Source organism: Acartia tonsa, chromosome 2, assembly GCF_053477335.1.
Source record: "Acartia tonsa isolate MP-2025a chromosome 2, ASM5347733v1, whole genome shotgun sequence".
NCBI lineage: Eukaryota > Metazoa > Arthropoda > Copepoda > Calanoida > Acartiidae > Acartia > Acartia tonsa.
The window spans coordinates 24,597,270-24,658,217 of record NC_137261.1 but is presented as its reverse complement, the minus strand read 5'-3'; the positions used below and the strand labels follow the sequence as shown (position 1 = coordinate 24,658,217).

Below are 60,948 nucleotides of genomic sequence, written 5' to 3'. Positions count from 1 at the left end.
GAGGCGTAGCCGCTGCTAGTAGAGTATCCCATGATATAAAGCAGTAAAGTTTTTTATCTGAATCTCAAAATTAGGCAATTAATTATGAATAAAAAAATCACGCAACCTTTCTTTTTAAAAAAATCAATCTTTAAAGTTAATTAATGTGAAAAGTATAAGTTTAAATGAAAAAAAGTCTTTAATAAGTGCTATTTATTTTTGATGATAAAGATTTTGCAAAAGATGTTTTATTGCTATGTTGATCAGAAATATGTTAGAATTTGTTGTTAGGTTTTTTCTACAAATCTTTTTATTGAAAGTCTAAATTTGAAAATTGTGATTTTTTTAAAGCTTATAGTATTTATATAAGTTGTTTGTATCTTTTTGTGAAAAAAAATATTGAAAATTATTTTTTGTTTGTTTTTTATTAAAGATTTTCATATTTTTTTCAATTTTTTTTCAGAACTTAAAATTGAAAAAAAACCAAAAGACCCCGCTGAAATATTTTGTCTCCACCTGGAATCATCAAGGATTGATGTCTATTTTCACCCTACATAGGTCCCAGGGCTCGGCACTTACTTTTGTCTTGATTCAATTGTAGCCCACAGTGTGGTTTAATTTTTATTTTGCAAGAGGCACAATAATAAAATATTTTATTTGATTGTCTTGCTTCCTTTTTCGTAGAACATTATGTAAGAAGAACAGCAAAGTGTAATATAGTAAAACTATATACAATCAAGAGCTAACAATGATTTTTGATAATTGGTTTAGACGTTGTCATCATAAAACACTAATTAACATTTCAATAGATAGCTAATAAAATTCAAATCAATAACAAAGTATTCATCTTTCAAAGTTCTTTGGAAGAATAATCGAAAATACGGACATATCGTTGTAATAGAGTATCTGCTCTTGCAATAAAATACTTAATATGCTGCATCGTCAAATAAGCTAGAGAGAAAAACTGTCCCATTCTAATATGGGTCAAGGAAATCATCAAATTTTATATTATTTTATAAGGAACAGAGATTTAGAATATAAATTGTATATATAGTCCATTTTGATGTTAATTTTAGAATATAGACACATGATATTTAAGTATTAAAACTTATTGTTTGCCAAAATGTCGAAATTAATGTTATGTAAATTATAATATCATGTTGCAAGTCTCTAGGTCCATTTCATAACTAACCATAGATTTAAATTTCAAAAAAATATTTTTCCATGACTGGTGATAATATTTTTTCAAGGAGCTATTTATCAAATGAGGATAGAGTTACTCTACCCTAAACTATATTATTATTATTTTTTTCTACGACTTTTATGAAGCTTCTATGCAAAGCAAAACTCAATTGGTGATGCGTTTAGCTAAATGTCTCAGAGAACATTAATATATACACTAATGGATATAGAATATACGTGGATATATTGAAGAAAATATCACTTTTCCTTGCTAATATGAACCTCATTTATTGATCTGTTCGTTCATCCAGTGGGAGGGGAGCGGATGGGGGTAAAGGTGGTATTGTTTTTTTTTAGCCAGCTGCAAGCATTACTTTATCAGAGTACATAAAAATCTTGTGTAACATACAAGTAATAATATATCGATTCACACATCCTACCTCTTTTAAATAAGAAACCATTATAATGCCCTACGGTGATACAGGAAACAAAATTAAAAGGAATTTCTTTTTGAATCTATGAATAAATATATGTGTGCTATGATATACTATTTGTATTTCTTAATCTTTATCTCATTTCTTAAGTCTCTAAGAAAATAAACTGGTATAAATTATTCAGTAAAATCCTGAGTTAGTGAAAAGAAATCTGAAAAGGGATTTAAAATTTTTTTTTACAGTACCAAATATCTTATTCTTCATGCAAGATTGGTTGATTTAATCAGAAATTGTCAAAATTATCAAAAAACTTATAACAGAACCAAAGAAATGACATACAATTTCAAATGCTTTTTGTCTACTCTAAGCATATTCCAAAAAAATATTCACATATGTAGTAATCTTTTATTCTATTAACCTTATTGTCAAAATCAATTTTCATATAACAACAGGAAAAAAATTTATTCAAATCTCCCAACGAAAATTCAGAGTATCTATCTCCTACAAGATTTATTTTTAGTTTAGTTTATGTTAAGAGATGCATTTGGAATAGCACATTATCACAAACATTCACACAAGGTTAAAATCAATATAATAAAGAGGCACCACAGTGGGATAGTCATGGATATTATCACAAACATTCACACAAGGTTAAAATCAATATAATAAAGAGCCAGCACAGTGGGATAGTCATGGATATTATCACAAACATTCACACAAGGTTAAAATCAATATAATAAAGAGGCACCACAATGGGATAGTCATGGATAATATCACAAACATTCACACAAGGTTAAAATCAACATAATAAAGAGGCACCACAGTGGGATAGTCTTGGATATTATCACAAACTTTAACACACGGTTAAAATCAATATAATAAAGAGGCACCACAGTGGGATAATCATGGATAATATCACAAACATTCACACAAGGTTAAAATCAATATAATAAAGAGGCACCACAATGGGATAGTCATGGATAATATCACAAACATTCACACAAGGCTAAAATCAATATAATAAAGAGGCACCACAGTGGGATAGTCTTGGATATTATCACAAACATTAACACACAAGGTTAAAATCAATATAATAAAGAGGCACCACAGTGGGATAATCATGGATATTATCACAAACATTCACACAAGGTTTAAATCAATATAATAAAGAGTCATGGATATTATCACAATCATTTACTTTACACAAGGTTATGAACACTTTTAGTCAATGCTTTACCGTCGATAAAAACTCTTGAAATTACAATTCGAACGAAATACTTTTCGGATGAAGGCTTGTCCCTATTCCTGCTTCATATAACCCGTTTCTTTTAAATAAAAACTGTTAGTTTTAAAACTGCCACTTACCATCTTACTTATATACATTTTAAATTAAGATTCTGTTTCACGAGAAAAACAAGATTTTTACATTTTACTTTTTACATTTTAACTTTTTCTTTTTTTGTAAGAATACAAAAGATTAAGTTACACATGTTTAAGTGCTTTTAACACATCTTACTTCACTGTGAAATAAATATTATTCCAGAATGGCTCTGAATCCGATTAATTTCTGTTGGATTGATAAAAACCGGTTCAGAGACACATTTTATTGGCCACTATGTCTAGTGGTCAACAAAACATAAATTACTCCTATAATTTTTAAAATTCTCAATTCTCCTATAATATAATTAGGCTTATAAATCAGAAAAATTAAACATTTTAACACGTTGAATGATTTATGTCGACTTTATTATATCAATTAAAAGTTGTCTTGACTGACTTATTAACGGCTTAAATCTGCTATAAGTAACCACTTCGCAAAGCATCCTTCTATCCTATAAAAAAATTAACATTCTAGAAATATCAAAAATAATATTCATTTATTTATAAATCACATACATAATATCTCATCTATTTTAATATTACACAGGTCTTTTAGTAAAATTATTTAAACTCTTGATTTCCCGTTTGAGAATAAAAAGCGCTAGGAAGCTAAAAAGTCCGGATATTAGGAAAAATGCGGCAGACACCATAAATGAGTAGAAATAGCTCTGAGTGGCCTCAAAAACTGCACCACCAATTGGTGGGCCAACAATAGCCGCGGCGCCTCGGAACATTGTCACCACGCCGAAGGAGGTAGTCAGATTTTCAATTCCTTAATAAGAAAAAGAAGTTAAAATATTGACACTTTTAATCTTATAAATTCAAAATTACCGCTATCCTAATTATTTCTAAAGAAAAATCAGCAGTATTTTTTTAAGTGGGGTGGGGAGGGGGGGGGTAGACTTCCCCCTCATCACTTACCTCCATGGCCCCTAGAGGCCTCTGGTTACGTAGCCGCTAGTTACAAATAAAGTTATTAAAAACAAGGATGACAACATACAATAGAAGTGATACTTAACAAATCTGACTAATATTTAATATAGAAAGTCTAGATGTCCAATCTATTAATTCGACCAGAAAGAACACATTGTAGGAACAATACCACCAAATCAGAAAGTTATAATTCATTATTCTGGCGTCTAGAAATATGTAGATTATCAGTCATACAGAAGGAGACACGTATATTAAAAAAAATTTTTGCTTTAAATTACAATGGTTTTAAACCATTAAATATACAGTTTAATAATAAATTCATTAAATAAAAGTTTAAAACATAAAGTTTGTACAGTTTTTAGTGGACAAATTTTCCGATAGTTTATGACAGGGCTCGGCAGCCACGCGTAAGCCGCGTGTTTGCCTCAGTGAAATCGCAATATTATGAATTTAAAATCCAGCTGGATGTTTTTAAACCTGTTCTAAAATAGACAATTCATCTTTTCGAAATTTTGTTTTTTGCACACAAGCTGGTTTAAATTCGAGGCTGATGCGCGGCTGCCAAGCCCTGGATTTTCCTGATTATCTGCACATGCCAATAAAGTTTCCTACATCACATATCTGTCTTTAATTTCAAAGCTTTTAGTTCTAACCATTGAATAATTTATGTTTTCTAAAATATTCTTTACAAACAAAGCAGTCACTTTCCCTCAAAGTGCCTTGTCGAGCACTGAACCCCCTTTCCTTTATATAAAATTCATATGAAAATTAGGTTGGGGGATTGTCTGTTTGTTCAGTGCTGGATCTTTAAATCATTTTAGTGATGAGCCAGATCGGGGTAAGCCAACTTTCCACCAATGAGAGCACAGCATTTTATGAAATGCCGCGCTGTGATTGGCTGAAATTCGACTCACCCCGATCTGGCTCACCACTAAAATGATTTAAAGATCCAGCTCTGGTTATATTGAGCAAAGTAAGGCCGCACAGCAATATGGCCCCCACTATAATATGGCATATGTGGTTAGGTATAAAGAAAAAAAATAAGGGCGAAGGTTTCTGTGCTTGCTTGACACTTTAAGGGAAAGCACCAGTAACTATGTTAGGACTTTTGTTTGTTAGAATCTGGGGCTGCTTTAAAAAATTTTATTTTATATTTAAATAAAATCAAAATCCTAAAAAATATTCATTATATTTTTTATACCTTAATATCTCAGATAAGGAAACGGTGTACTAGAATGTTTTTGTAGTACCAATGAATGAATCTATTCTTGGCCAATACTTATGGCACTTATAATCTACCTGATACAAAAAAAATAAAAATTGTTACCTACAAGATCCACGAGCATAATTGAAGTAAGAGCAATGTAAGCAGCTACTACAAGACCAAATATAACCGCCAACACCAGAAACAGCCAGTAATCCTAGGTATAATATCTTTAAGTTGTTAATTCTTTGACGATTAAAAAAGATTATTTGGCGGTTTAGCATAGAAACCACATCCCTTAATCTAATATTAATTTTAAGAAATGGAGAGGAAAAGTATTTTTTCGAGTGAATGTATTTAACTTTAGGATAGGTAATTTTTAAATTATAAACAAGGGGATTTGATTGAGATTGCTAGACTCTTTGAAGGAAAAACTAGTAAATTTACAATTAAAATTTTTTTGGGTGTCAAATTTATTAATCAGAGTTCCGCCCCCCCCCCCCCCATTCCCATTTCAGTAAAATAGCGTAAAACCTACAGATAAAAACGCTTTTTCGAATTGTTTAAAACTTTTAAGATATATTCCTGAATAAATGGAAAGATTGCCACACAGACAGCTGACAGAACCAAGGAGGTACTGCACAGGCACAGTGGGTCTGCCCATGGACGGTCAGCTATGAAACCTGTTATAAAGTAGAGTATTAATAAGAGAAAAGGAAATACGTCGGAAAATATGTAAAAAACTGAATTGATAACGTCTTTAACAATGTATAACCTACAAAGGAAGTATGAACCACCTAACAATTAAAAAAATAAACTATTATTGCATAATACAAGCAAACAATTAACTTTTACATTAAGCACTGAAATGGCCATAAACCTTAAGTTGACAAACACATTGTATAAAAACACATCCTGCTACTTTAACATATTTTAACATATTTTACCTGTTAGTATACGACCAACTGTGTTTGATATTCCAATTACTGAAAGTACCATAGCAGCTTGCTTCTCTGAAAAAAAATCTTATGATATGTTCCGTAAACATCATGTTTAAATGGTAATTTCAAGCTGGTGCTTTCCCTCAAACCGTTTTTTGGACGACCGAATCGCTTATTTTTTATAAAAGCTTGCCCCTAAAGACCTACATGGGTCCTTGTTTTAGTTTTAAAAGGAAAAATTTTAAAAAGAAAATATTTTTTTCCTAGGGGTGATTTCTCTATGAGAAACCAATCAGCAATATCTTTCGGTACACAAACAGACAGACACATATCCTGTTACTTTATTATGAGGATTATAGATGTTAGCTGCGTTGAGATACGGACATACAGACATTAAAGTAATATATAAATTTATTATACAAACCAAAACCTTATTATATATTAGCTTTGCATCTAATAATATTAAGTACACAGTAACGTATACGGAATGTAAAACATAAAATTTTTATGGGTGAAATGCAATAACTTTTTCCAGCAGTTAAATGTGCAATGTTAAAATTCATGTTTAATTCATTTTTTTCTAGTATGGCTTCGAAACCGATTAACATCCGCTGGATTAAAACCGGTTCTGAACTGAAAAAGCATGTATCGTAATTTATTATAGACAATTTTCGACGAATAACAAAAATTAAAAAAAAACGTAACATCAAAGCCAGTTTTTTAGTCCAAGCCTGCGGCCCTTTTGGGCTAATAAAACTAAAATCAATCTTAGGATTTTTAAAATTTACTATCAGCGGAAAGCTGTCTATAGTACGATGCTATAAATGCCTATTCTAACCCTGACCCATTTTTTTATTTTATAGAAAGAAGTAATGAAATGAATGAAAATAGAGTAGTGAGATGTGTAAATCCCAATCGAACTTTTGTGTGCTTGAAAATAAAGCGGCTAGAAGCTGTCAAAGAGTTGCAGTGAACCAACTCTTGCCTCTAGATGAACACACTTTTTAGTATGTGAGCTAGCCCAAGAAAAATATAGTATATTGCTGTGTTTTACGCAGAAAGGAAAGAATAGGTATGTCAGATTGTCATGTTCTCTAATAAAGTGAAACTTGCAGCGGGATAAAATAACAAATGCTCCTCCAACCACCAATCTACCATCTCCTTCCCTCCTACTGGATGAAAGAACTGACCAATAAACTAGTTCCATGTTAGCAAGCTAGATTGATGACAAATTTTCCCCTGTCATGATATCCACGTTAATTTTACATCCATTGGTGAAAGGGGCATTTGTAGTAAGTATTTGTAAAAACAATGTCGCATTCGTTGGCTTAAAAACACCAAAGACTTTACTTAAGTCTCGGTTGGTTTGTACACAATACAACCCAGCTGATTTAGTGTTCAAACTTTTCGACCAATAAGTTTAATATAGAGAAAGGGTACCTTTGTTCCTCATAATTTTGGGTATGTAATTGGCCATTCCTAAAAATCCCTGATTTTTACGCCAGTTTTTAAAACAGAATTAACCTACAAATTTTAGAACATTACATATGCATGCAATTTTATCTCCCCATAAAATCATAATATTAAAATGTAATTTTTATGCAGAATTAGCTTTTTTAAGACATTGACATTTTGACATTTTTTTACTAATTGTAAAGTTAATACACAATTTTTTAACAAAGGTTGAATTACAGTTGTTATTCTATTAAACCATAATTCCATTCCATCCCGAATTCCTTGTAAAAGATTTGTGATTAATAAAAAGCACTGTCATTCCCTCTTAATAAAAATGACAAAGTTGTAAATTGTCTTAAAACTCAGTTTATTAGTCTCTGACTGTTATTTGGCAAGCTAATACAATTTGCTTTGTCTTTTTTACTTCAGGGACATAAAGGGATAGGACAAACGTTAAATATTTGCTGTAAAAGGTATTTTCTAACATGTACCTCATCAATTACCTCATACGGGAGGTGACTCTGTCTATGACATTCAAACGCCATGTCCAACAACCCAGGATAACTAAGGGAAGCCAAATGTCTCTTTAACAGTGAAAACACCCCGGGTATTAGGTTAAGTAACACCCATCTGACAACCAACTCTTTGGTAGGATGGTCTTTGTCTGAAAAGTCCTAATTGTGCATGGAAATGAGTTGCGCCTGTTTGGGCCAAGACATTCCCTCTACTTTAACTATTAATGTCGTGCACCTGACATAGTAGCATTAGGAACCATTTTTAACCTCCTTAGTTATGACGCGTTGTTAAGTTGAGATTCGAACCTATCATCTCCCCGACGTCGAGTGGATACTCTACGTGTTGATAATACTAATATGTAATACTATTGCATTCTTCCACAATGTTGGGTGAGTAAATTGTCAATAAACAAACATTAATAATTATAGAGTAGGCTTGCTTAAATAACCTGTACATATGTTAAAAATTGAGGAGAAGCTTTGCTCAATAAAACGTATTTTCTAACCTGTTATGCCTTCTTGTGCCTCGACTAGGCTGGGTAGATAGATAAACGGAATATAAAACCCGAGGAAGCCAAAAATATTGCTCACTCCAACTGAAAATAAAGATTTAGTGGCCAATTTAAGGAGTAATTTTACCCTGTTCTTATACTACTACAGGGACAGGGATATATCATCTGAAATATAATTTAGGGAGTAATTTTACCCTGTTCTTATACTACTACAGGAACAGGGATATATCATCTGAAATATAATTTAGGGAGTATTTTTACCCTGTACTTATACTACTACAGAAACAGGGATATATCACCTGAAATATAATTTAGGGAGTATTTTTATTCTGTTCTTATAATAGAAAATAGTTTATGTAGTTCTACCACAATTCCTGGAACAGAACTTTAAAAAAAACTCTTATCAAACTAATCCTTCTAACAGTCAAAAAGGATTATCTTTTAGATTATTAGGATTATCTAATGTCTCTATATTTTCTCTCTTATAATATATCCATGCCATGGAACGGTTAAACTTTTCCTATTTCTAACACATTACCTAAAATTAAACACATAAGCTCTTCCAACATTTACAAAGACATGTAATCTCAATATCAGTGTGACACAAGACAAAGATGCAACTTCTCTGTCATTTTCTTGTTTAAGCAAAGAAACCCCTTCCTCTTTATTCCAAGTAAGGTTAGGGCATCTCGGTATGAGTCCCCGCAGAGGTTAGGCAATATTTATTTTCGATTTACTTTAAAATATACATATTGTATTTTTTTTTTACATATTTAAGTTTCAAAAATGGCTGTTATGTAATGTAATATTTATGATATCAGTAAGACTATGACTTCAGATCCAGGTAGAGTCACACATCTATGGTAGAAAGTTTTGTCAATATATAGCATATAGGACAATACGTAAAAATGGGTATACAACAAAAATGTTAGATTATATAAAAGTTTGATACCCTATTCTCCTAAGATAGGTAAGCCTGGTGTGTATGTGTAGCTATAATTTCTTAGTATTGGAGTAGGACGGAAAACAGCGTAAAGTACCATAAAAAAAATGACGTCATACAACAAAATGACCAATGATAGGCCAATATACAATGTAATTGACCAATGGTAAAATCTATACTGGCCATTAGGGCCATAGCTAAAGGTCCATGTTAGAATGTGTGGTAGATAGGCCTATCTTTTAGGATCATATGTAAATCTATTTTGAGATAAATACATGTGATTTAATAAAAATTACATATTTTTGGGACACCTGCCATCTACATACATACATGTAAACTAATTTAATATGTATTTGAGGGTCAAGTTTATGTGAGGAGTACAAATATGTATACTTTATGATATGGAGGTACACTTGTGTAATTTCAAATTTTGTATTCATAACCAAATTTATTCATATCAATCAAAGGAAAATATAAGATACTAGCTTTCGCCCCTAGCCTCTAGGGGCTTTACCCGGAGAGGTATAATTACATCTTCTATTATCTACCCAGCCGAAAAAAATGCGAATGGATCGCAAATTTTCGCAAATAAATGGCAAATTCGTAAAAGAATTGAAGCCTAAAACTATGGATAGTTGAATTTCAAGCAAGAATGATAATATCCAGAAGTAGTGAAGTACCGGCAATATACCCTTTCTAGATGCTAGGAGCTCAGCTGCTAGTATTTAATAATAGTTATTTCTCGCATCGTATTATAAACGGCTTTCCGCGGATATAGAATGTACAATTATAAGATTAAAACTAGTTTTTTAGCCCCGAGATGCCGAAGGCACGGGCTAAAAAAACTGGTTTTAATCTTATGATTGTACATTTCTATATTCGTAGAAAACTGGATATAATACGATGCTAGACATAGTTTTTTCGTATGGATGAGAACCGGTTCCTATCCACCGGATTCGAATGAATACGAGAAAGAATTTAAATTGAGGGTTGTATCAAATGCTATGCTAATGTCAAACTGCCATAAAATCAGAATTATTTTACGGAAAAGTAAACCTGGTCAAGTCATAGACAGAATCAAGTTATCCTAAACATAAATATAAATAACAGGACAAGATAATAAGAAATAGTAGTTTTTCATTCAATTAATCATTTAATTGCACGATATTAGTCCGGGAGTTGAATCTTGCTTTTCATAGAAATAAGTTGGGCTATTCAAAATCACTTTGGTACTATACCTTTTTTTAGTAATTAACTTATGTGCACAAATTTTAAAATCTTCAGTATGTTACAAACTTGGAAACAAGAGCTATTTACAAAAAAATAAATGCGTACCTAATAAAAATTTCGGATCTTTAAGTAATGAGAAGTCCATCATTGATTTCAATACATCCACTATTGAGTTAGAATCCTAAAAAAAGACAAAATAAGATATTATTTTGAAGCATGGATTAACTTATGAGAATAGGGTGTAGATAATATTAAAATGTGATTATAAGGTTCTCCATTTCTTTTTTTCAATGTTTACGCTCCCACTGTGCATGCAAGTGACTGGTTTGAATACATAAATTATAAAAAAAAATTTTAACCTTAAAAAGTTTACTTTTATATATGCCTTGATTTTCAAAACTTATCTATAAATGATATTTTGTTTTTATCAGACGTTTTATTTGAAAATATTATGTATATCTTATAAGGGAAAAACAAAAAAATGAAATTAATTAAAAATGTTTACCTTCAGTTCAACGTTGGTAAGTGAAGCTCTTGAGAGACAAGTATGTAGTGTTCCATCCTTAGTATAACAAGGATAATTATAATAAGATATGTTAATAAGTAGCGCAACTATAATATATATCTTAATAGACAAGTATGTAGTGTTCCATCCTTAATATAACAAGGATAATTATAATAAGATATGTTAATAAGTAGCGCAGCTATAATATATATCTTAATAGACAAGTATGTAGTGTTCCATCCTTAATATAACAAGGATAATTATAATAAGATATGTTAATAAGTAGCGCAACTATAATATATATCTTAATAGACAAGTATGTAGTGTTCCATCCTTAATATAACAAGGATAATTATAATAAGATATGTTAATAAGTAGCGCAACTATAATATATATCTTAATAGACAAGTATGTAGTGTTCCATCCTTAATATAACAAGGATAATTATAATAAGATATGTTAATAAGTAGCGCAACTATAATATATATCTTAATAGACAAGTATGTAGTGTTCCATCCTTAATATAACAAGGATAATTATAATAAGATATGTTAATAAGTAGCGCAACTATAATATATATCTTAATAGACAAGTATGTAGTGTTCCATCCTTAATATAACAAGGATAATTATAATAAGATATGTTAATAAGTAGCGCAACTATAATATATATCTTAATAGACAAGTATGTAGTGTTCCATCCTTAATATAACAAGGATAATTATAATAAGATATGTTAATAAGTAGCGCAACTATAATATATATCTTAATAGACAAGTATAAAGGCATCCATAAATATAAAAAAACAATGATGATTATCAAATTAGTCTATACTTGGCGGAGAACTTTTAAGTTTTGAAAAAATATAAACAATATAAAACAACATTATTCATTCCTATAGAAAATTAATTTATTTTTTCTGCTATTGCTTGTATTTTTAAATTTCCTTTAATTTTGTATATGCACAAAACCCCCATTTAAAAAAATAAATTGAAAATAAGGATGGGTAGATTTTGTGTATATATGATTTATACTTAAGGTCAGGTAAGGTTTGGTTATAATGGGTACAGGTCCTACAAGATTCAGTTCCCCCGCAGTGGTTTCCCATATTATTTATAATTTGTTTAAATCATAATTGAGGGGGGGGGGGGTTATGTGTCCCCTTGGAATTTTGTGGGAAAGCACCAAATTTTATTTATTAATAAAAGGTATAATAATACAGTAAGTGTATTTCTTGAAATTAAACGTCAATCACGTTAAATTAATACTTAAGTTTTAATATTGTTTTTATATTTGTTTTCTTAAGAAACTATACTAGTACGTTAAGAAAATATTTTTAGAAGAAAAAATATCTTTTAGAGACATTGAATTTGATTTAAACAAAACTTTTCCATGAGTTTTTAAATGAATAAATAACAAGAGATTTTTGTTTTCTGCTACTTGGCTGTGTTAATATTCCCGACACTATTGGATAATGTTGGAATACCCAATTGAGAGGCTGCACAAGGTCCTTGGGATGGGGACATACAGTCATGTAACCCCTTACCCCTCTAGTGTTTTACTCTAATTACAACTAATTACACTAACTAGCTTTGAAGGTTTTAATTTTAATTTCTCCCCTTTCATATAAAATTTTGCAATACTACATTAAAATTTAATACCCTGTCTATAAATGTTTATCATACCCTCAGACAAAGGTCGTGCAATAAAAATCTTACCTTTATGGATACATAGCTGGCTCTGTTAGGTCTGACCACAATTTCCCCCTCCATATCAAAGTTTGTCATACTCCCAGAGAAGAAAATATCCTTTCTGAGATTCACAAATATTGCATTTTATATATGGTTAGGTCCTATCCCTAAACCCTGCGGATCCTAAATAATATTGTCTTTAAAATTTTTGCAAAGAGAAGCAAACAATCCAATATCTTATTTTTTCTTTAACGATAACAATTTTACTAAACCGTCCTAACTAATATTGCTTATTCACTTCTACCTACAAGATAACTAATTTAAAACACTATGGAAAAACCTTCTTACTTAAAAACAAAATAAGGCATTTCAATTGCTCATTTGCAGAAATAAACAATATTTTTTAAACAGATTTTATAACTGGCAGATCAATACAAAAAACCTAAAAATAGCAAAAGGTGTATTAAAATGTTAAAAAATATTCTTGTATGTACTATTGAAGAAATTCTGTAGAATTGTAAAGAATATTGAAAATTAAAATTTTTACTTAAGATTCACTTGAATATATAACTATCTTGTTTTAAGTAGATCACATAATTTCCTTAATTATAAATTTCTTTAAAGTTCTTACCATACCAGAAGTGATTATGTTTTTTTGCAATCAAGTGTGTGAACATATATATTTTTTAGGTTTTAATGCCATACAATTTCAAACAAGGTTTGGTTTTGAGTTCATCTCAAATTTGAAACTGCAAGGGTTTAAATTTCAAAATGATTGACATACATACATAATTTAACAGGTCTTGTAAAGTAGCTCCACTAAATCAAATGCAATAGTTTCCTTGAGAAGGGTCTGGCGAGTTTGGTCTGGCTCATCGAGGGTTTGAAGGAGGCCGTGGACACTGACATTGACAGAGCTGACAAGGAGGGTTCCAATCTAGGCCTGGTAAATAGATAAATATATCATTATATGTATACTTTGAAGGAGGCATAGATAATATGATATGATAATATGACATAGATAGAGTGGTTCCAATCTAGTCCTTGTAAATATATAGATATATTATCATATGGATGTTTAAAGGAGTCTGTTAATACAGACATCGACAGAGCAGATAATGATGGTTTAAATCTGGTCCTGATAAATAGAGAGATAAATTATCATATGGATGCTTTAAAGGAGTCTGTTGATACAGACGTTAACAAAATAAATAATGATGGTTCCAATTTGATCCTGTGAATAAGATGATGATATTCAGGTTCTTAATTCAGCAACCACCACTGAACCGATTGTGTTCTACATCTTAGGAAAACTTCACAAAGGTGACCTAAGGTTTTAGGCTTTTTTTTAAATTAAAAGATTAAGGAACACAGTAATAGTGTCTGACTGATTATGACGTAACAAAAGAAAATTAGCCAATGAGAGGCCGTTATTGACCAATGGTAAAATTTATAGTGGCCTCTCATTTGCTATTTTTTTTTGTTACGTCATAATCAGTCAGACACTATTACTGTGTTCAGATCAAGTCGTTAAGATGGGTTTAGGTTTTTCATGGCCGCACTTTCCCTTTGAAAACAGGGCCCTTTTATTACAGGGGCGCATCCGCTTTTTGTTATATAAGTAGTTTATTTCCTTTTTTAATAAAAAATACTAATAATATGCACATAAATAAGCATATTAAACATAAGCCTATTTATTTTAACATATTTGATCTTTAATCTAGCATTAACTTTATAATATATGTGTAATCAATGATGCTTACATGGTATTCATTTAGATTCTCTAAACTATTATGATAGCAATATTTATATTAGAGCAAAAATCAGCAATTTTTTTTACTCCTAATTGAATCGAAATCTTTCCCTTATACTTACAATTTTATTGTTAGACGAACGCCTAGAATATACACCTTGAATGGTTAGTAGGAGTTGTAAATTTATTTTTGATTAACAACCTCCAGACGACTACCCTCTGATAGTATAACGTTATTCTAGAACTATTGCATATGAATGCATTGCTGCCCTATCTTTTAGCCGATGCATTCTCCATTTTAACACTACTACTTAACTCTAATTATCACGTATTTCACACATATTAATAGCCTAAAATCGGTAAAGTGCCTATTAAAAGCACTTTGAATATTTAGAGTCTGATAAAAATCCTACTGGGCTGCTAACTTTGCTAATATAAAAGTATATTTTGATGTACTTTTGTATGAACACTTAATATGTTTTCTATGCAAATTTATGCATTCTACAGAAATAATCACTAAACACTCGCACTAAATACAGTTCAAGCTTTATATACTATCATAAAATCCTTATTCATTAGTGTGTTTTTCTAATATAAGATCTTTAAAACCGCTGCAAAGTAAATTTTCAAGGAAGCTTTGCAAGAGGAGAATATGCGGTTTGTATAAAAGTGACTAGTCGAGCTCAGTAACCCACTTACCTCATCTCGAATTAATTTTCAATTGAGGGGGAGTGGTGTAATTTTTTGGGAGTAATTTTTTATTAGGCTAGGTTATATTAGGTATAGGGTAACAACCACACAAGTTAGGGCACCCACAGGGGTTAGTTACAGGGAAAAACCTGCCTTTCCCCTTTTATTTCATTTTATTTTAAATAAATAGCGAGGATATATGTGCTTACTAGGGAAAACACTATCTCTACACCTATAATTTCTTTATTAAACAACACCAACCTTAAAGATTTAAGTTGAACAGCCGAGACGTTTCTGCCAATAACATTTGTTGGAGGCCGCAGGGAATCATTTCTTTTATACTTGTTCCTAGCTGCGCTACTCTGATCTTTCTTGTCCTCCTCGTCCTCGCATATACGTGGCATACCAGTACCTACATTCAAACAAACAATGATTTTTTTTAAATTTCAGGAATCTTAAGGGATAAGACAAAGATCTATTGATACACATCCCTATTGATAATAGACAAAATTACACCTTAATTCTATGGATTAAAATCTTCGGTTGAAAAAGTTTGGACAATTATATTTTCAAACCAATTAATTATGTCCATTGTCCGCTAACTCACTGTAAAAAAAGCTTATACATTTTGGGTCAGACAGTCCGTCTATATGTCTATCCATACCATACAGCCATGATCGTTTTACTAGGCATATTAGAATAGTCCTATGGATTTCAAACTTTGCATAAAGATTCCTGAAACAAGTACAAGCGTAGCAACTAGATTATCATTACCAAAAAGTGGGTATGTTCATTTTAAACATGATATTTTTCGGATTTTAAGAAACATAATTGATTAGAATTTTAAAGAAGCTAATTACAGATCCCCAGTACACCAAGAATAAAAAGTCTTAAAGGTACAAGAGCAAATAACTACAAAAATTTTATTTTTCAATTTTTTTATCAATATTTGGTTAATCATTTGTCAATACACCATTTTAGAAATATTTGTTAGTACGGGAAAACTCAAGTGTACAATATTTACACTGTACAAAACCGGACCCTGAATTATTCCTCATTGGCGTTGCTACTATAGATAATCATACCATTGCTTGATTTTTCATCCACATCACATGAAGTTCCATCTGGTAGCTCTATTGTCATCTTTTCTATCTCCTTTTTCCCGGGTGGCAAGATCTCTAAATTATTAATGGATATTATGACAGGAGGAAAATTTTCGTCAATTCAGGTTCCTGACTTGGCCATAAATTATTGGTCAGTTCGTTCAACAATTAGGTGGGGGGAGGGCAGGGGTGGGATGGGGGTGATCATCAGTTTAGACAGCTACAAATTTCACTTTTCTAAATATATGATATTCTGGTGTAAGTTACAAGCATTAATAAATCCATTGTTAAATTTTTAAAAACTAAGTATAACCTAAAGGAAAGGGTTTCCTAAGTCTTAGGTTATATATTTCTTTATATCTCTAAGGCTAGGGAAACCCTTACCAATAGGATAGCATAGAAAAGTATTTTGTCCTTTCTTTTTCCTTATTCTTTACCAAAGAGAATCTTTTTTCTTACAGTAGAATTTTTAGATTTTTAGAATAATTTTAATACACTGCAAACAAGCATTTTCAAATTATGCACCTATTTTACTTTTTCAGGTTTTCTAACGTCACGCTGTCTGTAACTATAAATAAATGTATTAGATAGATGCATAACCTGGATCATGTGTTGGGGAGCTATTTCTTCGTGTAGCAGATAGCTTTTTGTCGTATTTAACGACTTGGCTGTGTTTATAGTTGCGACGCTATTGGCTTAAAATTCAAAGACCCAATTGAAAATAAGCACAACGTCCACGGGGTGGGGACATACAGTTATTTAACCACTTACCCCACTATTTTTTTAACCTTAATGTCACGGTGGTGAAATCAATTTACTTATAGTGTGTCTTGATATCTTACTCTTAGTGTGCCTTACCTAAAGGTTTCATAGCAAATCCACAAAGAATGCATATCAGAAAAAAGGAGGCAAAAATCAGGTTTGAAGTTTTCCAGCTATAGGTTTCCATAAGATAGGAGGACAGAGGTGCAAATAGGAAGGTACCAACGCCGGATCCACATACAGTTATACCTGAAATTTTGGTAGAAATATTTTTAAAAAAACATGCTTGAAATAAGATATCATTATGACGATGAAAATGGAACAGTATAGAGCATTTTGCGTTGAATTAATATTCTATCATTAAAATTTATACATTTTAAAGAGAAAATTTAATTTTAAAGAACGGTTATCTTTTTGCATTGTAAAGATCAGTCAAATTTTCAAGTTAGTTTCTTTGATTAGTTGCAAGACTTAAAACGGTCAATACACCAAATCAACAGTATAGATGTATATACTGATAACTACCTCCCCCACTTTTCCAATGACCTTTTTCGTCTGCTACTTGGCTTTGTTAACATTCCCGACATCATTGGTTAATTTTCCCAATTGGGAGTCTACACAAGATCATTGCGATAAGGAAACACAGTTATTCAACCCTTTCTCCCTCTACTCCCTTTACTCAATTGTCAATACCATATTTTTTCTAAAAAGTTAATTATCTACTTAACAATTGATGCACTGTATACCTGTGGCTAGGGCGCGCTTGGACTCGAAATAGTGTCCCACGGCTACAACAGCTGGTAAGTAGATAAGTCCCAGACCAAATCCTCCCACAATACCATAAAGTACAATCATCATTGGAACATTTACTAAAAAATATTTTACAATAGTATTTGATTTATTGATTTCCAATTTAAAGCGAAGCTATGGAAAGTATCATGTTTGACGTCAAAATAATACGTCTAAATCCATCTCTGTTTTGGGGGTTTTCCTTTCCCAATTCTCCTATCATCCCTCCTTTTAGACGTATTTATAAGCTAAAATATCGAAATTGACTAATAACATCATTTTAAAAATCATTTTCATTAAATTAAGTAAAGCATCATATTCAATAGATAAAAACTTACAACTCATAATTTAAAAAAAAAGGATTAGATCACCAATTAAATTAAAAAGCTCATAAAATCAGACAAATGAACATAAATGCATATGGAGTGACTTGGGCCCCTGAGTTTTTTTTTGTGATGATGGAAGGGGGATCTGGGTAGGTAAAATAAACACCTCTTTTCCCACTTCCCTTAAACGTCACTGTGAATTGACATCTATTATAGTAAAATATGATAGTGATACATTTTAAGAAAATTTAATAAATTAGATATTTTTGTCATTTCCAGTTATGATTCTAGGTATGATATCAGGAATCTAAAGGGATAATAAGAGAGTAGAATTTATGTTGATTAAGATAGAAACTGTTTCCTTTAAAGTAAAATGAAAATAAAAAGTTAAGTCTATGATCTAGAGGGATAAGACAATGGCCGGTAAATTAATGTTCATCCCCAATGCTTATAAACAAAATTGCCCCATCTATAAATTACAATTAAATGTTTGGACACTCAACTAATAAACCAACTATCAAAATTCAATAAAAGTCACCAACGTTTTTAAGCCAACTAATAAGAAAACGTTATTATAAACCTTTGTGGATTATTGCAATAAACAGCAATGTCCCCTTCCTCCCTGATATGCTATGATTTCATTAGTTTTTATACTTTTCTAAAAAGGTTTAAGGTCGATAGGAAGATTCTAACATGTTTAAATCAACGAACGGATCCACCATTAATAAGAAAGTTTATAAAAAATATTAAACTATAAATGCAATAATTAATTCGGCGTTAGATGTTTCTTAAAAATTTGCAATATTTACAAACATATTATAGAATTATATTTTTTAGTTTCATAACTGTTTTTACCATAACAAATATCAATATAATTAATGCATTTAAAATATTTTTGTATTTATGTAAAGTTATAGTAATTATTGTATTTTATCAAAATATGTTTTTTTTTATAACAATGAAAATTTGCAATTATTAGTTTTTAGGAAATGAAATAATTGTCAAAAGCGAGTAATTGTTTATAGCAGCGTAGTTCCACTGTATACAGGTCTGCAGTTTCGTGTGATTTTGCCAGGGTAAATATTACATAATATTTTTAATTTAATCCTGTGCTCGCTTGGTAATTTGAGGGAAAGCACCCATATTTTTTCCACAACACTTTTGTAAACTTAGATTTTCAATCTCTACTTTAAGATTTTGAATTTCTAATTTCATAGCTAAGCAATTTTTTCCTAGATTAGCTACTTATTATATAAATAGCTTAGTACCTGCCCAGAACCATTTTGGAGCTTTTGTCAAAATAACGAACTTATCATCTAAGGGCTTTTGATTCCAAGGTGTTTAAAAGGGCAGATAACAGCCTAAAACCACCTTAAGACTTAAATCTAAAAATAAATAGCCCATAACCTTTCTGTGACCTAAATGAAGCCCCCATGAAATGGGGATCTAAAACTGTTTCGTATTTATCTAAATCCCTAGCTTATAAGAAAAACACCTTACTACTTTATATAATATGCTACCTGATAGAGTAGATAAAGAAATGGCAACCCAAGCCAGTATGGCTCCAGAAATACAAACAGGACGATTTCCAAACCTTAACACAATAATAATTTTTTTATGAATATGTATTTATTAAAAAAATCAAAGAAAATATCAATTGTAAAAAGCCAATCAATTTTAAACTGAATAAAGTTACTCTTAAAGTAAGAAATATCTTAAATTATTAGACAGGGTTTGAAAGCCGCGCGTGAGCCACCTGTAAGCCTCGGGGATATCAACTTTTTACAAGTTCAAAAATCAGCTGGAAGTCTAAACCTCACCCAATATGGCAATCAATTTTTACAAAAAAAAATTCAAAGCATCCTGACAGGTTTACAATTGAGGCCTAGCCGCTGCTAACGTATTGCTACCGAGCCCTGTTATAATCAATTAATTCAACGAAATCCTATAATTACCTGTTGACAAAACCTCCAACCAGTGGACCAGATAACATGTACATTCCACACAGCAGGCTCCCAATCCATGATACGGATCCTCTACGAATTACAAAATATGTATTACAGAATAGCTACGCTCATTTTCTTATTTTTAATTTGAGGGATTAAAAACAGAGAGAGATGGGATAGCCAGCTGTTTATTACACTAGTCCCCAAAGTTTTTATAAAAACGTTTTCTTATTCGTTGCCCCTTAATAACTTTGGGGACTTTTATTTGGTTGGTCTATTAAGTTGACTGTTCAAACGTTTTAACCACTAGTCGTACGCTACGGAAGGGTCAATTTTGTGTATCATCATTGGGTATGTACATCATTTTATTGGCCGTTAAGATTTTAGATCCCTAGATTCAAATACATCCAATTCTTAAGCTTCATTGTTGTTTTGTTTAATTTTAGTTAGAATTGCATATTAAACCTAGTTTTAAAGGGATAAATATGATTTATAGGCTGCAACCAGTTCATTTAAATCTTTTGTGATTTAATTGAATCTGAATTAAATTTTCTATTGTAAAAGACATCAATCTATAATAAGTAGTTTTTCCTAATATGCAATTAGTGGCGTCCAGAATGGGGAGGTAAAATTGAAATTTGGAAAGACCTCTACTATTTCAATGATCGAAGTTTCAAATAACTTTAACAAAGCAGTTGAGATTGACAATAAATTAGAAACATCCTTCTCCCAAATTCATCAAAATGTCTTTTATGAAATATATATTTTGCACTTTTCAATTTGCTCACAATGGACAGGCGCAGAGAAAGGTTTCCAGAAAAAAAAACAGTGTAACAATTTTTTTCAGGGATGGTTTTATGCCATTACGCCGGAAATCACCCTCTCATCAAAAAAAATATAATATTTTCCTTAAAAAAAGGGTTAAAATGGAAAAAAAGAATTTTTACTGAATATTTATGGTTACAGGAGCCGCAGGGTGAGGGGGGTATATTCTTTTCACTCCTTTTATCCGTAAATTTTCTAACACATTTCTGGGCATGCCAAAATAAAGCATATTTGTCCCAAACCAGCGGCTACGCCCCCTAGAGGCCTCTAGTGGCATTTAAATGTTTTTATTTTATTTTAAATATCTAAATTTCCAAAGTATTCCGTACGACGTCATAGTCCATTATTTGAAATTCGAAATATTTCGGCAAAAATTTAAAATTTTTTCTCTTTTTCATAGTCTTTATAAAGAACCTATTTTTTCTCTATAATAAATATCCATGTCTTGTATGAAAGGCAATAATTTCTATATCGCAGAATCCAACATTTGCTTTGATTTATGGGCAGGCAGTGTTAAAAAATAATTCAATAGAAATTCTTAATTCTAGCACATTTCTCCCCTCCTACCATTCATATTTTATACAGAAGCTACTCTACAACTAGGGTAAGTTCGTCAGTCTGCACGATTATAGATTATTTGTGGTATTCGGCAACCGTGAGCCATGCCTATGGCACCCCTGACCGGGGTTCGGGGAAGGGCCAACGGCCCTCCCCCGAGTCCTGGGGAAGGGGTCTGTCGACCCCCTCCCTATGCCTAAAATTAATGATTGAATCTGCCAAGTTTTATTATGGTTAACTGTATTGTTAATTCCCCCCACCCTTTCCAGGGATGGGGGATCATTATTGCCCAAACTGACTATTGTATATGTATTATAATGCTTTTATGTTATGATTATTTATTCCTATCTGTGTAGTTATTTGTTTGTTGTATATAGCTTTAGTACTCTTTAGACCTTCAATAAAGTGACAACTGAAATAGATGTTGATTATTATTTAGTGAATGCTAGAGAAGCGTAGCTTCTCTATAGTAAGGTGTCCACGTCTGTCACACTGCCGTAATCTAATTGAACTCCGGTGTCTGCCATTTATCCTCGGCGGATACCACAACTTTTGGTGACAGCTGTGTGAGATTACGGCAAACCACAAGTGTAGAGCAGACGCGCAGCTGAGGCTAAGGTACTCCCAGCAGTGAAACTGGCAAAACTGACACAAGCAACCTGAATTACCCACCCTGGATAGCAAGGTCTAACTCTGCATCCGGCAGTTGTGGAAGTGAAACAGCGAAACTTGACGAAGAACCGCGAGAAGCGCCGACATCTAACGGAGAATTGAGCGCTCAAAGGGCTGAAACAGGCCTGCGGACCGGCTGAAACAAGCCAAATAAGTGCAAACGGCTGAAAATAGGCCAACCTTACTGCAAGAGATAGCAGGATCCGAACCAGTGGCGCTAGCAGGACGGGACATTCCCTGCCGCCATCAGCCGGATTTGGATCAGCGGCGCTAGCAGGACGGGACATTCCCTGCCGCCGATAGGCTGAAACACGCCACATAGCTGTGAGCTGCGAGCCAACATACGAGTGTAGTGCACCAGAGCAGAGAAAACTACGTCAACTCCAAGTATCCTGAGAGGCTACAACGCAGCCACCCATCTAGAAAAACAGATATTATATCACATTGTAGGGATTACCACCCTGGTGTGATGGTTAAATAATAGATTTATGAGCAAAGATTGACAAACAATTTGTTGTGTATTGTGATAAAACTAAAAATAGAACAGGCTTGGATTTATTGTGTATTGTGATAACAACTAAAAATAGAACAGGGTTGGTAAACAAATCTGTTATGCAATTGTGATAAGGACAAAAATAGAAGCTAGATGTAATATAACAAATGCCCTGATACACAATCTAATCACCTCAAGCCTACAGCACAACAAAAATACACCCCTTATTTCAGAGGAAAGGGAGGGGCCCACTCTCCACTGAAGGAAATACAACCAAGGTGATATAACAGATAAGCCTAGGATTAAGGAGAAAGGGCACCATTACCTCATCACACAGTTACCTCAAACCCACAGCACTCCCCCTTCCTCACAGGGGGGAACGGACGGATTTACCCCCGTCCCCTCACGCGCTTCCCCCCTCCTACCCACATTGGACTAAGTCCGCCCACGGTGTGGAGCTAGTGACCGGGAACACAGAGCGCCATTCACGGGTAGCGCAACGGAGTGCGGAAATATCATAAAATTCAACGGACAAAGCGGACCAATGAGAGAGCGAGTTGAGGGATAAGTGCGCGTTTTACCTGTGTGCACGGATTTGACGGTGCGTAAGCGCGTTGCAAGGACAGGAGATTTCACGCACACACACACACACCGGAGCGGAGCTACTCCATAGCATCTAACAGAGGTATTTTTAGAAAATCAAGAATTACAAGCTTCCTCCTCCTATCTATAGTGTGATAAAGGAAAACCAAATCAGTTCCTGACAGCAGTTCAGACCCTCAACACCTATCTACCCCTACCAGCCTACTCTACAACCTCAGAATCCAACTAGTGATAAGTACAGCTAAGTTATATCTTTGTAACTAAACTACCAACCTAGTGATACAAACAGTGTTGGCTGTTAGGCTAGAAAGCCTCAAGTGACAAACTAATTATCCTATTGCCTTATACCTTTGTGTCCCGCCGTTGAACCGTTGACCCGATGGAACAGCCGCAAGCGCCAGGAGGCGACCAAGCCCCAGGATGGCTCCAGGATGACCCTCAGCCGGCTCCAGCCGAGTACCGCAAGCTGATGTTGAGTAACCTGCCGGAGTATAGAGGACCGCCCAAGCAATCCTGGAGTTCCCACATCCGCAGACTCGAGATGTCATGGGCGGCTTACCGCGTGCCGCCCCATGACTCCCTCAACCGCCGCAATGCCCTTTTACTGTCACTGGTAGGGCAAGCGGCGGAAATGGCTTCTCATCTGTTTGGCGAGGCAGGCCAAGCCTTGACCTACGAACAGGTCAAGGCCGAGTGTGAAATGTTATTTCGTCCCGCTTTTGAATCCCAGACGCTTAAACAAGCGTTTAGGGATTACAAGCAACACTTGACAGAACCTATACAAGCATACATATCAACCAAGTGTGCCTTGTATAGGGACGCCTACAGCCATGAGGATCTCGAGTTGTTAGTGGACGAATTAAATCGTGGCATTCGTAACGCTAATGTGAAACGTGAGATGATGAGTCATGAGATCACGAGTGTACCTGAGTACACTCGTCGAGCCATGTTTACCGTCACCATGATTACCAAGCAGCTGAAGGAGGGTGTGTGCCTAGTGGACTCTACCGACGGGCTCACTGGATCGGCCAGCATCCAGTTGCCCCAATATGACGAGTTGGAGCCAATGGAGATTGGCGCCTTGGCTCCGGGTCTCCACCAGATGGGGAAGGTCGCTCCAGATGACAAGGTTCCAGGTCGCTGTTTCCGCTGCCAGGGGAGAGGCCACCGAGCTCGAGACTGCCCGACGCCTATGGAAGTCAGCCTAGAGGAGAGACGCACCCAGCCACGCCGTGACCGTTCTGCCAAGTGCGAGCGTTGCCACTATGCCGGCCACACGGCGGCTGAGTGCAGAGCTGACTGGGACCAGGTAGCCAGCCGCAGGCGCACCGCAGACAAGGGTGCTCCTCCAGGAAAGCCCAGCAGAGTGGCCCATATGGAAGGGAGCGCGCCCCCAGCACCACCGCAGCAAGCAGCCGCCCACAAAGCCGCGGACCGAGCCGACGGGATGCCGCAGTTTGGGACCGTTCCAGCTAGGATCAACGTACTGGGAGGCGCGGCTGAGCCCAACCGGGTTGGCCTGGGTTTCAGTCTCAACCACCTGGGGCCGGAGTTGGTGCAACCCAACAACATCGCCGAGCCAGAAGTCCTGAGGCCCCAGCCTTTTAGCCTCAACATGATGGAGCCTGCTCGACTGAGCCTACCCAGCAAGAGTGGAGGGGTGCTACCCAGCGTCACTGAGACGGTGTACGGGGAGGCCCTGGCGGCCGCTGAACGAGAGAGGCAGGAGGCGCTAGCCAGCGCATCAGCATCGATGTATGGGGCGCCACCCGGCGCCGCCACCTGTGATGACGGGGGGGTGCTATCCAGCGCCTCCCACCTGGTGCCTGGGGCGACAACCGTCGCCGCCACTGAGATACCTGGATCCTGGAACGAGCCAGCCTCCAACCTGGTGCCTGGGGCGACAACCGTCGCCGCCACCGAGAGACCTGGATCCTGGAATGAGCCAGCAGTCCCAGAGGAAAGGGTGACACCCGTCACCCCCAGCCAGCCAGCGCCACCAGCCTGCAGGGAGAGCCCAACTACACGCCATCCAGCGCCCCCTGCCATCCGAAGGAACCCAGCTGCCCAGCACTCCCAGTCGAGCCAGGATAAGTTAAATTTGATAAATGTGTTGTATCCAAGCCATTGTAAAACCCCAGCCTTGCCTGTGCCCCCTGCACCAGAGGCTGGGGAGATTGAAATTTGGGGATATAAGGACTTGCCTGTGCCACATGCACCTGAGTTCCTAGGGCAGGGGAGGGACGTGAGTCAGGGCGAGTCTGTGCCACACGCACTTCAGCCCCATGCCACTGGGCATGCCTTGGACAAGGGAAGGGACCACTTGGGGCTAGGGGAGCCGACACCCAGGCAAGCGCCAGTCGCCTGCCAGTCTGTCATTGGGGAGGGTATCGGGGTGCCCCGGCCACACAAAGATAACGCTCAATGGAAACTTGTATCTAGCCAGGAGCAGCCCAGCCGTGTCCAGCCCCGAGAAGCAGCCGTGACCCGAGCCGAAGATCCCCAGCCGCGTGCGCGAGGTAGATGGCTGCCTGGGAGCTTCTCACACTGGTGGATGGTCCTGTGGGGACTACTGCTGGCAGCCGTGTGGCCTACAACCAGCTACGTCCTGGTGGGATGGGACTGTGCCAACCCCACCCACGTCACAGCCTACAATAAAGAAAAGATGTGCAACACGGAACCTCTACACCAGGAGGTGCCCCTGGGCCATGAAGTACACGTCCTGCAGCAAGTCAAGGTTAGGGAAACAACAGGATACAGTTGCCAGCTCACTGTGTCCCAGTGGACATTCAGGTGTGGGGTATGGGGTCACCTCAAGGTGACCTCGGTCCCCACCCTCATGAGGCCAACCAAGATAGATCCAGAAACGTGCCGAGACCTGGCCAGGAACCGAGTCTACACGCTGCCAGGCAAGACCCAGCCACTGACGTTCCAGCTGAACCATCCCCTGTTCTTCACCCTCGATATGGTGGGCGCCCTCGTCAACAGCCCCGAGGGGGTGGGTTGTGAAGGGGAGGACGTCCACTTCGAGGGCCAGCTGTACCGCAATGAATTAGTGCTCCAGGAGCGACGGCTGCTGGTCAAGGAAGAGACCTACGAAGTAGAGGATGGATGGGTGGAGTCCCAATCTGACCACCTGACCTTGGAATGTCCCCATTCTGAGCTGTCTTGCATCACTGGGGAAGCGACCTACGTGTGGGACCACCTGGGGAGAGATTGCCCCTTGAGGCTGATCCGCAGCCTCCAGCCTAGCCTAGTGATGGATGCGTACCTGGTTGACCATCAAGCCCAGTTTTTCATCAATATGACCAACCCCACCTCGATAGTGAACTGCGACTTTGAGGCCCATGCCACCAACCACCCAGCATTGTTCGTGGCAGCTGACCCAGCCGCGGCAGCGCTGCCCAGAGTATCGGCCAGGGATGTTGATGTCCCCCTGCAGGCCCAGATACATGCAGGTTATATTGGATTTACCCTGGAGACACGCATGAAAAGCACAGCAGCAGAAGAAGTAGCGGCCAACTGCTGGAAGCTCCAGCAACTAGACCCGGCCCACCCGGTGCGTGTCCAGGGGAGCACGTTCTCAGTGCTGAGGGGAGATGTCCTGCTCCAGCTTACCTGCCAACGCAACAAATATGTTGTCCGTGAACACAAGGAGTGTTGGGACAAAGTGCCAGTAGAGCCCACAGGATTTGTAGACGCCGTGACACGAGTGTATAGCGGCCACGCCACCAAGATTCCCTGCTCCTCCACATACCCCCTGACTGTGCACGCGGAGGAAGGCTGGATAGAGTTAACCCCCGCTCCTAAGAAGAGGCCACCCCCGCTGGATACGCCTAAGCAGCTGCTGACAGAACCCTTGGATGACTTCAGTTCAGGGGGCTTGTATTCGCAGGCTGAGTTGAACGACTGGCAGCAACTGCTGGCGTTCCCAGCATATAAAAGCGCCATGCTGACCGGCCTGTCCTATGGCTCATGCGTTCAGCAAGGCAGCTGTTCGGCCACAGGGGACCATGGGATAGTGTCCTACAACATCGACCGACTGGCAGAGGAAGGAGAGGCCGCCCTGGATGTCTGGGCTGGATTCAGACAAGCTATTCACGAGTGGGGAGATGGCGCAGCCATACTGTGCTTGCTGTTGTTGATCCTCAAACTGCTGGGGGACCTGACCATCATTTCCCTGGCAGCAGCACAAGGAGGTGTACGAGCAGCCATGAATGCGATGTCACAAGTGTTCCTGTACCATCCAACTTTGTACAGGAAGGCCTTGGCCAGAGCCCGGCTCACCCATGCCAAGTCCCGGGACTTTTCAGTAGACTGGGATGCCATTCCCATCGGCCGGGAAGCAGCCGAGGAAATGGTGTCCATGCAATCAGCCGATAGCGGGCATGACCGCCCAGGTAGGCCAGGACCGCCCTCTGGAAGACCCCGCGGCCCCTCGGGAGGTCAGGCTGCCGCCCAGACGGTCAACTTGGCAGCCAGTGCCCCAGCCGCTGCCAACAACAACCAGAATGCCCCACTACTGACTGTCCCAGCAACAACTGTGCCACCCGCCAACCTGACACCTGCCGGCGCTGAACTACGTGTCCAACCAAAGCCAGCCTCTGCCTTCTATCCCACGTTGGGAGCCCATCAGCCCTGAGAAACACTCACCACTAGGATTCCATTGAATCATTATCATTTGTATATATCTTAGCCCTAAGGAGCGGACCGAAGGCCTCAACCACTGTCGGAAGTCTGGTAGGGAAACCCTCTCCCAGCCTTCCGAGGGGAGAGTTGTGGTATTCGGCAACCGTGAGCCATGCCTATGGCACCCCTGACCGGGGTTCGGGGAAGGGCCAACGGCCCTCCCCCGAGTCCTGGGGAAGGGGTCTGTCGACCCCCTCCCTATGCCTAAAATTAATGATTGAATCTGCCAAGTTTTATTATGGTTAACTGTATTGTTAATTCCCCCCACCCTTTCCAGGGATGGGGGATCATTATTGCCCAAACTGACTATTGTATATGTATTATAATGCTTTTATGTTATGATTATTTATTCCTATCTGTGTAGTTATTTGTTTGTTGTATATAGCTTTAGTACTCTTTAGACCTTCAATAAAGTGACAACTGAAATAGATGTTGATTATTATTTAGTGAATGCTAGAGAAGCGTAGCTTCTCTATAGTAAGGTGTCCACGTCTGTCACACTGCCGTAATCTAATTGAACTCCGGTGTCTGCCATTTATCCTCGGCGGATACCACATATTCAATTAATTAATAAAAACAATTCCCAAAGTTACTCTTAGCCGTTGGCTTTTATACTTTTGTGAATATTATAAATCTTGAATGGGTTCTAAATGTACACACCAGCAACGTTAAAACATTTCAACAAAAAGTTTAATCTATAAAAGGCATACTTCAGGAATACTTTGAGATATCTGATTTGGTCTAATCAAAGTAAGGCATGTTTATTGTACAAAAATAAGTATACAATATACATTGAAATAAATGAAAGTTTGATATTACATGAAATTGAAATTATAACAAGGACAGTAACTGGACAAAGTGTTTCAACAATCAGCCATATGACGTCATAAAAATGAGGTATTATCCATCTCTTTTTGTTTTCTTTTCCACTTCCCCTCTCATCTCCCTCATTTTTATGACGTCAAAAGTCTGATTTTTGAGACACTTTGTCCAGTTACCATGATTAGTGATCTCAACAAAGCGAAGCTTAACAGAAAGCTTATTCAGCTATGTAGTTCATAAGAGCTTTAAATTTGCCAATTTTAAGCATTATTAGGCATTTAAAAATGGCGAGCACTTATTAATATTCTTTAATTTAGATCTTTCATGTAACATTGTTAAAAATACCACCATTCCTATGATCTTTTGTTCATATAATCACAGCAATAAAGAGCTAACACGGACATTACGGCCACACTAACGTAAAGACATCAATCAAGAAAAGCGTTGTTTGTATTTAACTCAGTGATCTTAAGGAATAAGACAATGGACTATAAATTGATGTACACTCCAAATTATGATTAACAAAAATCTTCTTATCTAGATTAAAATTATTTGCGGAAAAGTGTGGACACTGCTATTTTGTTTAACAAAATCAAGATTTAATAAAATCTTTAAAATTTTTTAAGGCAACTACTGGGTGATCGTGCATGTAAAACTTTGGTGACTGTCCAGTCCATTGTCCCCTCCCTCCCTGTGTTTAATTACTTAATTTAGTAGGTACTACTAATGTGCCAAATATAAACAAATAAACTAACTTTAATTACAAGATATATTTCATTACATCATGTATTACTAAAATAGGACAATTAAGTTCATAAGTAGCGCAACATTGACAACTCATTTTGGCTTTAAAGGAAAAATTAAGTCTATAATAATGAATCTACAAAAACTTGTGATACAAAAAATATTGCAAACTCTCTATAGAGACTAATTAAATGCCCTCAAAAAAAAGTTTTCCTGCAGTAAATAGCGGTGTACTTCATGATCTATCTATCATCTAGGGCCTCTCAATTCAAAGGGGTAGGAGGGGACACTAAATAGCCTAAACTATACCTTAAGTCCTAAATCCAAAACGAAAATAGCATAATTCTACCTCAGGTCAGGACTAACGTGAAGCTTCCTTTAAATACAAAACTCAATGGTAAAATTTCATTTTTACAATATCCCGATAACCTTAAAATTTGAAGAAAAACAGCTTATTCTGACTCAAAAAAGCACAAATTTGTAGTACGGAAAAATTCCATTTTATACTTACAAAGTCATTGACCGAAATTGCGTCAAAAATAATTTTTTTCTTGTTAATATAACAGGAAATTTGAATACAATAAAATAGTTGTTGATTGTTTTTTTTGTTTAAGTAAACATTAATTAAGGATATCTGTATATTTTGTATATTAATCAATTGAAAACAAAAATTAAGTTTAGATTGTTGAAATGGGTAAACCTGAGCTTTGCCCTAATGTGCTTAGCGAGCAAAACAACCTGCCTCCTTTGTTTCTTTATGCCTAACCCTAACTCATACATGCGGATCCCAAACCCTGTGTGGCTACGCTTTACCCAATATAACCTAACCTGTCGTGATTAATAAAAAACTACTCCCACTTATTTTAAATTTTTCTTTGAAAAGTGGCTAGGGCGTGGCTAGACTGTGTGCAATGCTACAATTATCTGTAGGTCAATTCATTTTACAGGCTCGCCTATGGGTTAGGGTTTCCTTGACAATACATAGTTACATAAGAAAATGTTAGACTTAGGAAACCCTATCTCTTAGGCTACCCTAAAAAAAATCATTGGATTTGGCCTTTTGATAACAATACCTGTCTGAATCAAATTCTCTGACAAGTTCAGGTAGAAGAACACCAAAGGTATAGGCAGTTCCATCCAGGATTAGGTTGCAAACAAAACCAGCTGAAAAAATCAATAATATATGTGATAGTGCCATGCAACCATGGCCTAATTGTCGTCATGTTTCTTAGTTATCAAAATTAGTGTAGAATATACGTGGATATTATGACATGGGAAAAATGTCGTCAATTTATGTGGCTATTTTCCCTATCATTTATTGGTCAGTTCGTTTATCCAGTAGAAGGGAGGGGATGGGGGGTTTGGGTGTGGATCATGATTTTATCCCGCTACAAATTTCATTTTATTAGAATACGTGATAATCTGGTGTATGATCACAGGTCTCCTTAACAAAACCTTAGATTTAAAAAAATCTCGAAAGAAACGGACAACAGGGCCTTCAAATAGGGCACAGTAGTGGTCAGAATCCGTTGGAGATTAAATCTTAGCTGCTCCTTCTTGCCAGATATCTCAATTGCAAGAATTCCAAGGATATTTGCATAAGTAAACACCTTAATTCATCAAATAAAAAGGGTGAGTTTAACATTTGAGGAGTTTATATGTCTCTGCATATGAAAACTACACAGTCCCTCCCCATTTAGAAAATTTTGTTTCTTTAAAGAAATTATTTAATGAAAAAGGTACATTGTTCTGTTTACAACTTTAATCTAGAGGCTGTTACACTGGAACCAGTAAAGAAAACCTCAATTCTAGTTTACATATAGCTAAAGTTAATATTTAAAATACTCTCAACCCCCCCCCCCCCTTCAACCCCCTCTTGCAACCCATAAATTTTAGGGGGGAGGGCGAAGTAATAGTATTTTGTTTTACTCAACCTACCTGAAGTATTGAAAGAAAACATTATATATGTAAGATTCTTAGGCCAAAAGTTTCTGGAAATATTGTTGACTACACCTCACCTCCCCCCCCCCCCCACCCCTAATAAAATCTAATTGGAAGTGGGTAAAGAGGCAGAAGAGTTCTTTAGATAGCACTAAAGATATATATAAGCTTTAGTACTTAAACTTTAGTAGGCATCAAAATCTCTTGCAAATATTGCTGCAACCAACCCACTCCCTCCTTCTTAGACCACAAATTATTAGGAGAAGGGCAGTGGATATGGAAAATATTCTTGTTTTACTTTGAAATCACTGAATTATATTAAGCAAACTTTGGATTTAAGCTTTTTTGGGATATTAGTTACTTTTACAAATATTGCTGAATTCCCCCCCCCCTCACCATCTGTTGGAAGTAGTGGCTAGTGGCATAGGTAAATAATATTGTATATTATTTAGAAATCTCTGGAGATATTCAGGGTTAATTCTTTAACTTATGTAGGCTATATTTAATGTTATAAATATCTATTTCAACTACAACCCTCCTAATCTAGTACAATTATTTTGCTATATAATCTCCTCCAGCCTATTGGACTAAAAAAAAAATTATTGTCAACATTGAATAGGTAATACATATTACATATAAAGCAATTTGAAATCTAAAAGTTTTATTCCAATTTTTGCTCTTTATTGCTACAGTGGTTTCTGGGTGGAATTTGTTCCACTGGCAAGAAATTTTGGTCTTTTGATAACTCGTTTACCCCATCCCTTATCCTCCTTCCCCACTTTCGATTTCATTACAAAATTCTTCCATCCAATCTTAACAAGGCTACTCAATAATATAGCTCACCAAATTTAAACATGAGCTGACGTTAAAATCGGAAATACATATCATTCATTATGAAAATAATATATCCAAGTGCGTCTGTCGATAAAAAGAGAAAGACGCAGTCACTCATTTAGCTCTATATCTTAAATTTTAAGTATAAAAATATCGTTTTCGGCTATTCCTTGTCCGATTTAGGCTTTTAATTTTATCCTGTCCGAGACAAATTTAGATCCGTTGACTAATCAAAAATCGTTTCAGTTAGAGGTGTACCCAACGTCTCATTTTGTTGCTACCCAAAGTCTTATAACTACGTTGCAATTATATAAGAAACCCTAAATTAAGTTTAACAAAAGGAGTATACTACACATTTAAATCACGCCCCCACCGCGTGGTTTAGTTTGGCACTAGTTTGTCAGCGACCGGTTTCTGAGTAAAACACAGGTGGTGAGGTAGTAGCTGGAGAGGGAGGGCAAGCAATATCTTTTTTTATGGGGGTGGAGGAAATTGCGCATCAATATAATTTTTATGGATGGGGTTGGTTGAGGTTGGGGAAAGGTCAGCAATATTTGTTCAATTATGAAGTAATTATGGACCTGCTAAAGTTTAAATCCAAAAGTACTCTATATCTTGAGTAATCTCAAAGTAAATCAGAAGAATAGAATAGAATAGAATTTATTAACTAATGCAATACATTTAGATTATTAAATATACATATAAAATCATATTTTAAAAATTGCATAGCAAGGAGTAATTAAGCCTTGGAGTAGGCCGTAAATTTACCCCTTTAATTGATTTCATTTATTATTTTATTTATAGTGAGAATTACAAAAAATATTTATTATATAAGATATTTACACAAATTTAATAGATCAATAATTAAGTGGGTTGACTAAATAACTATTTACAGTTACAGAAGTTGGTACAGATTTTATTTCTTACAGGAAAAGCATTTTCTTTTGTTGCAATGAAATGATTTATAATTTAAAAGATAATCTTTTTTAATCATGGACAATGATTTCTTTACAGAGTCTGAAAGCCTTATTTCATTTCTCAAGTTATTCCAAAGTTTTGGAAATGACACTGCTGGAAAATATTCAAGATGTTTTGTTTTAGGTATACTTATCAGTAACTTTTTTGATCTCTGAGAAGAAAGAACTTTAAACATGTTATCAAAGCTTTCTGGGAGTTTCTTATGAAAAAATTTACTTATAAAATTTAAAATGTTTAAATTTACCAAATCATCAAATTTTAAGATTTTAGATTGTCCAAACAAAATTTCAGTGTGTGCATTATAATTAGCACCTACAATAATCCTTATTGCCCTTTTTTGTTGTTTTCTTATTTGGTCAATGTCTTTAATTTTAGAGAGACCCCATGTGATATTAGAATAATTTAAGTGAGGCAAAATCATTGAGGAATAAATCGTTTTCAAAGTTTTTGATGGGAGAACATTTTTTATTTGATTTAATGCATAAAGAGAACTAGAAACTTTGTTTTTAACCATTTTTGTATGCTCATTCCAATTGAGAAATTCATCAAGATGTACCCCAACAAATTTAAAAGACTTTGTTTCATTTTCATTGCTGATTCTCTCAACTTCCTCCCCATTAATGAAGATTCTAAAGTTATTATTGACAGGTTGCATACTGCTAAGTCTGAAGACCATGTATTTTGTTTTAGATACATTTAAAGAAAGTTTATTTGCCCTAAACCATACTGATGCCTTATCTAATTCTTCATTTAATGATGTTTTTATGGTTTCTAAATTACTTGAGGTTTTACAAAAGATTGTGTCATCTGCAAAAAGGCTACAAAATAAGGTTGTTGAATTTGGAAGGTCGTTTATATACAACAAGAACAAAATTGGTCCAATGACAGAGCCCTGTGGTACTCCATGAGTTAATACTTTTTCTTCGGACTTTACACCATTTATTTCAACATACTGTTTTCTATTAGTTAGATAATTTTCAAACCATTTTGCAGATACACCTTTAAAACCATAGTGTTTTAGTTTGGATAGTAAGATTGGTATATCACACGTGTCAAATGCCTTCTTAAGGTCAAGAAACACACAGGCACTGTATTCTGATTGGGGCTTATTCAGTCCGTCATAAACTTTGTTGATTAAATGTATCAGTGGTTGTTGTGTATCTCTTGACCTTCTGAAGCCATATTGATGTTGATATAACATTTTGTTTCCCTCAAGATATCTAATGATTTGAAAAGCAACAATTTTCTCAAGTAATTTAGAGAGGGCTGGAAGTATGGAAATAGGACGATAATTGTCAAATCTATCTCTTTCACCAGCTTTGTAAATAGGTATAATTTTTGCACATTTATAGTTATCAGGAATGTAGCCAGTGTTTAAAGAGAGGTTAAACAGGTGAATGATAGGCGTTATAATTATTGGTATTATTTCTTTTAATAGTTTCATAGAGATATTATCATTACCTACACTTGATTTTGATTTTAATTTGGACAAAGTTATATTGATAATAAAAGAGTTTACTTCCTGAAAGTTAAATTCTTCATCATATTGATCCCCCAAGAAATCCCTGAAAGATTTAGAAGATTGAGGTATTGATTCAGAAAGTCTTGGCCCAACATCAACAAAAAAGTCATTAAAACCATTGGCTATCTCAGAGAAAGTATTATAGGATTTTTGTGCATCTGTAAAAACACAAGGCACGTCATTTTTACACTTTTTTTTCTTGACTATTAAGTTAATTAGCGACCAAGTCTTTCTGATATCAGTAACACAATCTTCAAATCTTTCATGGTAATATTTTTTCTTCTCTTTTCTAGCAAGTTTTTTGAATTTATTATTTAGGCATTTAAATTTATTTTCAGCAGATTCAGTCCTATGTTTAAGTTTGTTTTTAAAGGCCCTATTTTTGGCTTTTCTGATTTTTAATAACTCCTGTGACATCCATGGGTTAATAGGAACTTTTCCTTTGTTTACACATTTTTCTTTTAAAGGGAAACTCTCTTTAAAATACTTTTCTAATATGTTACCAAAACTTTCAAAGGCAGTTTTCGGAATATTATCATTATTAACACCTTCCCAATTTTGTGAAGAGAGTTTCTCTTTAAAGTTTTCTACGTTATTTGGACTCATATCATAATAATATTGTTTTTGGTTTGAAGTATTTTTTTCACAAGTTACATTTAAGTAAAAAATTGGGAGATGATCAGAAATAGAAGATATAATTAGGCCGCTTTCATAAAATTCTTGCTTTTTATTGCTAAAAATGTTATCAATGAGAGTTGCTGAATTTTGACAAATTCTAGTAGGTAGAGTAATCATTGGTAGAAAAGAAGAGGATATTAATAGGTTCAAAAGATCATTTGTTTGGTTGTGGGAATCAAAGTTTAGAAAATTCGCATTGAAATCACCCCCAAATATAATTTCATCAGATTTTTTTAAAACTGGGTCAGTTTTAAGAAATGTTAATTTTTCTCCAAACCATTCTATAAAGTTATTTAAGTTACCACCAGGAATTCTGTAAATGTTGCCTATAATCTTAAATTTGTTCTTACCAAAAAATACTTTTATGAATTGAGTCTCAAATTCGCCCTCTAAAATATATGATAATTCATCAATAATTTCATAACTTAAGTTTTGCTTAAGATATATTCCTAAACCCCCACCCCTTTTTCCTTCCCTTGTTTGTAAGATAATATCTTGATAATTTTCTAATCTAGTGGTCTGTGCGTTATTTGCTGCCCAAATTTCTTGAAATAATAGAATACTAAAAGAAAATTTTTCAGTTTCTATCTCCGATAATAATTCTTGTATATCGTCGATTTTATTATTTATACTTCTAATATTCTGACTATAGGGTATTGCTATACTCCCTTCTATTACTTATTTGGAGGGAGGGGGGGGGGGGAGAGATTGTAAAGCAATAGGGAGGGAAAGGGGGCTTGGAAGGAGGTTTCAGCAAAATTTGTTAAAATTACTTTTGACCTACCAAAGCATATTTGCTTTGCTGCTACAATTCTAGTGGTTCCTTAGTAACACACCATAGTAGTAACCTTTCAACTGCAACCCAACCATTCTCTCTTTACAAAATTTTATAATTTTGATTTATGAGGGGAGGGGAAGAGGTCAGCAATATATGTAAAAGTGCTTTGGGTCCCACAACAATACAAATCCAAAAGCTTATGTATCTCAAATATTTTCTAAAACACATTGGAATGATCTTCTGCCACCCCTCCCCCCCCCCCAATTATGTCAGGACAAGGGGGAGGGGGAGAGAAGGTGGTCAACATAATTTCTACAAAATTTTGGCCTAAAAACCTTACATAATAATTTTTCCCACTATACTTTAATTAGTTTTTGAGAAACACATAATAGTATTACTATGCTCCCCCCCCCTCTACCCTAAAGATTGTAGGTTGTGAGAGTATGGGGGGGGGGGGGAAGCAAAATAACTAAAAGTAAATTGGGCCATATGTAAACTTAAACTGAAGTTTTTTCCAGGGAAACAGCCTTTAGGATAAAATTGTAAATTGGGCAAACCTCTTTAAAGTTAAAAACATCACTTATAGTAGTAAAAATTGTTCTAAATGGGGATGAAGTGTGTAGTTTACAAATGAAGAGATATCTAAACTCCTTAAATGTTAGACTCGCCTTTTTATTTGATGAATTTAGGTGTTCACTTATGCATATATCCTTGGAATTCTTGTAATTTTAGGCATTTTTACCACAAAACTTCAAATTACAATATCTGGCAAGAAGGAGCAGCTAAGATTTAATCTCCAACGGATTCTGACCACCACTGTACCCTATTTGAAGGCCCTGTTGTCCGTTTCTTTCGAGATTTTTTTTAATCTAAGGTTTTGCTAAGGAGACCTGTGTGATCCAAGTGACAAGAAATCCATTGTTTTCGATGGGCTAAATAGGGAGAAATCTTGGTCGTTTAAGATTTTACTATTGTTGTGGATAATATTATGATTGTAGTAGAAATCAATAACTGGGTAAGTGACCGTCGAGCGCTAAAACTAATTGAAAATACAGGGGTGGGTGTAGTTTTTTAACCCTTGCCTTAGCCCTGCGGGGAATTTTCTGCGGTGCCCTAACCATGCGTGGATACCCAACAAGCAATATTTCCTAACATAACCTGAACCAAAGTAAACATACAAAAAACAACCTCTTATTTTCAATTTATTTGAAAAATACTTGGGAGGGTGGGGTGAGAGATTATGTTCTCTCAACAAGACACTTGAGAGAAAATGCATATGTATATTTTAAAGTATTTAACCAAAAACTTAATGAATATTATGCAATTATTTAACTTACTTGTTTTCTTCATTTAGACATCCAATTATAAATGGACATAACTATCCTTGTTTTGTAAATACCTACCTAGACAAACGACCCAGCCCCAGCCTCCATCTGGAGGCACAGGCACCTCTGATTCTGTTTCCTCCTCCACAGATTTACCACAGGAGACCTCTTCCTCGTCAAATGACTCTAACTTAAATATGCATGGATTAGTAATGTTATTATGTGCAAGGGCAATCCTGTAAGTAGCACCGCAGATTTTTTTGGTGGGGGGGGGGTAATTACCCCTTTACCCTTCTTTGACGTCCCTGGGGGACGGTTTCTGTACTTAGCAAGGTAACCTGTTTCACACTATAAGTATCGCTTGCCTGACATAGCTGCACTATACGCTTTGTTTAAATCAACAGAAAAAATACTTATTTTTACTTTTCTGTCATTTTTAAAGTATGATTCTGTTAAATTGGCTATTCTTGAAGGGATTTATGCATTGATTATACTGAAACATAATATTGGGCAGAAATTAATGTATTTCAAAGAAAGAAAATTTTGAAAATAAGAAATTCGACCTCTATCACTTTAGAGGACAGCTGTCAACCTCCCGTTGACAGGATATAGTTAAATACTTGTTAGCAATAATAATTAGCCCAAAAAGTGAAAAAAAAAGTTTTTTAATATGGCAAAAAAATGATAATCTAAATGTTAATTTTGGGGATGATGATCTTAAAGACGCTCTTGCTGTTGGTGATGAGGACCCGGATGGTATCCAAGTACATGAGCATTATGACAACTTATCTATTAAACTATGGTCCGATTTTTGTATTTGTAGCATTCTCCAATCAAGATAAATCCCAAAACATACAATCATGGTTTTTAAATTCTCCAATTCATAAGGTAAATATAGTAGTTTTTAAAAGATGGTTATATTTCTTGTTACAACTTTTAATTGGAGGCTGCTACAAATACAAAAATTGGACCATAGTTCAATAGATGAGTTGTCATAACGCTCATGTACTTGGATACCATCTGGGTCATCATCACCACCAGTAAGAGCGTCCTTTAGATCATCATCCCCAAAATTAAGATTTAGATTATCATTTTTTTGCCATATTAAAAAACTTTTTGTTTTACACTTTGAGCTAATTATTATTGCAAACAAGTATTTAACTATATCCTGTCAACTGGAGGTTGGCAGCTGTCCTCTGAAGTGATAGAGGTCGAATTTCTTATTTTCAATTTTTTTTTTTTTAAATACATTAATTTCTGCCCTATAGTATGTTTCAGTATATTTCAATGCATAAATCCCTTCAAGAATAGCCAATTTAACAGAATCAAACTTTAAAAATGACAGAAAAGTAAAAATAAGTATTTTTTCTGTTGATTTTATGGTATCTGTGCATATAAAAGGTAACACCCAAATTTGCTGTTTTTTAGTATTTTCAAAAATTTTTCTTGAAATATAAAGATATCTTAAAACTGATTAATTGGGCTTGTAAAGGAACCATTTGAGTATCTTTAGTCGAAAAAGGTCTGATTTGCGAGCATTTTTCACCAAGTTGTGGCCAAATAATAATAAAACATAAAAAAAGGTAACACACTTTAGATCTAGGTATTCCAACAATTTACAATTTTTTGACACAGTAGCAATACAAAACAAATCCTTATACTAAAGTAACAGGATTTCTATGTGTTTGTGTGTCTGTGTGTCTGTACCGAAGGATCTCGATAACCTAAGAACCGATCAGGTTCTCCTTAACAGGGTAGCTTTTCATAGGTCCCGGGAAGGTTTATAACTATTTTCTTGGGGGGTAGGACACCCCCAACCCCCCCAAAAAATGAAAAATATCCCCCCTCGAAATTTTTTTTTTTGATTTTTTAAACTAAAATTAAAAATGAGGGGGGGGGGGGCACCACCCCACAAAAAAAAAATTTCGCCCCCCCCAAAATTTTTTTTCTTTTTCTTTTAAAATCTAAAATAAGAAATTGGGTTATTAAATTCGACTCTCTCCTCCTCAAGTGCCCCTAGAGGCCTCTAGGGGCATAGCCGCTAGTAATAAATATAGAAAGTCTAGATGAACAATGAACTTATTGGACCTACAGGAGCAAAGTGAAGAATCAATCTGACCCCTTTTTTGGTTAGAAAGTGTACACCTTTTAATTTGAAAAGGCAGTTATCTATTTTAATAAAATAACATAGTTTTCAACAGTTAGACTTCATGACAAAAAGCTTAGGAAAATTATATTGTCAATGAATTTTATCAAATTGGTTTGCATCATATGTGACTTAAGCTAAATAAAAGTCTTTGTCTCTTAGAAATTTCTTTTTTAGTTGAGTCTGATTGAATATCTACTTTAAATCGACAATCCTTATGTAAAATAAAAAATATTAGTTTTAAAGGGAGTGTGAACGTAAATATTTCTCATCTGATTATCAAATCTTAACATTTTCTAAGCACATTTCACTACACTGATCAACCAAAAACGTCCTGGTTTTCAAAAAAAAATATTGCTTATTTTATCCATTTCTAAGTAACCATACATTGGTTTAAAGCAAGGATTATGTTAAAAGTCAGCTTAACCGTTAGGAAAAATCAAGAACTATGTGAAAAAGTTTAATTTTAGCTATAATGGGAGAAAACAGCAATTTAATGCACATTTTATATAATACGGAAAATTTCTTCCTTTTCTGTACCTTATAAAAGTCGTCGGAAAAAGCCTTTTTTAAGCAAACAAACACGCGTTTTGCTCTATCTGTGAGATATTATGAATGAGATAATGTTAAGATTTGATATTAAGATGAGAAAAATTTACGTTCACAGTCCCTTTAATAATATCTACTTCTTCTTGTACATCTTAGATATGACTTAATTAAGTAAACACATGATGCATCAAAACAAGTGTACTATTAACTATTTTCTATTTCATGGAAAAACATATTAAAAAGTGACATTAGAGACAGTTTGTGTGACACATCATGTTCTTCAAAACAAATTAATCATTTAAAATTCTTATTTTGTTTTGATGTGTTGCAAGCAAGTTTTAATGTGAATCTTTACATAGTTTTACAGCACAGGGAGGGAGGGGACATTAGGCTGTTTTATAACATAAGTCCCCAAAGTTTTTAAGAATCGTTGGCTTAACAAAATTTGGGACCTCTATTGAATTTATTTTGGTTGGTTTATTAAGTAGAGTGTCCAAACGTTTCAACCAATAATTATCATCTAAAAAAAGGGGTAATTTTGTGTATCATAATTGGAAATGTGCATCAATTTATCATTCAATGTCTTATCCCTTTAGATCCCTGTGTACGGCATGATATTTAGAAAATGCTACATCAGAAATCAATTTTTGAATTTATAACGATTAGTACTTTTATCATACTTAAATTATCTTAAATTCATTAAAAAACAAGGATGACAACTTACATAAAAGCGAAGCACTGAAACAGTAGGACAAACGGATATTAACACTTGTATAGTGTCAGAACTGAATAATCATAATATAAATGTATAAGAGTCAAAGCAAAATTGTAAGTAAATTTGTTGAAAAACTGCTTGATTCAGGATAATGTTTATGGACATACTTACATTTTTAGGACTTAATTATAGAGTTGCTTCGCTTATTACATTATACTTTGTTGTCCCAGGAATCAATAAACCAAAAATCAGATCAATCAATAAAAATGTGTTGTTAAAAAAGTAAAAAATCAACATGTTTTAAATGGACGTACGAACATTTTGGTGATGATTATAGAGTTGCTATGCTTTCTAAATCTTGCAAAATTTGAAATCGATAGGACAATTCTAACATGCCTGAATTAATTTAAAAAGCTATCCGTTACGGACGGACCGACCCTAATTATAGCTTCGCTTTTAAAAACAAGAATCAACCTACTAGCAGTAGTATTGAAAACCCTTTCATATAAACCTATCCCTTGCCTTGAGCATGGCAAATATACAACCTTACTTTAACCTACTTTAGTAAACTCTTCTTAATTGTTACTTTTGGCATGAATAATAATATAATATTATGTAAAAGACAATAGAGGACAGACCAAATTTAATTTTCAGTTTGTTTTTACCTCTGCGCTCCTAGCATTTAGTTGCTCAGAATTCAAAGAGATAAGAAATAGATATGAGTTTGACTAAAACCATTCAAATAAAATAGACTAGAACCAGTCCTGGACACATGTGAAGCTTCCCTAAAAAGGAGAACTTAATCAGTCCTGTAGTTACCAAAAAATCTTACTACTTTGTATAATTTTTAATATCTATTTTGTTTTTTAAATTTATATTTCACCAATATATATTTAATATTTATCTGTATTAAAGATCAATTATTTATGATGCTATTAATTTGATTTATTTTTATCAAATGTGAGTGAGATTTATTTAATATTTCATGATACTAAATATCTTTTTTCAATCATTTTATTATTAATTTAATGTGTCTGTGTTTGTTAAGCAAACAATCAAAATTGCAAAACATTAACAAAATATTTATTGAACATGAATTACCAGCCAATTTTATTTTCTAACAAAAACTCATTTTTTCTATAGGTACCCAAGTTTAGCTTAAAAATTTTATCAAAACAAAATAGAAAATAAAATGAAGAATGATAAATGCTGATACCAAAAGTACTTTTATACAATCATTTTTTTTGTGAATTTTGTATTGGTTCTTTATCGCATCGTTTCTCGCGGATATTAAAATGCAAATTTATGAAAATAAAATTAATATTAATATTATGAAAGATATTTTAGCATTCGTGGAAATTGTCTGTAATACAAAGCTATTCATGACTTATTAGTGGTTAAAAACCGGTTCTAATCAGAAAAGCTTTTAAAATATCCACCAAATTATAAAATCCTCTTTCCAAATGGACGTGTTTAGTTTAACATTAAAATTATGTAAACATGTACATATAATTATAATTAATTATGCTTTATTTCTTAAAATAATTTAAACACATTTTGGTGAATTCACACTAATACCCCCTCCCCCTCCTGTTTTTAGAATAAACAGAAAAAAATTTGTGTTTGTGGGGGAGGGGGGATTTTCCTCCCTATGCATATTTTCTGGAGGCCTTAACCCTGCGGGGCTTATAACAGCGATGCCCTAACACTGCGGGCTACCTAGTACCCAATAAATTCTAACCAAACCTAAAGTAATAAACAAGCAATATTTAGATTTATTTTAAAAATAAGGGGGGTTGGGTGGTATCTTTGCTCAAAAAGATACTTTGGTAGAAATCGCCCACATTTTCTCTTACACTCCATCCCCGCCACATAAGTAAAATGCATCATTTATTAAAAAATCTTGACATTTTCCATAAACATTTAGTCATTTTTTTTCTTACATTTAAAAAACTCTGTTAGAATGTTGACAGAAAATTGCTACCTAATAATAATAAACATGTTGAATATGTAAACAGTTCATTTTGTGTATTAAATTCCTCAGAATTTTATATCCTGTATGTGCCGGTTAGGTTCAGACTTTGTTTTATACATTTTTAAAAGAGAAGCTTATCTATAATTAGGGTCGGTCCGTCCGTCCGTGAAGGATAGCTTTTTTCGTTAATTTAGGCACGTTAGAATTGTCCTATCAATTTAACTTTTTTTGCATGGTGATTCCTGTAGTACTTAGGTACAATTTAGAAAGCGTAGCAACATCTTTCCTTCCGTATGTAATTTATATCCCACGCAACATTAAATTTTTATCTTACATACATTCCATTTTTTTAAATCTTAAGGGATAAGACAATAGACAATAAATTGATCCCTATGATGATGATAAATAATATTATCCCTTCTATAGATTAAAATTAGTGAATAAAAGTACCAAAAGTTGACGAAGCCCAATCTGTCCCACTTTTGAGCAAGACGATTCACTTTTCTCCCATTTCTTTTGAAGAGATTTTCTTCCCCCCCCTCCCTTTTTCTTTTCCCTTTATATGACGTCATATAGGAATCGTATTGCACAAAAGTGGGACAGATTGGGCTGCGTCCAAAAGTTGCCGGTATTTTTCAATTGAACCTAACTGTCCTGGAAACATTTTTTAATCTAAAAACCTATCTAGAAGTGTAAAACTGTAAACCCTGCTAGTTAAGTTAAGTTATAAATGGAACCAGCTTGTCAATATATTTTAAACAAAAACTGACAAAATACAATTCTAAAACCAATTGTTTCTTTTATTTCCTTTTAACTTTAAAAGATTTTACTTAGATTTTTAGTAGAGAAGCTACTCTATAATTCACTTTGGGGTAAACGTGATTTTCTCGGCTCCTATTCAAGATAGACAGCTTAATTTTTTAGTGATTCCTATGACATATGCCTATCTCTATACATTGTTTTGTCTGTTTTTTGGGGTGCTAGATCGATTCCTAGATTTTTAAGTTTTCATGATTTTAAGGTTGCGTGATTTTACAGGCGTCGTGATTTCCCTATTTTATCAAGTTTAATAATTATTGTATATAAATTTTCATCAAATCCATTCATAATTTTTGAGCTTCGCTACTTATGGATGTTGTCATCCTTGTTTTTCTCTGTATCATTAAGAAGCGTAGCTGCTATATGTTTGTAAGTCAGTCACTGTCATGGTTTACAAATTGTTTATCTATACCCTATCAAAACTTTGGGCATGAAAACGATATGCAATTCCAACGGTTTCAGTTTGTGTCGGCTATATGGTCTAAATAAAGGGATAGTGGCTGAAATAATATCAACATGTCTTTTATGACAATATTTACTTTGATTATATATCTCTAATTAAAAGTGGTCTTGGCTTACAATATATCGACATATCAACAATGTAATGACATATTTATTTTGACATAACAATTTTTTTTTACAGGGAAGTGTACTCGACAAATTTACAAAATGGAAAATAAATTCGGGAAGATGTTGTACAGGAGTGTGACCTCCCCCTTAGGAAGATAAAACTTCCAGACTTCCCCTCTTTCAACCCCTCAAGGCTCAAAACCCCTTAGAAAATTTCTTTGAACGCCAATGGTTATTGGTTATAACTTTTTTTTTATAGATTTCTTAAACTCTTGATTTCTAAAGTAAACTAAAACCATATTACATAAATATTTTTGTGTTAAAAAATACAATTTAAATATTTATTGAACCACAGTAAAATTCTTTTTAGATAAATTTCACGAATTGAATTCTTATGAAATATATCCATCAAATTCTTTGTTACAGACAAAAAACTTATTACTTTATATATTACACTACTTTGTATTATAGATTAGATGAATTTAAAGTACTTAGAGAAAAAAAACTTTTGTTTCATTATTACAACTGTTAATAAATTACAGTGCTCACCCTTTGAAGGAAAGGTTTCATTCTGAGAGGTTCTTGATCTGGATCCTCACATATGGACACTTTTCGCCCTTTCTTTGTTGACATTTTTACTTAATTGTTCTTTTTCTTCTGAAATATCTTAATGAAATTAATCAATTATCAACAACGGAAATAGAATTATTGTGGGATATTATGACTGCGGAATAATTGTAGGTTGCTAACAAGGACATCTTTTATTGGTTAGTTCGTTCATCCATAAGGAGTGAAGGGGATGGAGTAAAGGGGTATATGCAGGATGGGGAGGGGTGGATAGTAAATTAACCAGCTACAAGTTTACTTGATAATCTGGTGTAAGATCCAAGTAATAATAAATCCATTTAATCAACAAATTAACCTTTCAGTATTCTAGAATTATTTGTGTTTTTTTTGCCACCATTCATTTACCTCGTAATTAAATATTTAAAAAATATATTTAGGAAAATTAATGGTTAGGGAAACTAAATTTTTAAAATATATATTTGAAAAAAGACCCAATCACTTTTTAGCATTAAATCATTAAATATGATGTTTTTCGTTAGATATTTAATTCAGTTTAAAGATTTCAATTGAGATATAACCAAGAAGTTAAAATTCAAGTCTAGAGCTAACTGATATGTACTGATACGCCTGAACTGTAATAAAGTTGCTCTTTTATAAAATAAAATAAAAATATGATATCATTTATATTTTACTCTTTATCTTATTAAAAGCAAAGATTCTCTATAATTAGGGAAGGCCTGTCTGTACGTCTGTCCGTAACGGATAGCTCTTATCGTTGATTTGGGCATGTTAGAATTGTCCTCTCGATTCCTGTAATAGCTAGATACGATTTTAATAATAGTTACCAAAATTTAAATTTAAATGTAGATTTCTAACATTTAGACAACAATTTTGAATCCTAAGATTTATGGCAAATTTTAATTAGGCGTTTTTAAAATTACATATTTTTAAAATCAGGTATTTTTAGTTAGGCATTTTTAATTATGCGTTTTTAAATTGGGTATTTATAAGTTTATAAGTTTATAAGTTTTTGAATTAGACATTTTTAAAGTAGGTGTTTTTAATATTAGTTATTTTTAGTGTGTTTTTAATTAGGCATTTTTAAGTTAGGTGTTTTGTCCCCACTCCAATTTGATGTACCTTTGTAAATTTGCACTAATCAGTAATTTGCTCGGATCTTGTTTCAATTAGCAAAAACACTCATAATGTACGGAATATGAAGCTTATTATCTTTAATACCAATTAGTCAACAAAGTTTTATTTAATTGCAATATGAGAAGATAACTGTCCTATCTGCAATTAGCAAATTTGCAAACGAGCAGTATTGGCAATGTTCCATTTTGCGAAAAGGCTATTCTTGATCATTGCAATTTATGTATTTTTATATTTATGTCTTGTGATGGTTTTATGCTATTCCCTATCCCTTCAAATACAGAACATCTTAATGCTATGGACGCATTCGCTAATTTTATTATAAGAATTAAATTGGTCTTTTAAAATATTTCAATCAAAATTTGGTAGAAAATAAATAAAAATTTTGAACAAATGATAAACAAACAATTTGTACTGTAGAAAATTGTTGCCTTTACAGAGGGACAAATTATGTTTCTAGAAATAATAAAATGTTTATGTTTTATATCTAATTAAAATAACATTTTTGACGTTTTGCATCTTAGATAAATACATTAAATTTATTTATGGCACAAATTAGTTTTTAAAATTAGATTTTTTCCCTGAAAGTTTTAGTTTTACAAATTTTAATTAATGTGTCCTTTAAAATGGAAAGAGTTTTCATTTATGAAACTGAAAAAAGAAGCTCTTTATAGTGCTCTTTATTAACCTCATACAAAAAATTATCAATACACAGACGAAATTACCAATGGCAGGCCAGTATACATTTTAATTGATCAATGGTAGGCCAGTATGACGTCATTTTTTATAGAAACTGTAAAATTTTATGAAAAACTTCTTTGAAATATCAATGCTTGTTTCCAAGGCATTATTTGGATATGGCATGTAGGGATTAAAAGTGTTTTAGCAAAAAATAGGCACCCATAGTTGAATTCTTTGCTCAAAATATGCCTCGGCCCAGTGGCGTGCTATAGAGGGGTGTCAACAACCCCCTTAAAATTTATACTGGAAAGGACTACTTTCCCCCTTTTACCTTCTAGTGGTTTCACGCTCCTCTGGTTAATCAATGTGCACGCCACTGATTCTGATAGGTTGTTAAAAATAAAACTGCGTATAGTGTCCAATAAAAAATGACGTCATACAATACGAATGACCAATGATAGGCTAGTATACAATTTACCGTTAGTCAATAACAAAGAATAATGACCTTCAATTTTTATTGTATGCCGTCATTTTTTTTAGACACTAAAGCGGTTTCTTTAAAAATCAAATTTGAGGCTGACCTGCAACTGAGGATTTATAATATCACACCCCTCCTTAACCAAACTTTAGATTAAAAAAAATTTCCAAACATTCGGACAATTGGCCGTTCAAATAGGACCTAGTGGTAGTTAGAATCAGTTGAGAACAAAATCCTAGCTGTTCCTTCTTGCCAGATATCGCCATTTTAAGATTTTAAGTAAAATTACACTAAAAATCCAATTACAAACTTAAATCTTCTTTCAATTTTTTAGTATAATTTTAGTGAGACAGCACCAAAACAGAGTATCTTTGCTCCTGTGGCCATACTGACTGTCTGGAGTTCCTAACAGAGAGTGCCTTTATGTGTTAACACAAGTTGGGATTCGAACCCATTCCCAAAACTAACCAACATGGAATAGCTGTGTATTACAGCATGATGTCAGTATTTTTAACACTGATAGATGGATGGCCAGCAAAGGCAAGGCATATCCTAACCAGAAAACCTGATCATTCACCCACAGGCCCCAGTGGGACACCTTTGAGGTCTGCACCACATGTTTTCTGGGGTGTTGTTTACCTGCTCCCATGGATTGGGCAGGTTTACACCCAATGGTGCCCTCAGACTCTCATTAACCCTGCCATTTAGGCAAAGTTTAGAGTGATGTTACACACCTGGTCCGTGAAATGGGTCGTGAGATGCTCCCCTGCCAAGATCAGCACAGCCGCCACAAAAGGATAGCTACAGGTGGTGGGCCGCATACATTTCTCAAGATGCAAGTTAGCCCCATTCTGATCTTGATCCTCCAGGAGATCATGGTAGTGTGCATTTTGAACCATACCCTGAGCATGGGAGGGTTCTTTCTGATGGAGTTGGGGACACAATTACAGTTTGACAGATCTGAGCTGGTGGTATGGATCAGTTGGGAGAGTAGCTATGGACGCCCCCACTCACACTAACCAAGTGGCCCTAGCCCTGCCAAGCCTGGGACCTGGGTCTTTCCCACAACCAGCGGCTGAAGGCAAGAAGCGCTCTAGCCGTACAATTAACTGTCTGGCAAGGGCTGCTTTCAAGGGGCCACTGCAAGCTACAGCCTTTGTTCCCATCGAATTCCCTGAGGTGACCGATGAAACCGTGAAACTGGACAGGGGCTAGGGGCTATTCTTAGTTGTACACCCCAATGGTGTTCAATGTGCCTCCAGGAGGTGCGACTGCATCAAACTGCCCCCCAGGACAGAGATGGTGGTCAAGACCAGGCCAAACTTCCAGTGCAGGGGCCTGACTATGGGGACCCCAGGTATAAGTTCAACAAGGAGCTGACCCTGCTTATCATAAACAACAGCTAGAGGGTATCCAGAGGGGCATGCATTGCCCAAGCCCAATATACAAATTACCACTGTCATGCTGTAATATACAGCTATTCCACCTTGGATAGTTTCAAACAGTAACTGTGTCCCCAACTCCCTCAGAAAGAACCCTCCCAGGTTCAGGGCTTAGTTCAAGATGCACACCACCATAATCTACTGGAGGATCAAGATCAGGGTAGTGCTAATTTGCATTTTCAGCGAAGGTATGCGGCCAACCACCTGCAGCTATCCTTCTGTGGCAGCTGTGCTGATCTGTGATTGGCAGGGGAGCATTTCATGAACAGGGCATAGGCCAGGGGTGTAACATCACTCTGAGCTTGGCCAGGGTTAATGGGAGTCTAAGGGCCCCATTAGGTCTCAACCTGCCCAATCCTAGGGTGCAGGTGAACAACACCCCAGTAAACATATGGTGCAGACCTCAAATGTGCTCCACTGGGGCCTGTGGGTGAATGATCAGGTTTCTGGTTAGGATAGGCCTTGCTGTCTATCTGTCAGTGGTAAAAATACTGACCTCATGCTGTAATACACAGCTATTCCACGTTGGTTAGTTTTGGGAATGGGTTCGAATCCCTATTTGTGTTAACACATAAAGGCACTCTCTGTTAGGAACTCCAGGCAGTTAGTTTGGCCACAGGAGCAAAGATACTCTGTTTTGGGGCTTTCTCACTAAAATTATACTAAAAAATTGAAAGAAGATTTAAGTTAGTATTTGGATATTTAGTGTAATTTTACTTAAAATCTTAAAATGGCGATATCTGGCAAGAAGGAACGGCTAGGATTTTGTTCTCAACTGATTCTAACTACCACTAGGTCCTATTTGAACGCCCAATTGTCCGAATGTTTGGAAATTTTTTTTAATCTAAAGTTCGGTTAAGGAGGGATGTGTAATTTTTAACTAATTTAAATTTTTATTTCTTTAGCATATCCCTTGTTTCTCTGGTTCTTTTCTAGGTAATTAACACAGAATAGTGGATTGTGTGTAAATTAACAATAGTCTCAATTGAACGGTATTATTAGGTATAGTCAGAGGGGGGGGGGGGAGAGACATTGGGCTGTTTATTATACTATTCTCATAAGTTTTATAATAACGTTTTCCTATTTGTTGGCTTAACAACTTTGTTTTTCTTCAAATTTTGATTGGTTGGTTGATTAAGTTCAGTGTCCAACCGTTTCAGCCACTAATTGAAATCTACAGAAGGGGTAATTTAATGTAGCATCATTGGGTATATGCATTAATTTGTCGGTAATTGTCTTATCCCTTTAGATCCTTGAAGTATAGTCCATTTTATTTCAATACTTTCTTAATCATTAATTCGATATTAAATCAATTCGGCAGTAACTTTCCTTTCAGAGGAAACAAAGAATTTAACAAACAAATAAACCTTTAGATTGTATTAACCTATAAGTGCGAGTACTTTTAAAAATAGAGTTTAAAACAAGGATGATGACATCCAAAATAAGTCAAGCACATATATATAAAAATTTCGAATAACTAAGTGCACAATAATTAAAAGAATTTTCGGGTATAGTCCTTTCCACGACATCCCACGAAATTTCTTATAAATCACTGAATCCAATTTCGTATCAAAGTTGAGAAAATTACTTCTTCCCACAGAAATAAAATCTGACATAAATACGGACAAAGTAACCATAGAGAAGATGCTTAACTAGCATAAGAATATTAACACACAGAAAATTATTAGAGTAGTCAAGTAAATCACGTTTCTCCTGTGTAAAGTAAGAGCACTAATTACAGACAGACGGCCAAACAATCAATAGAATATATGCATATAGGTTATAGAAATAGAAAAAATCAGCTTTATATTTCTTATTAAAGCAAAAAATCACGTTCGAAAAAATTAAATGACACATATAACATTACTAACAGACTGACAGACAAAACAATGGATGCGAATAGATCATAGGATTCTTTACAAAAATCAGCTTTATATCTTAAATGGAAATACATGTTCTTTTTTGCCGTACAGACATGTTGACGGACAGACGAACAGAGTAAGTTATGAAGTAGATTCTCTACTAATAATAACTACTACTAATAATAATAAGTAAATTGGTGTTTTATTACAGAGTTTAGAATCTAATTAAGATTCTAAAAATCAATATTCAATATAATTGATTTCATTTTATATATAGTTGGAAATTCTTTATCCGTGGCTGCTGCAGAAACTGCAATGTATTTCTTAAAATTCTGTTGCTTTTCCTTGCATAAACATATCAAAATAAATTCAACAATAGACGATTCCTTAAATGATCAGTCCAACAGAATAACATCACCATAGAAGTAAATCATACTCTGAACATTACAGTGATTTTAAAGTTATTATATCTTCAGAAGCTGAATAAAATGTAATAAATCAAAGTTGAAATTATGTTCTATGTGTTTTGGCCTTCAAGATTTTACTTGAAGATTTTTGTATCTTGACATATTTTTCAAAGCAAATCTTTTCTATAATCAGGGTGGCTTTGTCCGGCTGTCCGTAACGGCAAGCTGTTTTCGTTGATTTAAACATGTTAAAATTGTCCTATTGATTTTAGACTTAGCATTTTCATTCCTATAACGATTTAGCAACTCTATGTAACCAGAATGTCCGTACGTCCATATAAATCATGTTGATTTTAAAACTGTTTGGCAACGATTTTTGATGTGATATATTTATTTGATTTTTTTAATACTGATACATATTTCTACAAGGTACAATATTTTTTTTTAATATATATAAAATATAGGATTATATATGTATTTTTATAATTATATAAAGTCTTGACTTAAAGATTCACGGTAAGACTAAGAATTTAGATTTTTCAAAAAAAGTACAAACTTTAAAAATATTACAATTGGGTCTTGTCGACCCCTGTATTGTTATGTGGGTGCAAACAAATGTTTAAGTCAGTTTCTTTACAATTTACAAAAAAATCGTTTTTATAAACATAATTTCTTCTCTTTTTGTAAATATGAGAAAATAATAATCATTTTAAAATAAACAAGGATTAAAATAAGCATTAATAAGCAATCCTTATGTGTTAATACATTCTGCCGGTGAAACGTTATATTATTAAGAAGATGCGCCTATAAGAAACCAACCCAGAAAAATAAATAAATTATCAATCTATAAATACTTACAGCTTTGACCATGCATAAAGATCCATTGCATTGGGGCATCTTAATGTTGGTAGTTGGAATACTTTAGATTTCTCTCTTGAGAGTTTATCTACGTATAAATAGTTAAAAACTTGAAAGATTCTATGAGATGCTGCATTGTTTAGAAAGCTAACTAAAGTAGATCCATAAGTTGTTTGCCTACTAGAAAGAGACGAAATTCTATGCACATGTTGCAAACTTACAGATAAATCCTAATTTAATGAAAGCTTTGCTCTTTAAAAAAGTTTAAACTAGAAAGCAACTTTCAAAGCAGTTAATTTTTTCGATAAATTTTTCTGATAAAAGTTTTATTTCTACAGGTTTTTGCATTTATAGGGTTAGCAAGAATATTATAAAATAAAGCCTCTCGTTTAAGCATAACCAAGATAGTCATATTGATATATCTAAAACTTCAGAGTAAACTTTTTAAAATACTTTATACTTATAATTTCTGAAATCTAGGGAATGGAAGGCATTAAAATAACCTAATAACTAATGCCTTAAATTAAGAAATAAAATAATAAGTATCACGGACCTTAAAAAACTTCCCTAAAATAGATATCTCAATCTGTTCAGTAGTAAAAGAGATCTTAACGGACAAACAAACAAAAACTTACCACTTTTTCTAAATCCAAAAAAATTAAAGTTAAATGGTACAAAATATTAAAAACTTTTAACATGTATTTTTTTTTACATTTTATGGATGTTGTCATCCTTGTTTATTTAAAAACTTGTGCCAGGACAAAGTTATCAAGAACTAATATGCTTCTAAATAGCACATCAAAATACGCAAACATCAGTTATCTTTTATACAAGCAATCATAAAACTTTTTTATTGAAGTTTCTCTCTGTTTCTAAATGATTATGATTGATACAAAATTATATAATTATTTAGTTGCTTCGCTCCAACACTTTACAAAACCTAATTCATCTAAGGTTAAAAATATATTACGGTCACAATTAACAGATTAAATCACTAAAACACACTGAAAATAAGTAAACTGAACTTTTAACTCTAATTTGAATCAAATACTTTAATAAAAATTGCAGTAACTATCAGGGATGTAGGGAAGGAAAAATAACCTTTCGCCAATAATTTATATTATCTTAAATCTATATTAGGGCAAATTGAGAACATTGGATGGACGATTTGAAGGAAAATATATCTATTTTACATTGTCTTAACCCTCCATAATGAAATTCCCAGGAAGTAAGGGGACATAGTTCTCTAAATAACACTAGTACAAAGTTTATAAACACGTTATATGATTCGTTAGCAAAAACTTTGATAAATTGATTTTAATTAACAAGTTTAATCTACAGAAGGGATGGTATTTTTCATAATCATTATTAATGTATTTAAATTTATCGTCCATTATCTTATTCCTGTCTTCCCTGATGATATACCCCTGTTTACGTAAGTTGCATATGCATTTCAGCGGGAGAATATGAACTAATTTAAAGAAAATGAAAACAGAAAGACAGAAAACTTAACTCCTATTTTCAATAAAAAATATTGAACTCCATCGATAAGATAACTTATTACTTTGTGTTTTACAAGGTACATAATTTTGTTTTTAAATTAGTATCACCAAAAGGTATAACATTAAAAGTCTATGTCTATGTATGGGTACTAGCAAGGAAATCCTTTCTTTTTGAGGAGGGGGAGGGAGCTATAAAATCGCAAAATGGGACCTGTAATAAAAATGGGGGAGGGGAGTTCAAAAAGTATCCTACTTTATTATCAATTCATTACAAAATAAGGTGGAAGGAATTTTTGTGCTTATGATTTTCACTCATAGAAGGTAAGTTTTATAGAGCATCATATTGTGTACTATATGCAATGCATGCATCTTTTAGAACCTCTAAAAACTTTCTTAAAAAAACTTTTTTTCAGGAAACTTTTCACTGTCCTAAAAAAAGCTATATGCAACACAACGCATATATGCAACTTTCTAGCGCGCTAACTTTTGTAAGACTAACACAAAAATAAAAACACTGTCTTAATAAGCGGCTTTCAAACATAGACATTAATCTTGCGGATAAGTTTTCTAGAAAATAAATGTAGCAGAGTGGATTGATTAAAATCATACAACAGAAATGGAAAGAATAAAGTACAAAAAATATGCAAGCAAAAATTAACAAGAATAATAGTGTCAACGTTAGAAGCATTGTTGTAAAATTAAAATTTTAAAATTTTAAAGACTACACTTGATCTATTGATATAAAATCTATTTTCACATTAGGAATTGTCGTTGTTGTGATGGCCCAGATGATCTGAAATTAGGATTTAGGTTTAAATTAGGAGATAATCCTTTTCATTTCACTAGTTCAAGCTGACCTACAATTATCATGGAGGCTACTTCCCCCTGACCTTTTTGGAGAAGGAACGGCTCTGAAAGCTAAACTAGGCGGGTCGAGCTTGGAAGTGTCTTTAGGTTGGAAGGACTGATCGTGAATCGTGACAGGTATTCCATTTTTGTTTTTGATGCAGCTGAAGGGAAGTGGTTAGGAAGGAATTTTCACATAGAGTTGTTTGTCTGAATAACATTCTCTAATCCCTGGATAGCATAATTGACAAATAGCTAATTATCTTTTTTTTTTGGGGGGGGGGGAGATAATTAAAATTCAACTTCAATGCAGTATGTTTAGGTTTGGATAAGTGGCATTCACAGCGATTAGGGGGTAAAGCCTCCCTAATCTTAATTTTAAGGGGGGTGTTGATATCCCTCCCTACTAAACGCCACTGTTTGTGATATATTTATTTTAAAAAAAAATTTTTTAAAGAATGTTCCATTCCTAGATTATTTACAAATCTAAATATCATTAACATATTGAAATGTTTAAATTTAATAGTATTTATAAAACATAATCATAAGAAACAAAAAAAAATACTATTAAACGTTTACTACCACCTTATATTTAAAGTTTTTGTCTGTATATAATATCTCTGAAACGTCTAAACTGAGAGATACACGAAACAAATACCATATGATTTAATTTTAACAGGGTTTAGGCTATTTACAGACAATGGGAAGAAAATCAAAAAAATCTATAGTTGCAAAGATGATAGTATTATTTAGTCCAGCAAAAAAGGATGAAAACATTCATAAGTAGCGAATGAAATGAAAAAGTATATAAATATTTTCCACAGAAATAAATTTACCGGAGAATTTCTGACTGACTGATTGACCAATAACTTTTATCCTGGGTGATCTGAGTAGTGGGTGATAGAGTGAAACTTATTGCAATCAAGAAAAATCATATTTCATACTACACTTAGCTCAAAAACAGATAAACAGGCGGACATTTAGAACTAAAGAGTAACTTCGCTACTAAAAACGTGATCTTTATTTACCAGACAAAGTTTGCAAAACCGTACTTAATAATTTATATAAATGATAAAAATCAATTTTATCTCAAAATAATTCACAGAACAATAGATTTTGAAAGAAGGTGTATCAACTTTTTTTTTATAGCTAGCCGGTTCTTTTAGTAAGTAGTAGATGTAAAAATTTTCATAGAATTCAGATATGCAATCGTTTTTTTTTTGTAGACCTCTTATTTTTTAAGTAATTTAAGTTTAAAAAAAAAAAATTAAGTCGATTTTAAGGTACTAAAATGCAACAAAAAAAAGAAAGAAAATGGCCATTATGAACAAAAATAGTAAGATCTTTAATTTGACACCTTACTTTTTCAATTTTGTCAGGTAATTATTGAAAAAATCGATTTTTTTTAAACCCACGAGAATAAAAACTTTGAACTTAATTTTATTATTTCACAGATAAAAAAATATGGGTTCATATATACCTCTAGAATCAGAAAAATATTACGAATTCATTGTAAGCAAAATTGAAAAAAAAGTTTACAATATAGTATATAAACTACAATAAAAGGAATTATATGAAAATATCATATTATATTGTACAGGCAACGTCTTAATTCTTGAATTGAGTATAAAAATGGGAAGGGGGTAAAGAGGGGGTAAAGAGGGGATAAAAAAGGGAAGACGATAGTATTACCTGAACAAAAAATACAATTGGCCATTTGTTTAATTTTTTATTTTTTTTACTTTTTTTCAATTTTGCTTACAATGGATTCGTAATATTTTTCTGATTCTAAAGGTATATATGAACCCATGTTTTTTATGTTTGTTTGAGAAAATATTTAGGTCTAAAGTTTTTATTAAACCGAGGTTAAAAAAATAGATTTTTTCAATAATTACTCAACATAATTTTAAAAGTAAGGTGTCAAATTAAAGATCTTACTATTTTTGTTCTTACTGGCCATTTTCTTCTTTTATTTTGTTGCGTTTTAGTACCTTAAAACCGACTTAATTATTTTTTTAAAAAACTTAAATTACTTAAAAAATAAGAGGTCTACAAAAAAACCGATTGCATTTCTGAATTTTACACCTACTACTTACTAAAAGAACCGGCTAGCTATAAAAAAAAAGTTGATACACCTTATAAAAAAGAAAATTTTATCTAAAATTCTGAACATTGAAATCAAACAAAAACAATTTCATACTTGCATTCAGACTCAGCATTTAACATTTAATGTTAACATACATGTAGAGCTCTAAGTAGATATTTTGGTCTGTTAGTTAAGATATATGAAAAAACTGAAATGATAGTAAGATATGCATTTATGCTATTGAAGACTAAAACAGTTCTAGTGGTTACTGTTTATAAAGAAGCGATAGTTGTGAATTAATAATTTTCAAATATACTAGAACCAAGGATGACAACATATGCATAAAAGCAAAGCTCTGAAACGGTGTGACAGACGAACATTAACTCTTGTAGAGTGTCAAAACTGAATATACAATACTAATTTAGACAAAATTATACGTAAATTTGTTGAAAAACTTCTTAAATACAGAATACTGTTTAAAGACATACTGGAATGTTTAGGACTTGATTATAGAGATGCTTTGCTTATGAAATTGTACCTTATTGTAATAGGAATAAGTACTCCAAAAAGCAGATCAATCAGATGATTATAACACATAAAAAAACAGGTGTTAAAAAAGTTAAATATCAACTTGTTTAAAATGGGCATACGGCCATTCTAAATAGTAACGATTATAGAGTTGCTACGTTTTCTAAATCGTACCTAACTAACACAGGAATTATTTTGCAATGTTTGAAATCGATAGGACATTTCTTTATTATTATTATTTAAAAGCACCCTTTTTCATTTTAGACATTTTAACTCAACAATCAGAAGAAACTGCAGCCAAGCCACATGTTTAGCAGCAGTAATAAAAGATGATGACTTATAACAGATTAAGGGGTGCTGCCACCTCTACCCCTAGCAGAAGTTACTGTGTAATTAACAAACGGTGGAAGCGTTTTTGTCAATTTGATTTATTGATGTTTTTTAGCAATATTTTTTATCCATTTTCAAATAACTCCTTGCCAACAAAATCAAACAAACACATTTCTTTTGTAAAAAAATCATGATTGGTTTATTTTAGCGCGGCAAATTCAGAAATACAAAGTTTTGTTATCCCAGCGACATTTGATTATCATGTAAATGAACCCATTTTCTTGATAAATGACTCATAAACAATAAATGTTGCGTTTCTAATTATTTCTATATTACAGTGTGTTTGTTAAACTTCATGCTGTACAAAAAGGGTAGATCAATCAGCTAAAAAATGCTTGATACTCTTGATCTTGTAATAGTTATTTTTATTTATTACATCGTATTTCCGCGGATAGTAAAAGTAAAAAGTATATGATTTTTCAGCTTTGTTGGTCCAAGGTTTTTTGTGTGTGTAATTTCAAATATTGTTCCAGTTTAGCTTCAAAGCTGATTAATATCCGCTGGATTAGAACTGATCATGAATATGCGAGACAGTTTTGTTGACCCAGAAGTAATGCCTCTAGGGCCAATTTAACCGGAGGTAATCTTAATTAATCTGACGTGATTTTTCATTTTACCATCCGCGGAAAAGGCTGATTATGATAAAGGTTATCAATTAGAGAATCACTTTCTTTTGTAATCTTTGTCTTATTGGACCTTTGTAAAGTTTTAAATATCATGTAATTATTGTCAAAATATTTTGACACTAATAAACATGATAAAACCTTACTAAAAAAATTATGGACCAGGGCATATACTCTGCCCTAGAAAGTGCACCAGGGTGTTTATAAAATCCAATTACTCTATCTATACAGGAATACTAGACTCTAGAAATACACTGATTCATGCATGTTTTTATATAAACAAATCATTATTTTGGATCTAGTTATTTCTGACTTTACATTTAATGATTTCTTAAAAAGTTGTACTTTGAAAATACACCAATTGTATAAAGATAAAGCAATAATAAAGACAATAGCAACTAATTCCTTCGAATGACAACATTAAAAAATGAAGACTGATAAACTGGCAGTTTTCAGTTTTCGAGTAAAAACTGTCTAAAATTAAAAATAAGTTAAGATAAATATATGGATAAATTTATGTGGCGGTGAGCCAGTCTTTAACCCTAGCAGACGCATTATCATTGGAAAAAGGAGTGGGGAGGGGGAGATTGAGCTCTATCGTTATTTTGCAATTTTTTGGTAATCATAAAGGAACAGAAGTGTTTACACATCTAAGTGTCTACCTCTCTACACTCCTCTTGAATATAGGTCTCAACCCTCAAGATACACCATCTAAAACGGCGAAGGGGGATTTAAAGTAAAAAAATAACACACAACTTTAATTAAAATACGGTATGGCAAAATTTTTGAGTGCAAAACACTGAGCACGCCACTGGTTAATATTATTATAAATAAACATAAAAATATTTTTGAGATTTTAAATCCAAGCTCTATAAGTAAAGTGTCAAGTGATTTACAATTAATTGACATTTTTTTTCTTTCACTGCTGAACTTGGAGAGGTATTTGTTTTCTAAAAAAACGAATAGTGCAGTAAAATCTAAAAATTGTCTGACTGCCTTCAAATCTATAGCTATATGCTAACGATTATTGCACTGCAAGATAGTTCAATCATAGAAAGGTGGCATTTTTAGTAGTGGATCTACTGTTTAACGATAATAGACAGCTGAAGTTTATGAAAATTCCCCAAAACAATGATAAAATATATTTTACTTGGTTGGTCGGTCTGTAAGTCGTACTACAAAACTAAAAGTAAGAAACAATATGTGGAAGGTTTTATGATTTTTAGAAATAAATTGTATATTAATGTATGAACACTGAACATTTGCTTTTTAAATCTCTTTATCCGTTATTCTATCCATGGCTACTTATGAATGCTTGTTGATTTTTTAGTTCACTATTTAACTTTATAAAGTTATTGAATGTCAAAACGATCTTCTATTATTTTTTGCTAATATCAAATGAATAGAATATTTGGATCTACTGCAGTTCACGGTAAAATATTGCTGGTAACGAATATTGCTTAAAATCTATGAATTTTAAAGGCTGCTAGCTGCCAAACGGCTGAACGTACAAATCATGCCCGCACACTGTTTTAAGCGGCATAAGAAGGCCTACAAATAATCTGGAATAGCCATAAATCAATAATGCATAGTTATCTCGCAGTGCAGCGAAATGCGCGAAAAATGCCTATTTTACGCCTTTTTTCTTCAGTGAAGCTTTCCCTGTGCATCATTGAATCTTGGCTATTCCAGATTATTTGTAGGCCTTCTTAAACCGCTTAAAATGGTGTGCGGGTATGATCTGTACGTTCAGCCGTTTGGCAGCTAGCAGCCTTTAAAATTCATAGATTTTTAGCAATATTCGTTACCAGCAATATTTTACCGTGAACTGCAGTAGATCCGAATATTTGTTTAAATTTTTAGTGTGTTCTCATTTTCATTTATCTCAGAAATCTGTTCCCAAGTAAAAAGTTTTGAGAAAACACATGATTTTAAATTTAAATCCAATTATTTAAATCTTTTAACACATAATTAATGCGCCAATAAAATTTTGTACTATAGTTTCAACAATAATTATAAATATTTTATACAATTAGAGTCGATCAGTTCATTCGTCCATCTTTAAAGAATAGGTCTACTTGATATCTAAAATATCTAAAAGTTGTACGACAATCAGGTACGTCCAGGGGGGGGGGGGGTAAAGAGTTGATAACCCCCCCCCCCCAAAAAAAAAAAGTTTAGACGTCCTTGTCGACATGATTGAGTATAAAGAAATTCTGAATTGTGTTGGATATGTTGAAACCGGTTTGTGGCCATTTCCCTCTCCCCCTTTATGGCCTGAAAATGGGGAACACTTTCGCTTTCATGAAAAATCTTAAAAATGGTTTCAATAAGTGGGCTCGTATTATCCCCTTAGCTGACGATAACGTGAACAGTCTTAAATAATTTATTTTAAAAATGTTTTTTTATTTTCATTTGGGGTTTATGGTTTTTAGTGTCGTTTTTTACGATTGTAATAAGTTTTTTTGTATTCATGTGATATTAATGAAATTTTATACAGAGACTACCAACTACTTTAACTAGCTATGTTTAAAATTTCATTGATCTACATTGAAAGGCAAACGAGTTAACGACACTCAAAGACAATCAACATTTTTTATTTAATAGTATAAAAAAAGACTTTTTTAAATGTAGTACCTACGGACAAAGATTGCATAATTAAAGAGATTTAAACGTAAAAATCGATCATGAAGCATGAAAAAACTGCGATTCTCATTTGTCTAAAGAATCTACACAAAAAATTTCAGACTCCTATCTTTATTTTAAGTGGTTTTTTTTTTGCACGAAAAGTTTACGTTATTTTTGTAAAAGGAAAAAAATAATTGATCCGAAATTTAACCAAAAAACCTACGGACAAAGATTACATAACTATAGGGGTTTAAACGTAAAAATCGGGCACAAAGCATAATAGAACTGCGATTCTTATTTGCCTAAGGAATCTACACAAAAAATTTCAGACTCCTTTCTTTATTTTTAGTGGTTTATTTTTGCACGAAAAGTTAATGTAAATTTTGTTAC

At 34.0% G+C, this 60,948-nt stretch overlaps 1 protein-coding gene across 1 annotated transcript; it reads right to left on the bottom strand.

Annotated features, from left to right (window-relative positions):
• Positions 1-3,456: 3,456 nt before the first annotated feature.
• Positions 3,457-45,176, bottom strand: LOC145307260 (monocarboxylate transporter 14-like). The gene is made up of 18 exons (XM_080149632.1): positions 45,058-45,176; positions 37,813-37,924; positions 30,752-30,842; positions 20,282-20,362; positions 19,847-19,920; positions 17,958-18,080; positions 17,308-17,460; positions 16,432-16,524; positions 15,608-15,758; positions 13,747-13,846; positions 12,931-13,026; positions 11,214-11,270; positions 10,814-10,889; positions 8,530-8,619; positions 6,060-6,125; positions 5,700-5,795; positions 5,236-5,331; positions 3,457-3,747 (listed from the first exon to the last, which is right to left on the bottom strand). The coding sequence occupies exons 1-18, from the start codon at positions 45,139-45,141 to the stop codon at positions 3,515-3,517; spliced, it is 1,872 nt and encodes a 623-aa protein (XP_080005758.1). The 5' UTR covers positions 45,142-45,176; the 3' UTR covers positions 3,457-3,514.
• Between the last annotated feature and the right edge of the window lie 15,772 nt (positions 45,177-60,948).

Coding starts and splice junctions, on each gene's coding strand:
- LOC145307260 (XM_080149632.1), bottom strand. CDS start 45,141: ATGTCAACAAAGAAAGGGCGAAAAGTGTCCATATGTGAGGATCCAGAT. Junction 13,027..13,746: donor AACTCGCCAGACCCTTCTCA/AGGAAACTATTG, acceptor TTTGTGAATCTC/AGAAAGGATATTTTCTTCTC. Junction 5,796..6,059: donor AGTTGGTCGTATACTAACAG/GTAAAATATGTT, acceptor ACTTTATAACAG/GTTTCATAGCTGACCGTCCA.